The sequence below is a fragment of the Cajanus cajan genome, chromosome 7 (assembly GCF_000230855.2).
Source record: "Cajanus cajan strain Asha chromosome 7, NIPB_CcT2T_4, whole genome shotgun sequence".
NCBI lineage: Eukaryota > Viridiplantae > Streptophyta > Magnoliopsida > Fabales > Fabaceae > Cajanus > Cajanus cajan.
The window spans coordinates 217,640-288,304 of NC_138523.1; the positions used below are offsets into that span (position 1 = coordinate 217,640).

Sequence of the window (70,665 nt, forward strand, 5' to 3'; positions counted from 1 at the left end):
TGTGCCCTATCGAGGCTCGGGGGTCGGGCTGTCCCCGAGGAGTAATCTCTAATAGTCATCAGGTCTATATATCCCTATCGGAAGGAGAAGAACACTTGATGACGACGACCGGCCTTGACGCTTGTGAACCGGCCTTCCTAAAGATCTGGCTTAAAGAACGTCGAGAAGGATCTTGGTTCCTCTTCGTCCTTTGATCTTTATTAGGGTTGTATCCTAACCCTTGTTTTCCCGGATTATCTTTGATAATGGGTAGCTCAGGAATTCCTTGGGAATCCTTGCCAAGTCCCTGTCCCGGCAAGTATCCATTCTTGGTGAGCATATGGGCTACCTTCTTCATTTCTCGGGGAAACGTTTCGACATTGGCAATTTCCAATGCTTGGAAGGCGGTTTCTAAAGCTTCCTCCGTTGCATCCACATAAGGTATGGCGGATGGCTTGCTGATGAGTATGTCATCTTCAGCTTGTACGGTCACCAGTTTGTCACCCACTATGAATTTGACTTTCTGGTGGAGCGTAGAGGGAACAGCTTTCGCATCATGAATCCAAGGTCGGCCGAGGAGACAACTGTATGCGGGAGTAATGTCCATCACTTGAAATTCGACGTTGAAGATGGTGGGTCCAATTTGGATTGGGAGATTGACTTCTCCCACCACTTCTCTTTTAGAACCGTCGAAAGCTCGGACGATCATGTTGCTCGGGCGCATTTGGATTCCCTTGATTGCCACTTGATCGAGCGTTCTTTTTGGCATTACGTTCAAGGAAGATCCATTATCCACCAAGACTTTAGCGATGTGATACTCCTTGCACTTTACAGAGATGTGCAAGGGCTTGTTATGATTTGGTCCCCCAGCGGGGATTTCTTCATCGGTGAAAGTGAGGTGATCATTAGCCGTGATGTGACTAACAATCCCCTCAAACTTGTCTTGGGAGATAGTATGCGATACATATGCCTCGTTCAAGACTTTCAACAGAGCTTGCCGATGCGGTTCGGAGCTTAGGATCAAAGACAACAGCGTAATCTTTGCTGGCGTCTTATGAAGTTGATCCACGATGGAGTACTCGCTTTGTCGAATAAACTTTAACAGCTCATCAGTCTCCTCCTCGGATTCTTTATTTTCCTCGGTTTTCTCCTTTTCTTTTCCTTTATTCTTGGGAGCTTTATCGTGAAGATCTTCGGGAGTGTAGATCCTGCCACTCCTAGTCATGCCCCCAAGTCCAGCGATGTTAGAGATATCGCTGTCGGCAGAAGAATGGATGTCGTATATCCACGGCACAGCCTTATTTGATTCGTAGGGGAAAGGTCTTGGAGCAGTGATCCTTAACGGTGTTGGACCTTCCCCTTTGTTTGTCTTGATTACCAACAACGGAGTTGACGTGTGTTCGCTTGGCGCGGTTGTTGGCTTGCATTTAATAACAAATGGCGTGCGATCCATTCTGAACATACGCATCGCTTAATCCTTTCTTTTTATTTAAAATGAATTACTAGGAGGGATGTATGAAATGTAAACCTAGATCCCTCCATGAACTTTGATAAGAATGCATGATATGTGATGATGGCGTTGAATATGCATGCATTGTGTTTATTCAACTAAGCATTATCATGTTTTCGGGATGCTCCTAAGATGATGCATGATATTGCTTGGTTTGGATAAATATCTTCTTTTTTTTTTTGGATATTTTTCTTTGAGTATTTTTTTTGGGTGAAAAGGGAAACTACCTATATGAATGTGATGAAGGTAGATGTTAACACCATGTAATGGAAGATTCTTATTCCTATTTATTCTTATTTTTAAAAAGGAATGTTGTATGTTTAAAGAATGCAATGTATGCTCAAACAATGTCACATAAACGATGCACAAACAATTCACTCATCCACGAACAGTCACGAGCGAATCACGAGGTAGGGGTATCCTGCAGAAAAGTGCATATTCAAGGAGGTTCTAACTGTTCTCACTGGTCTGAGGCCCCCAAGGTGCCCCCATTATAGGGACCCAATTCCTCTCGTCTTAAGTCGATGGAAAGTTCCAACGCACTGTCGGACTTGAGTTCATGGTTATCACCTTGAGTGATGTTTTCCGACAACGGTCTACGGGCACCTATAGACCCATTCGACAACCGGCCGTACTAACATCCACTCCCTATGGCTTTCCACTCATGCCCCCGGGTATAGAGGGAACTGTTGTGTGCAAAGGTTTGTGTGCAGTTTTTATTTCAAACAATTGCGAGAATTTAAACATACAACAGTTATTAAAGCCAAATAGATAAACATGTTATCATACAAGTGAGGGGTAATGAAGTAATTTTAAATTATTATTTTAGACATAATCCATCACTAAATGGGACTGACTCTCGAGGCTTCCCCAGTGGAGTCGCCATCTGTCGCCACCCGCCGAAACGGACCTTGGCATTCGCGACGATGGTTGGACTCGTTTTTAAGTTTTGAAAAATGATGGATTGCTAGAACGACTTATTCTCAAACTGAGACCTTGTCGAGCTAACAATTTTATTAAATGATTCACTAATCCATGTTAATCCCAAACGGGACCCTCCATAGATTAGTGGTTTTCGCAAAGTAGGGTTCTTGGAGTCGCCACCAATGTTTTACTCAAAACATTGGAAAAAGGGATAAGGCAATTGATTTCATAAATCAACCTCGGTCATTACAACCAGAGTCGGGTAAGGGAGTCGGTTACGTGCGGGGAAGGTGTTAGCACCCCACAACGCCCCTTTTGGGTTCCCTATGACGGATTATTTCATAAATAACAGTGTAAAATTACTAAATTACCCCTATTTATTATAAACGGCTATGAATAAGATATCTACATGATGAATAAATTAAACATGCGATGCAACAATCAGAAAGCAGTAAAAGGAAGGATTTTGAAGAAGAAACCTTTGAAGCGTGCTTTTATATATTCAAATGTTAGGAGGCTTTTTTGCGCTCCCTCCCACTACACGCTCGCTCGCTCCTTCCCTAAAAATTAATCTTTACTATGGAAATCAAAAAGATTTCCCTTCGACTAGTTCGAATTCTCAAGCTAAATGCTCAGAACTCAAGAACTTCATCGGATCGGCTCTCGGAGAGAATTCTAGGGCAGAACACTGCTCAAAAACCCCAGAATACTCAAGAAGAGAGTCCAAGAAGTGTGAAAAAGTGTCAAATGACGTCCAAATGACGTCTTATTTATAGGGGTGAGGCGCAGTACGGCCCCTGGTGTCAATACGGCCCGTATTGAAGTTTTGAACTTCAATACGGCCGTATTGAATTCAATACGGCCGTTTTGAGGTTCAAAAACATCAATACGGCCGTATTGGTTTCAGTACGGCCGTATTGCAGTTCAAAAATGGAATACGGGCCGTACTGAGCTCCAAAGAGGCCGTATTGAGCTCCACTCCTCTCACTTTCTTATTTTTAGCTACTCTAAGACCTCTAAACCTACAGATAGTCATCCTATGGTCTTCTGGGAGTCCTTCTGGCTGACTTTCCATTGATCTTTGAGAGTCTTCGAGTCTTATTTCCGACCCGGACAATTTTAGGGGTCTACACCGACTCTGAAGACTTGAGTTTTGAGAAAGTTGTCCAAGATGAGAAGTGGAGAACAGCTATGGATGAGGAGTTTGAAGCGATTAAGCGTAATAAAACTTGGGAATTGACCAACCTTCCTGAAGGAGCTCGGCCCATTGGAGTAAAATGGGTGTACAAAAAGAAGATGAATGCTGAGGGAGAAGTTGAGCGATATAAAGCTCGGCTTGTTGTGAAGGGCTATAAACAAAAGGAAGGAGTAGACTATGATGAAGTATTTGCTCCTGTCACGAGAATGGAGTCAATCCGACTTCTGATCTCGTTAGCTGCTCAGAGACAATGGAAAATTCTACAGATGGATGTGAAGTCAGCCTTTCTAAATGGAGTGCTAAAGGAGGAGGTGTATGTTGAGCAACCACTTGGGTACATGAAGAGAGGAGAAGAAAAGAAGGTGCTGAGATTGAGAAAAGCCCTCTACGAGTTGAAGCAAGCTCCTCGTGCTTGGAATGAAAGGATTGATGGGTATTTCAAGAAGAACGGGTATGAGCAATGTCCGTACGAGCATGCCTTATACATAAAGAACTCAGGAAAAGATATGATGGTAGTTGCTCTCTATGTCGACGACCTCATATTCACTGGAAGTAATGCTAAACTGATTAAGGAGTTCAAGGAGATAATGAAGAAGGAGTTCGAGATGACTGACTTAGGCTTGATGAAATATTTTCTTGGCTTAGAAGTGAAGCAATCGGATGAAGGGATTTTTATATCCCAAGAAAGGTATGCACTTGAAATCCTAAAGAAGTTTAAAATGGAGGATTGCAATCCGGTTTCTACTCCAATGGAACCAGGCACAAAACTTTCAAAGTTTGATGGAGGAGATCGAGCTGATTCTGGGAGATATCGGAGCTTAGTCGGAAGTCTGAGGTACCTTACAAGCACAAGACCCTACTTAATGTTGAGTGTTGGGATAACGAGCAGATTCATGGAGGATCCGAGTTACACACACTGGAAGGCCTTGAAGAGAATTTTGAGATATGTACGAGGAAGCCTATCACTTGGTCTTTTCTATTCAAAATCGGACGACTACCGATTAGTGGGTTACTCGGACAGTGATTGGTGTGGAGATGTTGATGATCGGAAGAGTACCTCGGGTTATGTATTTCTACTCGGGAATACGGCTTTTACTTGGCTGTCAAAGAAGCAGCCTATTGTAACTCTGTCAACTTGCGAGGCCGAGTACGTGGCGGCATCTTGGAGTGTATGTCATGCAGTTTGGCTTTCAAATTTACTGAGGCATATGAGAGTGATCCGAGATGAAGCGATTGTGATCCGAGTTGATAACAAGTCGGCAATCGAGTTGGCAAAGAATCCGGTCAATCATGGAAGGAGCAAGCACATTGACGTCCGATTTCATTTCATCCGGGAGCAGATCGGACAAGGAAAAGTCGAGTTGGAGCATGTCGGAAGCCGAGTTCAAGCAGCAGATATATTTACCAAGCCACTGCCGACCACACTGCTGGAAAATTGCAAAAAGCTGATTGGAATGAGAGATGGGAAAAGCATTTAAGTTTAAGGGGGAGATTTGTTATGAAACTTAAATTAGGAGTTTTATTTTGTTTTAATAATATTAATGGTGTGAATTATGAGAGACATTTAAAATATGTAAAACGTTGTTTTTTTTGTCAGCTACAAATAAGTGTAATTTCATTTGCAACATAAGAATGAGAATATAGAGAGTTTGTTTTGCTCCCAAATTTATGCCCTTTTTCATTAACATAGGCAACCATATTGAAGGATGTGGGTTTCCTTTATCATGGTGCTATGGTTAATGCATAGGATTTGAGATATCTGAGTAGCTTTTCAAGGTGCTGCAAATGAAAGGTGTTTGATTTATGCATGAATTAGGCGAGATTATTGATGGAAAAGGAGAGGTCAAGTCAGGTAGGGTTTAGATATTGGATGGCTCCAATAAATTGGTGGTATTTGGTGGCATGTGTGATTGTATTCCATCATGTAACATAAGGGTCGTGGATGTTAGAGAGAGAGGTGTGGGAGATGGTTTCGAATCTACCATGTCAATCGCTTAAGAATGTCCCTTGTGAATTTGTGTTGTGAGAGGCGTGTGTCAGAACTGGTGGGTATAATTTTGATGCCCAAAAGTAATGTGGTGTGCGCATGTTCTTCAGAAAAAACTGAGCAATTAGGGAGGCAATATTTGTCCAAGAATCATGTGTCATTACCATTGATAAGAAGATCATTAATATACATAGAGAAGTATGCAATGAAATTGATAGAGGCATACATGAACAGGGATGGATCACTTTAACTCATAATAAACCCAAATGTTGGGATGAAGGATTTGAGGGCATCATGTCAGGCTCTCGATGCTTATTAGAGGCCATAAACTTTGTGAAGGTTGCAAACATATTTAGGATAATGTTAAGGATCTTTGAGACCCAGAGCTTAAGCGATGAATATCGCCTCATGTAGGGTGTTCTATAGGAATGCATTGTTGACATCGAGTTGGTACATGTGCTAATTGTATTCAAGAGTGTTAAACTTTTGACAGGCATACCAATTGTCATAAATAGTAAATGGACAGAAGTCTAAGTATCAAATTCACAAAGACTTGTGTAACAACTAATTAATCTAATTTGATTCTAATTAGGGAAAAGAAAAAGATAGATTTATTTGAAGAACACAATAAAAGACAAAGAACATAATTTTAGAGATTTAGAATAATAAAAAGATGGAAATGATAATTGAAAATCAATAATAAAATATGTTAGGGATTGATTTCACTAACCTTTGTCACATATATCATTCCCAATTGTTATTCCATTTTTCAGTAATTATCAAATTAAATCAACAACTAATGGAAATATTTTAACCCTAATTTCTTAGGTGAGAAATTTTAGGTTCTTTTAGAAAAATTTTAATTCCTTGGTGAAGTTTATTAAATAACTTCTATTAAAATCGAAGGTCTAAAATGTTGACTAATAAGACTTATCTTATTCTTAGTAATAAGTTTTATTCTCTAGATTATAGTTTCAAAAGAGTTTTCCGATCTTAATTAAATCTATAAGAGTGTGTGATGGATGATTTTGTGGGAAATTTTGTGTGTGGACTCTTTTTATTTGAACTAGCAAAACTTTTCAATTTAGGTATATGCAATTAAGCTTTTGCAAGAATATAGGTGGAGATGATTATATTACCCCGAATTTGAATTTAACATGTTTCAAACTCAAGATATTCATCAATGGTCACTAAGAAGTAAGTTTCATGCATGCAAACATTCAGATATATAGATTGAGTGAATGACATATATATTGACGATAAAAATCATTGTCTACTTACATAACTGTTGAGTTACAATGTGTAATGATCTTGAGAAGTAAATGAACTACGAAGCTATGTTATACTCAACTAATTGATAGTCCTAAGAAAAGAAAAGAAAAAATGTGGCCAAGAAGTCATACCCAGCAATCTCGTACACGGAAGCCATATGCGCAAATAGTGAGTGCTTGTGAAAGTTTAAGTATGATTTTCTAAACCCCTGCAAGTGAAGTCGCATCTCCTATATTTATAGAGGTTTATTATGGGTAGTTAATTACATTTAGGCTCGACGTGGTGTGTCTTAACTGCCTCTACTACGTGGCTGGTGTAACCTCCCTCAACCGTTCTCAACTTCCAATAACCGCCTTGCATGTTCTAATCTCGTATTGTTCTTTCAAGTGGATATCGAAACAATTATTTGATATTAACTTCCTAGAACCGCTCTAACCCACTCATGATAACTGCTTTTCAATTTTGTAAGCCACTTTCAAGATCCCTTCGTTTGTCTTGAACTCGCATTCTCTCCCTTTCGTCTATCCTTTAGGATTGTCCAGACCTATTTGCTTATCCACAAATTCTTTTACATTGATACAATCTCGAATTGTTGTTCGAGCATCATCGTAATCCCATTTTTCGAGTAATAATGATCAATTCAAAATAAACATTAATTAAAAAAAAGGAAAAATAATTAACTAAATAAAAATATTTATTGTATAAGAATAGGAAGAATTACATGGAGTAAATAGTCAGTTACATACATCAATCCCCAATAACAACTCATTTTATTCTCTCAAGCATATCTAAGATATATACAATATATATAGTGTCTCTCTATTCTCTCCAAATCCTATTTTAAGATTTTAAATGGATTTTATCCAATTGGGTTTGTAGTGTCCACTCACTTAGAGTGAGTACTTCATGATGCTCCTAGTGTCCACTCGCTTAAGCAAAAATTGTTAGGTTCAATTTCCATGTTCTAAGTCTTTAACTACCCTCCTCTTCTTCCTTTCTTTTCCCATATCTAAGATACTGACAAAAATATTAAAAGAAAACATAAAACTTAAAGAATAAGAAAACTTAATTTTTAATATTTATTTTTGGCAAAACATGACTTTAAAGCTTAATACATGCACAATAATCGCCTAAATTGAGTAAAAGATATTGATATATTTAAAAATTATCATAGAACAATGATAAAAACTATTTTAAAGGTTTGTGAGTGAACAATTGGTCCAAATGTTTCCTTGAAATCAATTCCAAGTCATTGAGTAAAGCTCTTGGCCACTAGGAGTACCTTGTATAGTGAGCTATCGAACCATCAAGGTTTCTTTAAATACGAAAAATCCATTTGCACTCGACAATATGACCTTTTTGTGAACACATGAGGGACCATGTGTTGTTTCAAATTAGGGCATCAAACTTGACAAATATAGCTTGAATCTAGCGAGGGTGTTGCATGGCTTGGTGTACATTGGATGGCTCCATGTTTTTATCTATTTTTAATATTATTATGATAAATTGTGTCAACTTAGTTGACACTAACTTGTAATATACTTTAAAATGTATTTTTTTTCTAAATGATTTGTGTCAACTAAACTGATGCGCGCTTGTTGTTTTCATAATTTAATATCTAATTTTGTAATTATATGTGTTTGCTTGGCCAACAGTAAGTTGTGTTGGCTTGCCCAACACTTATGAATGATGTTATTTAACATATTTAGTTAATGTAAGTTTACTACGAAAAATTCGCCCATTTCTTTCTTCGACCCATCTAAGTCTAACACTTTTGTTCCTTTATATCCTTGATCTCCTTCTTCCTCTCACTCTCACCATTTTTCATCGCTTTGCCACTCACCCTTGTACTCTCTGTCGCTTTTCCTTTCACCTCCTTGTCATCGTTCTACACCACTCACCATTTCTCTCTCTTTCTTGATCTCATTATCTCTCTCGAATCACCATTGCTCACTCTCTCACTATCCCTTTTATATTCACAAATCCCTCTCATTCAAACCTAAATCCCAAATCTCTTCACACAAGTCTCACTAGAAAACTCAAATCCTTTTATGTCTTAGTCCCTTTCAATATGACAAAACCTGAATCCCAAAATTAGTTCTCACATCTAAAACCAAATTCCTTCTCATGCTCACGTCACTAAGTTGCATGGTCAATTTTTATAAGTTCAAAAGACAATCTTAAATGTTTCAGACTTTAAGTTTCAATGATAACAAATATATATTTTTAAGTCTCATAAACAAAACAATTCATCTATAAGACATATGCTTTACATTTATATCATTTAAAATATTTGATAACCAAATCATTTTTGTCTATATGATTTCTTAATGAATCGAAAGAAATAAAGATCTTTTTCGATACTCACGCTTCACTAAGGAACAAAAAACATGTTTTGCGTCAGAAAAAACATGTTTTGCATTAAAAAAAAAAAAGAAGGACTAGCATATCCCAGTTAATAATAATATTTAACTACAAATGATTTAAGAATAATGTTTTCTTGTTTAAAAAATCTCACAATCATTCACATTTGATATATCTTAGAACAAACAAATTATTCTAATGACATTATTATGCTTAATCAAATATAAACATCAATTAACATAATAACTAAATGCTTCATTTAAATATATGATCGAATAAAGGATTGGCCATAAGGGATAACTCTAACAAAAATATATGCAAGTGATTAACCTATGATTCTAGGATACTATTATAATAGCATGTGAGTAACTAAAGATTAAAGATATAGGTAAACCAGTTTTATATCTAATGATAATTACAAAGGAAAAATTTAAATTCAGTTTTCAAAATGTTATTGTGATTCACGGATAACTATCACCACTACCATTATCACTACTATCACTACTACCATTATCATCATTTTTGTCACTACTATCATCGACAACGACAATGATAATGATGATGATGATGGTGGTGGTGGTGGTGATGGTAGTGGTGGTGGTGGTGGTGGTGATGGTAGTGGTGGTGGTGGTGGTGGTGACAATACGATGGTGACACCAAAAATGATAATGGAAGTGGACAACAATGGTGGAAGCAGTGAATATAATGATCTCATAAAAGAAGTTTAAATTGACTTTGAAAAGTCTTAACTATATTTTTTTAATAGTAATCTAAGTACTATATTTAAAAGTTCTCATTTTTTATTTTAAAAAATCATTTGAAAGGTTCCTTAAGTTAAAATACTTACTTAAAATCAAAAATAGAAACTATCATCATAATCTTTATCTATCACTACCACCATCGTCACTACACCATCATCGATGTTACCACCACTACCATTGTTATCAACCAAATGGTAACACAAGTTGTGACGAGAGCAGTTGTGTTTTTCATATTAAGCAAGTCTTTTAATATAAGCTATCTATTATAATATGATGGTTGAAATTTATCACTCTTATTATCCAAAAGAGGTCATGAATCAAAGTATTGTAATTTACTCAATAAATATTATCAAATAAATTAGGATTTACAACTAAGAACTTGAAATTCTAAACAAATTAAATTTATTTATTTATTACTATCACTACAACAAAATTTATTATTAACGATAATTATTTAATGATAATAAATTAATTATCATTATTTAATTATATAATAAAAATATTAATAGTTAATATATAATAGTCATTAAAAATGTATTTACATTACACCAAAGTTTTTTTATTAGCGACAATTATTTATTATGAAAATTTTAAGTCTCACATCGATTATAGATATAAGATAATTAAAGAGTATATAAGTGAGTGATAATTATCACCTTACAAGTTGGTTTTGTAAGATTGAATTAGACTCGTAATTCACTATTCTAAGTTGGTAGAAAATCACTCACTATTACCAAGTTCAATAGTGTTATAAAATAATTAGAAAGCAACTTTCACCTTGTAAGTTTCACATCTCTTAAGAGACAAGACAATTAAAAAATATATCAATAGAAGAGAGCAACTTTTACCTTGTAAGTCTCACATCTTTTAAGAGAAAAGATAATTAAAAAAATAAATTAAAAAATATATAAATAGAAGACAACCATCATCTTACAAGTTCCACATCAACTAGAGTTAAACAAAAAGTATATAAGTTATGAATTTAGAAAAGGAAATGATAGGAATAAATTATTTAAGGTTTTACTAGCAATAGATAAAAGTCACTAAATAGATGAAAAGGAGACAATTGAAAAAAATAACTTTTAATGACCTTTAAAATGACTACTAAAATTTTCACTACAAAAAAAATAAGTTTTCCTACCAATTTAATGGATATTTACCAGCATTTTATATAAATGTCGGTAATAGTATTAATGATCCTGAATACACCGACCATTATTTAATTGTTGGTAAAAAATAATAATAACCATTTATATGGTCACTAAAGAACAAAATAATGATTCCAAAAGATTAATTTTAGTGTATATCTTAGGTCCTTACTATGAAAAAACAAGTTATAGTGTATTTTACTTTATAACTTGTTTCTTATAAAAAGGACTAAAAAGGGGTATTTTTTTACTTTATATCGAGATTGTTTGACATAAAGAAAATGTTAATGATGTTTCTAATAAACAGTAAATGCATGACAATGCTAGATAATCTCAAACTTCAATCTTATATTGTCCCCAACGTTAACAATTTAAAAGAAGGGAGTAAGAAAAAAATTACTAACAACTTGAGGTATCTCCTAACTTCAAGGACCATTCCCTAAGTTTTCTTTCAGTTTAAGTTTCAACTAAAACATTATAAACAATAAAGTTAGATAAGAAAGCCATACCTAAGCAGTGAGCGAAGTGGTGTAGGTCCTACTTGTGGAGTATGATTTCTCCTTTGATCTCCAACTTTAAACAGGGTCCCTATCTTTTCCATTAGAGGTTGTGTCGTTGGCTTTTCTATTTCCTCATCCTTCTTTTCTATAGCTTCAGGAACCTCATGGAGTCTCATAGTGAAGCATGCATATTGAGAAATCTGAGTCTCTAGCATCTTTCGGTGGACTTCCATGATTCCCATCTTGGTTGTCAATTCTTCAATGGATTTATGCATAAACTCGTTTTGCTTGATTTGCTCCGAGATGAAATTCTTCATAATGTGCTCAAGCCTTGTAGCATTTTGAGCCAATATGAGAACTTTATTTCGTTTTGTTTTAGTTGAGTTTATACTTTTGAGGTTATACTTTTGTTTTAGTTAAGGAGATACTTGATCCACTACTAGATTTTAATTCTTTAGTAATATTTTCTTGTTTACATTTGTTAAAATGTTACTATATATTAAATAAAAAGGTTATTTTGCAACAATTTTTTAAAATTGTCATTATAGATAGAGTAATATTTTTTATTTCAATATTATTTTTTCTAATTGTTTTTAAAATCAAAGTCCCATATCGAGTAAAAAATATTTACATAGGTTATTTTGCAACATTTTTTTTAAATGTTATTATAATTGCTTCTAAAATCAAAGTCTCACATCGAGTAAAAAAATTATATTTTTCTTATTTCTAATTATTACCCATAATTAAAGTCTCACATCGAATAAATTAATGACTCATAAAGAGTATATATAACCATATATAATCATATAGTTATACTTAAGATAAATAAAATTTAATATTTTATATATAATTAGTAGTAACTAATTAAGAATGTCTTTAATCTTCTCTCAAAGAACTCCTATGAGTTTAAGAGACATAAAAATATAATAATTGATAGCAATATATCTAAATTAAAATTAATTATCATTTTATAAAATTAACAAAATATTGGCAACATCATTGAAATGTTACAAAAATACTACTTTGCTAACATTTGAAAAATGTTGTCTAATTATATAAAAATGTTATTAAAAATCTTTAGCAACATGGACTATATACAACATTTGATAATATGTTGTTAAAGCAAATTAGTAATATTTATACATAATTAAGTAATATTTTTTAAATGTTGCTAAAAATTATTTATGTTGTAGTATAATTTTTTTAAATATTGCTAAAAATCATTTGTGTTGTAGTGCGAGTTTATACTTTTGAGGTTGTTGAAATCTTGATGGAAAAAAAAAATTTCCAACTTGACAGTCCAAATCTAAATGTCCCTGCAGTCAACATATCTCACCGAAAACATTAGTAGCACATGCTGTATAGACTTCATTATTTTTTTTCTTTCATATCTACCATGTTGTCGATCCCAAGCATCAAGTTTAGCCAACATGAAATCAATATCACTTACCTCTAACTCACCTAAAAAAAATTTCTTTGGATAGTAACCACTCTTAATACCCCTAGTAATTTACAATTATCGTAGCCATGATTATAGCTACTTGCAAAAGGTTAAAACAAACAAAAACATAGATGGTGGGAAAAGAAAATAAAAATGAGAGAAGATGTGAGAAGAATCATCTAATTTCAATTTAAAAAGCAAAAAATCACAAAAGTAAGATATTGCAACTAGGGATGGCAACGGGGCGGGGCGGGTACGGGTTTCATGATACCCGTCCCCGTCCTTGCAAGTTAAACTCATTCCCGTCCCCGTCCTCATACCCGTCGGGTATAGATTTTCATCCTCATCCCCGTCCCGTCGGGTATCAGGTATACCCGTACCCGTACCCGTACCCGTCAATTTTTTTATTTTTTATTTTTTATAAAAAAAATGATATTTTTAAATTATTTTTTTATTATATTATAATTATAATTAAGTTATTTCTTTATCTTATATTATAATAAATAATCATACATAAAAAATATTAAATTTTTTTAATATAATTAAATTGAAAGTGAGTATTAAATTAAAAATGAGAACGGGGACGGGTATGGGTACGGGTACGGGGCGGGTAAGTACATACTCGTGCCCGTACCCGTACCCGATTTAATATATCGGGTTTTACCCATACTCGTACCCGTACCCGGTCAAACCGGATATTCCCCGTCAAAGTCGGGACGGTTTCGGTTATTACCCGCGGGTACGGATATGTTTGTCATCCCTAATTGCAACCCCCAACAACCATGCCGAAAACTTGTGAAAATTTCTCAAATGCTAAAGGACCGCGTTTTCTCCTTGTGTAATTATTACCAATTAATTAAATATTAAATAATTGGAACTAAACATAATTCAAGAACAATGCTTAGATTTGAATTTGGATTTTAAAAAAATAAGTCATTAAAGAATTAAACATAACTCAAGAACAAGATAAATATTGATTTAGATAATATTTTTAAGATATTTTAGAATCATAATTTTCATACCAAAACTTCTAATTATTCTAATTAAATTAAATTACAGTTCATAGAATTTATCTATATATAGGCAAATTAACCTAAGTTAACCTTCATTTTATTTTAAGATACAAAGATATGTATGTGTATCTTAGTAAATTGAATTCTACTGTCATGTAGCTATGGCGAATTAGACCCATTAAGTTTTATGCTAACTTATTTTACCTTCTTATAGGATTAATTATAATTTTATGAATTAAATTAAAACCTAAGTTCTTCAATTATATATCCAACGCATTACGTTTTTCTTTCAATTTTTTTTCCAATGTGTTTCTAATTATATATGTTAGATGGTAGCTAATCATTACCATAAATAAAAATAATGAAGAATTATAAAATAAATTAAGAAACATCAAAGAAAATTAAATTAGAATAACCATTGTCAAGGGCTAAGTCTCAATAATAAAATGTGACACCCTTCTATCCCAAAATATTTTATAATATAATATATCTATAAAATAAGACAATTTTATAATAAAATAAATTTCAAAAGAAAATATGTTTAGGCATTAAAACTGCCTTTACAATTTCCAAAGCAAAAATTGGAATATAAAATAAAACCTCAAAAAGATCGATTATCAACATGTAATAACTAAACTAAGTATAATGACTACTCCCCTAAACCTTGATGTCATACTAAACTCGAAAATCCCATAAAAATAAACTAAAGTCCAAGATCCGTCTTTTACAAGCTCAAACTCTTATACCTTATTTGCACCTAAAAGTGACATTTAGCCTAATACAACACAAACAAAGAGAAGTGAGAATAGATCTCTATATGTATAGACCACATATAAAGAAGACAGATAGCATCTAAACAACATAACACATATTACATATTAAATCTGAACTCATTCACAAATCATTATACAAGGCTCATCGATAGGGATGGCAAATAAACCCGTACCCGTGGGTAATATCCGAACCCGTCCCGACTTTGACGGGGAATACTCTCTTTGACCGGGTACGGGTACGGGTACGGGTAAAATCCGATAAATGAAATCGGGTACGGGTACGGGTATATACTTACCCGCCCCGTCCCCGTCCCTGTCTCCGTTCCCATCCCCGTCCCCGGTTAAATACCCGTCCCCGGTTAATTTTATTTTTAAAAAATTAACATTTTGTTCTAAAATGTAAAGGGTCACGCACGCTGAAAACGCAAACACTTCTAGGGTTTCAATTTTCAAACCCCATTCGACGACCAAGCACTCCAGCCACGGAGCCACTGGACCAGCCCGCAGTCCACTCGCCGTCGCTTGCAGTCCACTCGCCGTCGCAGTCCACCCGACCAAACACTGTTGTTCGCTGCTCCTCTTCTGTCGCAGGTTTGTTTCGTTCCCAACCAACTGTGGGACAAAAAGGGTACATCTTTAAAAGAGTTTTGAACTCTTTTCACCTTTCTGAGAAATGGGTAGTTTTCAATTTTTTATTTTTTTTAAGGTTTTGAGTTTAAAATTGGAACTTTTATTGCTGGTACTATGGTTGTCAAATTTGGTGTTGCAACTTGATTTTTGAGAGAATTTATTTTATGGGGTTAATGTCGCATGTGGCTGCTGAATTTTGAACCTTTTTTTTTACGGTTTCTTTTGTAGTCAATGAATTTAATTGCTTGTGGTCTTATTTACAATGTGGGCAACATGTTATTTGACTGGAAAATTTTCTGGATTGATGCCACCTTGATGTGTTCCTGCTGAATTTTTGTGTGAATGTGGATTGCATGCAAGTGGAATTACTGAACATGTGCAAAATTAATATATGTTGTAAGTGGATTTCAATTTCATTAGTCCAATCTAATTTTTCAATTCTAATTTTTAAAATTTTCATTCATAACTCAATTCTAATTTTTTATAAATTGTCTTATGATAGGTGGATTGAAGCTTAATGACATTACTCAACATTTTCCACTTGCAAGATGAATTTTAATTTTTATTTGAGAAATTTTAATTTATTTTGTTATTTGAACTCAACATTGTGGTTGTTTATTTGTGACATTACTCAACATTAGTGGTTCTTTAATTTGTAAGATTTTAATTATGTGTAGTTATTTATTATGATGTGAAATATTTGTAGTTGTTTAATTATTAAGAAGTCTCTTGATTAAAATATAAGATAGGCAAACAACCCAATTATCATTGTAATATAATATAAAGATAAGTTGAAAAAAAAATTGTAAAAAAAAGAAAATTAACGGGTACGGGTACGGGTACGGGTATACTCGATACTCGAGGGGGACGGGGATGGGATAAAAATTCCATACCCGTCGGGTATGGGGACAGGGACGGGTATGGGTTTCGGTTGCGGGGACGGGGACAGGTATCATGAAACCCGTACCCGCCCCGCCCCGTTGCCATGCCTACTCATCGATTTGTATGTTCTTATCTCTATATGCATGTGATTTTATCTCATTTTGCATAAAGCATACACATATGAGGTAGCCTATGAGTATATGGACAAAGATTTTTGGACAAAAGGTCACCAACACATGGTCCACTCTCATCGGAACGAAGATTTACCAGGAGCAAGGTACTACAACTGACCAAGGTTGCCCCTTATCCCACATATAGACAAGAAGTTTCTCCAACATAACACCCTCAAAGCCAAGACTGAAGACCATAGAGACCCTCCACATAGACTTGCATCTACCTCTAAACAAATTGTGTATAAATGCATGAACTCAAACACATCACACAACACATCGATTCATATCACACATATCTTGCTTATTACACTACTAGGCCAAACCTAGACTTTCACCTCGCTATACCATTGTCTAGACTTCACAACTGACCAAGGATAACTTGGATTTTACACTACTAAGCCAACGTTTAAACTTACTCACATCACCCAGAAGATTAACATATCACAAGGTCTTAAGCTCACATAATGTCAACCACATAATTTTCACACACACACATATATCATCTTAACCCCATTAATCATTCACAATAGTTCTATCGATACATTCTCTTTCTTAACAACTAATACAAGCATACCAAACCATTCCTAAGATTAAGTCCTTAGAGGATAAAACAAATAACAATTTGCTCCAAGTAGATTCGTTGAGCGACATAGTCTCACTTATCGAATTCCTAAGTTAAGGTCACTTTCGCTAAGTGAACTAAAATAGCTAACCTTCCAACGACTCTCACTAATTGAGTGAAATGTCTTTGTTTAGCGATTCAACTCACATGAACAAAAGCTCATCACATAATATCTCAAACACGTAGCTTTAACCCTTAACACCTCTTATTTATGTATCTCAATTACTCTTTGAACACTCACAAAACAACTCATAACATTAAGTTCATTTCACTCAACTCTAGGTTTTTAACACTCACTATTACAACTCATAAACTATCTTTTCTTATTTTAAGCTTTTATGACCTCATGCATATCTTAAACCTTCAAAATGTTGCATTTTAACATGATATTCACTACTATTTTATCATGTTATATGGTTAGTTTCTTTGATAAGACTACATTTTTTTTGTTAAGTGTGTAGCAAATAGCGAAAATATATAAAATGAGGAATCAATCCAATTAGAGGTCAAAAAGGAGCAAAATGTGCCACATGGTTGTGCTTACCAGCTATAGCACGCCCAGCTAGTTGAAAGTTGCACGCCCATGCTACCAAGTATTGTCATGCTTGGTAATATGCACCACCGTACTTCGTTGGAAGCATCCCCTAGTTTGAAGGATGCATGCTCGTGCTATAGTGCATGACCATACTTGTTGATATTTGACAAATCCTTAATTTGTTGCATTTTTTCATGTTCTTAACTACCATTTTTTTTTTCTTCTTTTTATGATTATGCTTGATTAACTATGCAACAAATGGGTAAAAGCATGCAAAAAAGGGAATCCATGCAAATAAAGACCTTAAAAAGATGAAAAAAAAATGGTTGAAGTATATTATGCCCAATCATGCTTACTTGAAATACAATTATGCTTGAGAAAAGCACATGTTTTTTGCTAATGAAGTACGTTCATGTTAATAAGTAATGACTATGCTTGATAATATGATGGTCATGTTTCTCCTTGGAACACCTTTTACCAGAAGAAACATTTTCTTGCTAATGAAGAAACAAGTCATTATTACTAAGCACAAACGTGCTTTCTAGTAATATTCATTAAAATTATCTTAAAACTTATACATTACCTTAATTTAATACATATAATTAATACTATATAATAAAAATATTATTTTATTTAAATATTTATATAAATATTCATTAATTACATTAATTAAATACTATATTAATGTTTGATTTTATTATACTTATATATATATATATATATATATATATATATATTATTTTATTTTTGATAAATAAAAAAGAATTTTAATTGTAACGACCCGACTGGTCACTACACACTGCACAACACACTAGAAACACCACACAGAAAGGAACAAGTGTATACATATAGGGTCTAGAATATATACATATACATGATCCAAATCTGGATAGAGTTAAAGTGTACAAATACATCAAAAGCTACTACACTAAGTAGCTAAACATCAAAAGATCCTAGAAGATCCACTCCATCTGCCAGCTGCAGACTCACCATCAGCCACCTACCTATCCTTGCTCTGCTCTCATACGTAGTATGATCATCGCAGTCCAAACACCATGGAGACAACAAAGGGTAGGCTAGTGTAAAGAAATCAACATACATATATAAATATGTGAATAGAAAATAACTACAGCTATCGGCACATCCGCACAGCTTATACTACACTACAGCAATTCATCAATATCAGCACCGCTCAGCGGCTATAACAGCACCACGATAGTGGCTAACACAGCACCGACATAACGGCTAAAATAGCACCACAATAGTGGCTATAACAGCACTGACATAGCTGCTAAAACAGCACCACCAGAGTGGCCATACACAGCATACAGCTCAGCATTTCACAGCACAGCCAAACAGCTCACAGCACAACACAATAAATCAGCATACAGTACAGCTAAGTAGTATTCAACACAGCTTACTACTCGCAACTCAGCTCATCATTCTAGAGCACAGCAATAATATAATTTTAGCATTGAAAATCATCAATAACAGCCCAGCTCAGCACAGCAATATTAGCATACAACAATTAGCAGCTTACGGCTCAGCTAAACAACTTACAACACAGCCTAAACATATCCTTAATCAGCAAAAACATCTAACAGAACGACATATTCGTCAATTTCAGCTCATCAGCATAATTCAGTGTTATCAACTAGTTAGCACAGCAATATTTAACAACTACAGCTCAGCTCAGCATAAAACAACCTCTCTCAGCAATTTCAGCAAAGTTTAACAACTAATAGCACATCAAGTCAACATCCTCCTACGCGCCCGGCGTACCCATGGTCGCGCCCAGCGCGGCTCAACCATAGAGCACCAGGTGCCAACGCGCCCAGCGCAAGAGTTCTCGCGCCCGGCGTGCCTCAGCCAGAGAGCCCAAGGCTTTCACGCGCCTGGCGCAATTCAGATTGCGCCCAGCGCATACCAGGCAGAGACTCCAAGGAGTCTCACGCGCCCGACGTGGCCTAACCCGCGCCCAACGTGGGGAAGGCATAGACCTACCAAGGCCTCGCGCCCGGCGCAATTCGCATAGCGCCCAGTGCCCTCTTGGCAGAGACTCCAAAGGAGCCTCCGCGCCCAGCGAGTCCAAACGCGCGCCCAGCGCGGCACCAAAACACCCAAAACAGATCACCATTGATATCGCGCCCGGCGCAGCTCAAGTCACGCCCGGCGGGGGCCAACCAGAGACTCCCATTCTCAAGCTCACCCGGCGCACACACCTTTGCGCCCGGCGGGCTTGCCTAAATAGAGTCTCCTGATGGTCACGCGCCCGGCACGAAGAACAGCGCCCAGCGCGAATCTCAGCAGCAATTTTCCCAAGTTCGAAAATTGCCCACAACCTGCAAAAATCAACAGAAAACCAGCATGCAATCCAGCCAAAAGTCTCCATTTTCATCAAACATCAATAAAAATGTCTCATTTTCAACATGCAAACACAAATCATCAAAAATCCCAAAATATCTTCAAAACTCCGAAAACCCCAAAAATTCGTTTTCATCAAAACAACTCAATATTATACAAGACGACTTAAATATCATGATTCAGCATGAACATCCCACAACACAACTCATCATTAATCAGCTCAACAACGAAATTCAGCATTAGCGTCATACAATACGACTCAGCGTTACATCATTAACAGCATAAACAACATACTTCACAACTCGACTTTTCATCATACAGCATTAACAATATTAATCAGCATAATCAACCACTTTACAACATAAACATGTTCACACCTATAGCAACTTATCAACTTAACTTCAACTAGCTTCCCTTACTTGAAGATTGGATCAGGATAGCCCAGAAGCAGAATCCCCTTTCCGAAGCTCAACTCGGAACTTCAATCCATCAAAAGCTAGCTTTCCAGTCCAGAGCCCTTCTCTCTAGAATTCCTCTCTCTAGAAAAAAAAAACCTCTCCTCCTCAACTGCTCACAACCTCTATTTATAGGCATTCCGGAGTGACCAGAATGGCCTGTACCGAAACTGGAACGGCCCGTTTTGCACCCCTTCAACACGTACAAATATTACATGCAGAACGGCCCGTTCTGGAACTCATTCAGAACGGCCCGTTCTCCATCCAGAACGGCCCGTACTCCCCTCCAGAATGGCCCGTTCTCCCTCCGAAACGGCCCGTTCTCCACCCAGAATGGCCCGTACTCCCCTTCAGAACGGTCTGTGCTCCTTCCGGAACGGCCCGTTCTCCACCCAGAACGGCCCGTTCTCCCTCCAGAACGGCCCGTTTTCAGCTACGATTTACTGGTCATTTTAATAGCTTAGAACGGCCCGTTCTGGGCTACTAAAACACCAATATTGCTACGTCACATTAATAATTAAAATATTTGTTTTAAATATATAAGTAAATTTAGAAAAATCATAAAAATTTTGAAAATAATAATTAAATATGTAAATAAGGAGATAAAAAAGAATTGTACCGGGAGATAAGACATTTATATTTGTTAAAGGATGAAAGTATTTATTTTAACACAAGAAGAAAAGATGGTATAATATTCATATATCTAAGAGATATTAATGTAAAGGATATTTTATTAATTTTGTTAACAAAAGTTAATGAAACTTTAATAAAAAGCTTAAAAAATAATTAAAATGTCATATATCAGAATCTATTAAAGAAAGGTAGTGTAACATTTATATTTCTAAAAAAAAATGCAAGTGTAATTTACTCTAAATTATATATATATACATTAAAAAGGAATTTAGCACAACTAAATTGTAGCTGCTATAAAATTCTCGGAAAAAATTACTTTTTGGTGTGATTGAAACAAGTAGTTATATGTGTTTATATACTTGCCAATGAAATAAGAATGAATTATGGGCTCGCATTCATTCCTCCTGAGCTTGTCGCAGTGCAAATAGGTCTATTCGTCTCTGATGAAAACATTTTTATTATTTTCGATCTCTTTATAACTCAGTTTTTAATTATTTAAAAGTTTTTCTGAATATGACCGCTTTTAAGTCACCTGCCATTAAACAGTTTTATTCTCGATTTACTGTCATTACAATCTCTTCAGTTTTTTACTCTGATCAGTAATACAATCTTTTCGGTTTTTGTAGTTTCCTTATACTATTTTTTTTTCTGACAGAATTGAACTATATAAGTACATGTTTCTTTAAAGTAATATCTAATTATTGTAGTGCCTTATTTTTAAGAATTAATGACTTATTAAATATGTAGCATGCTAGAAATTATAATTAATTTCAAGCACTTTTTACAAAATTAGGCACTAAGAGCAGAATAATTCAACGAGATATAAAATCAGGTCTAGTTCAAAACACTGCAGCACAAGAGATTCCGAGAGGTCATTCAATTCTCTGAGTTCATTCAGCTGAATGATTCACATGCTCAAGATCCAAGCAATCCTCTTTTGCGAGCGTAGGTAACTACCACGAGAAATATTAGAACAGAAAAAGCTGCTGCAAAAATAACTACCTGCCAACGAAAAAAGGTATATTTTTACTTTTTCTCTAAGTTTATATATCTCGTTCAAAATTAATTTGCATCATACAATAATGTTTAGGTGCGTACCCATTTGAACATGTAATCATGGTCTTGATTCCAAGTGTATGGAATACTCATGCCAAACAGTCCACACACCAAAGCTAAAAATGAAAGAGAAAGGTCTGCTGAGGAAAGAAATAGCTCTAACTGCATAAAGAAGATGGACAAAAATATTCAGAAGCTTAGCAACATCGTAAGTAATAATTTACATTAAAAAAAATGAACAATCATTTGTGATATGTGCCATATAAAATCATATATAATTAATAGCACCTGAATCAGCCGATTTCGATGGTTGTCAATCTGCAAAATATCAACAATTTACTTACATGGCATGTCATTCACAAATATAAATAGGTATTAGTTACAAATAAAATATACTTACATGAATATTAATATAATCTTCAGTGTCGTCGATATACCCTCGTAGCTGTAAATGATAAGTAATTACAAATGTAGGATACATTCCATAATGATTTTTTTCTATGTTCTTTACGCGTATTGTTAAAATCTAAACTTCATTTTGTAATTTAACATAGAGCAGATAAAGTAACGCAACTTGCATACAAACTAAGAACATATAGATTTGTCTAAAAGCTATTTTGTTCTATCAAAAATTAAATATTTTTTTAACGACGAAGAAATTTCATTAATAAAAGAGAATAAAGAATATAAGAGGTACCCATTCATATAAATTTATGGTTGAGATATGATGATATAGTTCTATCTATCCCTTCCCAAAGTTGACTTTCCTAAAATTCAAAAAAAAAAAACAAAACAAAACACGTCTAAATTAAGAATATAAAAACTTGTCTGAAAATTACTTTGTTGTATCAAGAAATAAGTTTGTTTTTTTTTACAATGAAAAAGTTTCATTAATGAAAGAAAATAAAAAAAATAAAAATACAAGAATACGTACCCACCCTTATATATGATGATATATAGTTCTATCCTCTCGTCCAAAAATTGACTTCACATACAAATTACTATATATATATATATATAATCGTGACTACGCTTCCATACAGAAAACCAAATGCTAATGAGCAGAAAATCAAGAACTAAGTGAGAGAAGTATCTTGCTTTACGGAAATTGGATAAACGATTTTTCCGGAGTTCCGATGTAGGAACCAATTATGCTACAGACACATTAAATCTTGTTTCCCAAATTATAAAATATATAAAATATTTTCCGTACTTAATTATTATTAGCATTTCGTACATATAAAAAGTAATAGCAATCAAGCTTCACCACTTCTCTTAATGCTTACACACAGATGACTCATACCGTGTTCAATCTGTTCAATGTGCCCTCAACTTGCATGAAATAAGCCTGCAAAATGAAAAGCCACCACTTATTAACTGTTTTTGTGAGTAAATAACGAAAATGGAATCATTTTATCTATTTTTAAAACTAAATAATATTATAACCTCCAGTAACATTTCAAGCTCTTCCACATCATTTTCATCTCCGAGATAAAGTGCCACACTTGCTCTATTACTAGCACTGGATAATTTTGATTCTATGGTGGGGGCCGTGGCAGACCAACATAATGTGCCTGATGATTTTCTTGATAAGTATAGATCAGCCATGCCATCGTCATCGTCCATTAACTGTTCAAGCTCATCTTTTACCTTCACCAAATAACAATAATTTATGGAAATTAAGATAAGAGAAAAGTGATCTTAATTGTTCATTATATACTCGTACAATTAAAAAGATCCCAAATAGCAGTCTCAACATTAAGGGTTTATAACAACAATAATTCATTATATACATATGAGAATCATATTTTTAAGAATAATTAAAATCAATTTTGGTTGTTTATAAATAATTTTAGAAATATTTATATATTTTACTAAGAAATTAAATATATTTTTAAGTAAAAAAAAAGATATTATATATTTTTATTACATTATATAAGCAAATACAACTATTATCATATTTAATAATAAAAAAATATTTTAACTCAGAAAAATGATACATTGTCAACTTCCATATGTATGAGTTAGAATTTATTTTGATAGATGGAGCTAGAATTTAGAATAATTTCACATTCATTCTTGTAAAAAGGATTCTTCACAATACAAACACTACCCTACACAGCAAAGTAAAATCACGTAGACCCACCTTTTGAACCCTGGCAACCAGCCCCGTCATTGTATTCTTCAATTTTCGAACTCTTTCCAAATTACGGCTACTTATCTAAAAATTACAACAATTTGAAAAAGATCATAACAACGGCACAAAAACACTAATTTCATAAAATAACAGAAAAAGGGAACAGATTCCCAGAGAAGGTTCGAATATGAAACTAAATTGAGCACCCGCATTACACACCAACCAACGGAAACCTTAAACAAAGAAACCTTTGTCCATAGTAAGAATAGAATGAACGCCTCAACAAGTATCTAATCACTTTCTAATTGGTCGGATTAAAAGATATTTACCTAAGAAAATATGTACCTGGGTGGTAAGTTCATCCAATGCGGGATAAGCATCCATTTCAAGTTCAGTTGTGCGTGCATCAAGGAAACTACAAATTGCTTCCAAAACTACCTCGAGGGCCCTGAATTCAAAGGGTTCTGCATTGCATATATGGAAATAAAATTATGCTAAGCAGATTTTTTTATTATTGTCAATATTACTTTTTATTATAAAAGATAAAATTAATAAGAAATAAAATAATAGTATAAATCAAAGTTTAGGTTAGACAAAACATGATACCTTCAGCCATAATTCTAATTTATATTCATTTTGTTAACAGGAAAATATATTAAAAGATGAATAAATAATATATTAATTGATCACTAAACTTTTTTTTAAAAAAATAATTAGGTTCCTAAACTTAGTTTTTTTTTTTGTAATTGAATCTCTGTAGTTAATTTATGGTCATAAAAGTAATAACTTGTGACGATTTTACTAATGTTAAGGACCCAATAATTACAAAATTATGAAAGATCAAGAATTTAATCATAATTTTTTAAATAAATTCTCAAAAATTAAGGGACATGGTGATATATATATATATTAAATCCTAAAAGAGTGCATTATAACAAAATTTGTTATTAACGACAATTATTTAATAGCAATAATTTAATTGCCGTCATATATAAAAATATTAATGGCTAATATATAATAGCCACTAAAAATGTATTTATATTATACTAAAGTTTACTATTAGCGACAATTATTTATTAGAAAAAACTTAAGTCTCACATCGATTAGAGATAAGATAATTAAATAGTATATAAGTGAGTAATAACGACTATCACTTTATAGGTTCATTTTATAAGGTTGACTCCTAATTCACTATTCTAAATAGGTATCAAATCACCCATTATTACCAAATTCAATAGTGTTATAAAATAATTAGAGAGCAACTTTCACCTTATAAATCTCACATTTCTTAAGAGACAAGATAATTAAAAAATAAATTAAAAAAAAGACAACTCTCATCTTACAAATCCCACATCGAGTAGAGATAAAAAAAATATATAAGTTATGAATTTTAGAAAAGGAAATTATAAGAATAAATTATTTAAAGTAAAGGAGACAATTGAAAAAAAATAACTTTTAATAGCCTTTAAAATAACTACTAGAATTGTCACTAAAAAAATAAGTTTTTTCGACAATTTAGTAGATCTTTACCAGCATTTTATATAAATGTCGATAATAATATTAGTGATACTGGATACACCAGTCATTATTTAAATGCTGGTAAAAAAAATAATGATCATTTATATGGTTATTAAATAATAAATTAATAGTCTTAGAATAGTGGATTAAGCCTACCTCAACCCTACAAAACCGGCTTGTATGGTGAGGGTTGCTTTCCACTTATATACTATTTAATTGCCTAATCTCTAGTCGATGTGGGACTTGGGTTTTTCTCAATACACCCTCCTCACGTCCAGCACTATTGGGCTTGGTACGTGGATAAATGGTAGGTGGCCCTTTTTCAATGATCTAGGATTGGCGGGACTTGAAATACACCCCCTCATGCCCATGGTGCATGTATCAATGAATAGTAGGTGACCCTTTTTTAATGACGGGACTTGAATACACCCTTCATGCCCATGGTGCATGTATCAATGAATGTGGGTGGCCCATTTTTAAGAATCTAGGATAGCTTTGATACCATCTTAGAATAGTGGATTAAGCCTAACTCAACCCTACAAAACCGGCTTGTATGGTGAGGGTTGCTTTCCACTTATATACTATTTAATTGCCTAATCTCTAGTCGATGTGGGACTTGGGTTTTTCCCAATAAATAGCCACAAAAAATTAATTTTGGCGTAGTGGTGATATTATATAAGGTATTTATAATTAAGTCATGGTTTAATTAATAATTATACATTATTATAAATACAAATAGTTGGATAGTTATATTTTTAAAGAAGGAGCGATGTTTATTATTCGGGTATGAATCCGAATGAAGATTACCGGTATTGTCTTGACCGACCCCTTGATTTGTTTCCGTGATAGTTAACCTCCTTTTTAGTTCCTCAACTACAGAGACCACATTTTGATCCGTTGAGTCTAGCAAAAGCACCTAAGCCAATATAATTTATAATGTTTTGAAACATATTATATATAAAATCACAATCTAGAAACTGCGATCCATATTAATTTCTACGATTTAGTTGTAGAAAAGGAAAGAAAATTTAACTAACCTCATTAGCAGTGATGATTGCCTTGATATACTGAAGCCGCAAAATCACACAGAAGCAAAACAATAGAATAAAATGAAACAAAATGGAAAACCAAAAAAATGTGAAGAAGTGTATCACCTCACCTCTAAGTTAAGAACAATAGCCTTTTCTCGACCTAGAATGGTAGAGGGGTAAGAGAGAAGAGGATCAAGAATTCTGAAATCACGGGCATCTATGTGAACCCGACGCATGAGATCATACTTGTCCATATCAAGTGAGGAATGAAGACCATTTCCATCGAACTTAATCCAAGTGCTCTTTAGGGATATGCTTGTCTTCCTCACAATCCTCATCATCCCTGCCATGGGAAAATAAAGGAATTGAACACTTTCACATACACTTATGTAGTTTCGAGTGAAGAGAAGATACAATACAATATACATCAACTTATGATTGTAAGTTTAGATATATGGGGCTTTTTTATTTATACCGGTGGAATTGATGTGAGACACATAGGAGGGCATTTGGTAGAAAGAAAACATTTTCATATTTGGAAAATCATGATTCTTCATAATCATAAATTCTAAAAATCATAAATCTATTTAGTTGGTTATAAATGAAATGTTTATAAATATTATTTGATAATTATATAGATTTGTACAACTTTAATAAATAAAGATAAAGTAATATTTTTACTGTCATAAAATAATATTTTTAAAATGTTGTAAATTCTCACTTATCCTGTGAGAATAATTTGGTGGAAATTTTGTATTAAAAAGATTCAAATCATGTTTATTTAGGAATATTATGTTTTAGATGATAATTTAAACATGAAAAACTAATGTTTCCAACTTCAGATTTTTTAAAATGCAAAAATATTTTGTATATCAAAAGTTTCATTAGGGTACCTATTTATTTTTCATAAAAAAATAATAATTTTGGGGACAATTTCGTATCAACTATAATGAAAAAAGATGAAGATTAAAAACAAGAAATAAAAAAATAAAAAAATAAAAAACAAAACAAAACAAAAAGGACAAGATATACAATTATGTGAGTAATGTGAAGTTTTTATTTGCAATAAAAATGTAATATATGTGTAGTTATTTCAGAAAATTAAAAAATTAAAATATAAAAATAAAATTTTAAATAGAAATAAAATGTTTTTTTATGAAAGCAATTAAGGAAGAAAGTATCTCATTCATCTTTTGTTATAGATAGGAAACTTTTTATTTGTAATTCATAAATATTAAATATTGTCGTTCATAAACATATTTGGTTTGGCTTCAGTAATTTTAGAAAGAAGAATTAAAGTTTATTTGATTAAAAATTATTAAAAAAAATAGTAAAAGAATAAATATGGGAAAATAAAGTGGAAATATCTAGTTACTAAAGAAAATAGCTTTTATTTTTGTAGAAATTAACTCATATGTATTAAAACACAAATTTTTATCTTATGCGAAAGTGATTTTATTAAAAAATTTTCAACTAGAGAGTTTATAGAAATTTTTTTATATTTTTTATTTAATTTAATTTTTATTTATCATAATTATTATAAATTAAATTTTAATATTTTAAATTAAATTATCAATAAATGAAAGGATATTGTGCTGTAATATGATTATTTATTATAAATTTAAACGTTTAAAAATATAAATTTATAAAAATTTTAAATATAATTTATATATTGAAACATGATATTTATTTGTATATATAATTTATTATAAATTTTATTTATATATAATAAATATTTGTATGTAAATTACACGTATTAAAATATTGGTATAAAATTAGTTCTAGTTAATTTTGAGATTTTGCATAGACTATGTAAAAAAAAAAAAAAAAAAAAAGATATCCCACTTTTCAAGATGTGAGAATAAAAAATAAAATAAAAAAATCTGAAAATTTTAAAATGGAGAATCAATACATTTTAGAAATATTTATTCAAAATTTGTGATAAATATGAGAAAACGCGATATTCTCAAATTCACCTTTTTAAAAAGTATATATACCTTGAAATAAACACGATTCATAGTATAATTTATCGCTTTACGCAAGTGGTATTATTTATAATTATTTATTTTACATATTATCTACAACTCAAAATATTACTCTAAAATTAAATTGGACACCAAACATTATCTCACTTTAATTATAGAAAGTCATTTTCCTGATCCTAATTCTTCCCCAGTTATTCTTTTCATCCCATTCAACTGCAACATTGCATATGTATAATTTACCTTTCTGGTGAGTGTTTGTAAGCACAACATATATATATATATATCTTAGAGTGTGTTAGATACAAATTTAGAGAAGTTTTTTGAAAAAAAAATTTTTGTTAAAAATTAAAAAAAAAATCAATAGAAAGCCTCTTAAAAACACTTTTACTTTGTATTCAAACCGACTTTTTTACTAGTTTGTGTGTGTAATTTAAATTATATAAATCAAATTCTTTTTTTTGGTAATGAAAAATTTATATTAAGATAAGGCACGATCCTATGTAAGGTTAGAGTCGACCATTAATTTTTTTGAAGACTTTCAATAAGGTTATGGACTGCATATTCCATCTCTAATGCAAGTTTACATCAAAGGATATAAAAATACGAGAGAAATCAAATTTGATCCCAAGTCCTAGTTAGTAGGAGTCGAGGGACTTAATCAGATGTGTTAATATTGCTGGACTAAATCAATTTAAATTATACTTTTTTGATCTTTTATCTTATTCCTAATTTATTTTAAATCAGATGTGTCAAATTGATTTAGTCTAATAAGGTTGAAGATAATTTAAATTATACTTTTTTGATCTTTTATCTTATTCATAAAATTTATTTTAATTCTTTATCTTTTAAAATGTTCATTTTAATCATTTATTTCCTAATTTTAAGTTGATTTGATCCCTTTTAAATAATAATTATTTTCACTCTTGAGACATAATTTTAAATTATTTTTTAATTGATTCAAGACTTAAAACTTATATCGTTAGATTTAATTATATAAAAACTATTGAAAACAAATACAATTCAAACCAAAACCTATCGTAAACATGGTAAAAATAACATAAAAATAAGTCTAAAAAGCAATTGAAATTTTCAAAAAATCTAATTTTACATTATTTTCTAATTGTTTGTGGGATAAATTTTTCATATAATTTTCATTATGTTTATAACCCTTTTGGATTCAAATGTCAATTCAATTTTATAATTTTTATTTAGTTAAATCTAATATTACAAGTTTCATATTTTGAATCAATCAAAAATTGATTCAAAATTATGTCTCAAAATTGATTGTTTTGAAAGGACCAAATTGATCCAAATATAAAAGATAAAGGATCATAATAAACATTTTAACAAATAAAGGATCAAAATGAATCTAAAAAATAAGATAAAGGATAAAAATATATTCAAACCTTTAATTTGATATAGAAAAAGGAAAATAATGGAATATTACTTCAAAAAAGAAAGAATATCAAGTTAAATCAAAAGACGATATTGAATACCTCAAGTTTTAACGATAACAAATAAAATATTTTCTTTTAAAACAAAATGAATTATCTATAAAATATTTTATATCAAACAAAGTGTAAAATGTATATCGTTTGTAAGATGAAGAGAATCAGACGAAACATACAGTTTATCTCATTATGTATTAAACGAATATTTTTAAGTGAGACTAACAATAAATTCCATTAAATATTTTATTCCTTAACAGATCGAATAAGGAAGATGTCTTAAAACTCTCAAAATCTGTTAAAGAAGGAAAAGTCAAATTATCCGTCAAAACCAAAGACAAAATCTTGGATATCACGAAAAAGCAGAAAAAGGCTCTATAAAAATTGTTTTGTGCTAACATTGTTTCTGCTATCCCCATTTTAGAATAAATGATGATAAATAGCCTCCTAGATCAGATAAGAAATACACATTTTACTGAAAAGCATTTAATGGTCGCATTAAATGAAACAACGGTAATCTCTTTCCTCTAGGATCAACAGTGAAGATGGATAAAGCAACTTGTGAGTTCAACTAAAAGTGCCGCAATAATCATCTTCTCTAAAGCTACTATATAAAGATCAAGTCTTCAAGAAAGAAGTAGAACAAAGACTCGCATACAAAGAAACACTCACTATGAATTCTATATATACTTCTTTATAGATTATTTGTACTTTTATTACTGGTTGCAACATATCAAAAAGCGACGAAACAACCTCATAATCTTTTGTACCCTTTGTTGTAAGGGTTGAGACTGGAGAGGCTTGTAGTTCAAAGAATACTTGATATTGAGCTTGAAGAAAGTTATTTAGAAAGAATACTTGGTGTTGAGCATGGAGAGGCTTGTTGTTTAAAGAATACTTGGGTAATTGCTTGAAGAGGCAAGTTAAAGGCAACTTAGGATTCAGCTAGAAGTGGTTTGTTGAAAGAATACTTGTATCTTGTTTAAAAAATAGTGAAACTCAATCTGGTTAGATTGAGAATTGGACATAGTTTTTGTGCTTGAGATGAACTAGTATAAAAATTATTATGTTTCATCTAACTCTTCTTCAACATTTTGTTTGTTAAGTTCTTTTTTCTTCACTGCTCAAATGTGTGAATTTTTGATACACACTTATTCAACCCCCTTCTAGTGCATCTTTTCTCCACGTATCAAAATATGTATATACACCTCATATTATTGTTTATTTAGTTCTCTAGCCTAGTTTTCATATTGTTAGATAGTTATTTTTCTGTTTTTCATCTATATATATTTAAGTTGTAGAACCATTTTGTAACACCACTCTATTTTTCTATCAATGTAAAAGTATTATTCAGTATATGCAGTCTTTGATCATCGATATGGTATCAGGAGAATAATTTTTCTCTTTTATTCTTTCGTTGTTCATCCATCTTCTTCATGTTAGTTTGTCGTAATGGCTAATGTGAGAGATTCATCATCCCTTCCAAACGATGATTATGCAAATCTGTTCTTCCTTCATCCGTCGAATAACCCTGGTGCATTCATCATCTCACAACCATTAAACGGCGACAACTATAGTTCTTGGAGCAAAGCAATCTTAATGGTCCTTGGAGGAAAGAACAAAATTGGATTCGTCAATGGAACGATTCCTAAGCCAAAGGAAACTGAAAAATCTTTCCATTCTTGGCAACGAAACAACAATATCGTTGTTTCTTGGTTGTTAAACTCAATCTCAAAGGATCTTCGGATCAAATTTTTGCAACAAAATGGTCCACATGTTTTTCAATTGAGACGGATTTGATGATTCACTTTCTATCACTCACTATTTTACCAAGGATAAAGCCTTATGGGAAACCTCCACACACCTGTGATTGTGGTGGTATCAAATCTTGGATTGATTATCATCAATCTAAATATGTCATGGTGTTCTTGATTAGGGTTAAATGAGGGTTATTCTCATATCAAAGGTAGATTTTATTAATGGACCTAATTCCATCTATAGAAAAGGTTTTCTCTCTAGTGATGCAAGAGGAGAAACAACAACAAATTGGAATTGCAAGAAATTCCAATGAAACACCAACAACTTTTGCATACAAATCAGGATCCAACGGCAATTCTAGCAAAAACATGCCCAAGTGTGAACACGCTCCAGAAACCTAGTCGCTCCAGAAACTTGGTCATACCAAGGATAAATGCTTTAAGATTCATGGGTATCCTGCACATCTGAAAAAGGGACAATTCGAATTTTGGATTGAAATAATGTACGTTCCAATAACTACTTTGAGCACAAAAGACATATATCAAGGTAGCCCATCAAATTTGGCCTGTTCAGACATCTGTGGATACTTGCATAAAGCATCGATTTTAATTTCACCTAAGAGAGAGGGATTTAACAATATTTATCTACTATTTTGTTACCCTATCGGGATAGATAATGATTGTAACCTCTAATTGAAAAACAAAAAAACAAAAAATTGCTTTTACGAATTACAACCATCGAACGTTACCCGGAAAATCAAACGGACGTTATAAAATCATAAAACCAGTATTTAAGCGTTAATATATGCGCTTAAAGACAAAAGTGTATCTAACTTATAAATAGCAGTACAAGCCAAAACATTTAAACTTCAAATGTGAAATCTACAATTCAACTACCTAATAATAGTTGCATGGAAAGTAGAAACAATCCTGGCATAATACCGAATATGCCAATTTCCTCAATCAAGCAAATCGGAAATTGCATTATTCCTAAATGCATCAACTAGAGGCAACTGGTTAGCCAACGTTTTATTGGGAAATAGATTATCAGCTTTCATCCTCTCTCTTATCCCGTATGCTGGAACCTTGGCGTTTATATATGCCTGTATTAGAACTTGGAACTGACTTATTCGAGACGTATAACCAGCTTTTCTCATTCTATGGAAAATCTTCTCCGAGTTATGGATGTCACCCTTCTTTGCATACTCCTCTAAAATAGCCATAAAGGTCGTAAACATTGGCTGCAACTGATTCCGTTGGATTGCCTTCTGCAAAACTGAGTCTGCCTTCTCGACTTCCCCTGCTTCGATATACAATTTCACAAGTGCATCCCAGGTCAATGGGCCTATTTGCAACCCACTATCTGCCATTCGCTTAATAAGATCCTTACCCTTCTTTAGCATCTTATTATTTGCATAAATCTTCAGAAGACCTGAATAGTTCTTAGCATTAAGTTTCCATTTCGTTGACAACATCTCAAAAACTGCCTCTGCTTCTTCAATTTTCTTTAACATTCCCCAAGCTTCGATTGCAGCCAGGCAGTCATCAATCCGAGGCTTTGATTCACAGACCTTCCAAATTCTCTCCACTTCATCAGCCTTTCCCAGGTTTGCATAAAGACGCAGCAAAGTTGGGCATACCCACTGATTCTCTTTCAAGTGTTCACCTTCAATCTCCTTCAATATAGCTTCAGCTTTTTCCTTAAGCCCAGCTGAGGTGTAATGCCTAGCCAAGAGTGCCTGTATTTGGATGTCTGGTTCAATGCCTTGTGCCTTCATTGTCTCAAACACTTGCTCCATTCCAGCAATATCATTGGACCGTCCCTTCGAGTCTATTAGGATTCTGTACGTAAAAATAGAAGGTTTGACATTCTCTTTTTCCATCAGCAGCAACACATCAGCAATTTTCTTCTTGTCAATCTTCTTATACAAAAGCAGCAACTGGTTAAAAGTAAATGCTGAAAGTGGTAAATCCAAGTCCTTCATTTTGTTGAATACTTTCTCCGTTGCCGACAAATTGTTCTGACTAGCACAGTTAGCCAGTAATGTTCGGTATAATAGCTCGCCTCTAAAAGATTCTGGAACACTCTCGATGTACTTCTCTGCCTTTGGGAGGCCATGCAACTTGGCAATTAAATCTAGTTGAGAACCATAATCATTCTCCATAAATTCAAGCTTCTTTTTTGACTCTAACCACTGAAAGAGCTGCAGTTCCAACCAAAAACAATAACATTACAATATTAAAGCCAAATATTGGAAAACTGGAAACTCAAAAGGCAAAATATACACCAACAATGTCAATCAGTCAATTAAACAAATATAATAGTTATTATTTATTACATACTACACAGAATACATTTATGGAACACAACACTCCACATAAGACAATATGCCTGCATTATTAATTGAAGACAAATCACATGCTACTAAAAGCATTTTGCTTCTTATCATGGTTTTGTTTAAAAGGAGATTATCCATAATTAGTAGTTATTGAGGTCTGCGTGCAAATTATTTAATGTGTTTCAGAGAAGTTTGATGCCAAAAGTTGCAAAGGAGACCACTTTTCCCACTCCCAATTTTAATCAAACCGATTTGCCAACTGGTGTTGAACTGGAAGCATCATATGATGCATTGAGATAAGTCGAGGAGGATTTAATAACAAGGTAAACCCCCTCCCTCCCCCAAGATCCAAGTTGGTGAAACAAAGGAAGACTATCATGCTATTTCAAAATGGTGCTCGTGCATAGTTGATATGGCCATCTTGTGCTGTAATTATGAATGCTTATTGAGACCCCATGTTAGGATCCAATTGCAAAGTACGGAACTTGAATCCCACATTGGAGAATGGGATTCTAGTGTGCACAAGATCTTGCACTCTCCAACTACAACAGCTAGTTCTTGCAGTAAGGTTCTCCCCAAGTTCTTATCACTCGACAAAAAGGGCAGTCCAATGTTTGAGCACTTAATTTTATTTTAATCCTAAATCTTAAGATCAAGCTCATGAACTATTTAGACCCCTATGATATTTTAAAAATCTGTTTTAGAATTACTGTTCTTGTAGTTTACTCAGATTCAGCATCTTTCTTCATACCTTTATATCCTATGAAAGTTTGAAAAGTTTACTGTTTTAAGCCTGTCACCTCTAAATTTCCAGTTTCGTTCTTGATGATGGACATGGTACCTTCAAAAATCTGTAATGTTTTCCTGACTTGAATGTTGGTATAGTGTTGATCTTCTGTTAGAAATTTCAGTTTTAACTTATGATTTTTGGATAACACTGCCCACAACCACGCCCTTATTTTTGGGTTGGAATCCAATTTCAGTATATGTATTAAGATCACCTGAAGTTTTGAATCTCCAGTCTTGATACCCTCTACATTGATTCAGATCCTATTCTACCACTCTCAATGAGATGATTTTAAATTCTGACTCTTCCACTTTGGGTATTCTGCAAACTTCCAGAAGGGTGTTAACAGAGATTGAGCAGCAGACTGGGTGGAGAATGTGTGGTTAAGGTTTACAGGCGAGAGATGCTAGTGACTAGTGTGGATGCGGGAAAATGTGGGGAACAGCTGGAAATATCACTGGCAATCAGTGGGCTCAAGCTTGAGTGTGGATGAACTAACAGAAGCACATGAATGTTAATGCAGCTATGATTTTTAATCATGAGGTAGCAACAGAACACCTTACATGTTTACTTGTTCTGTTTTCAGTATGTTTATTTATCTGTAATTGGAACTTATGCAGTTGAATGAAAAATAGTTTAACATTTTCTGAACTCTTTTGCCACCAACAATGAATAAAGGTAGAAAGAAAAATGAAGGTTTCCAATTTCGTGATGTCTAATATGTCGGGGAAATGACAAAAATATTGAAGAATTAGAATTGGAAAAGTCAGAAAATGAAGAGCAAAATGGGGCTTTACCTTCTATGAAGAAATAGCAGGGCGAACAGATGTGATTTCAAATGATAATTGTGCACAACAGACAAAGCAGAAATGCTCCACAAACTAAATTTGTAGCAGCCTACAGCCACAAGTACACAGCACAACAGTGCTATTTTACTGTTATAGCACGTACTGGATAAATATGATTATAATAGCTATTTAAATATGACGAGAAGAAACCTCTTGGGTTTTCTGGAAAAGAAAAGAAGAGCTTGCCTGTGAAATTAACCCTTTTTGAAAGTATAGGCTAATTTCTCTTCGGAAATGTTACTTAGGAATTTTTATTTTAATCTCTGAAATATAAATATACAACAGCCCTATTAATATATATTTTATGGACAAGTGTAAGTATGTGAATACAATGATACTACCCACTAAATTAGATATGTTAAGGGACCGTTGGAACTTGAAACAGAACTTCACTAGTGCATACACGAAGAGTTAGAAATAGAATAAAATGTCTCAAGGAAATTAACTGTTATACACGTTCATTTTTAGGATGCAAACAAATATCAGACATAAAAATAAATAAATATATTTGAGGATATAACAGAGTAAGGATGCAAACAGTAGGAAAAAAACCTAAAACCACAAGACCCTGGTTACGAATTTTGATTAAGGAATAGTGTAAAAGTAGATATTACTATGTTAGTATGTTACAAAGAATAACAATAGTACAAGAGCACTAAGGACAAAAAAAAAAAAAGAATTATGCATAGTAATGAAATAAGAAAAAGGCAAAATTAATACTTTAATCCTCAAAGTTTAACATAGATTTCAATTCAGTCAACTAATTTTTTTATAATTCATTTTCGTCTACTAACACCTTGGCGTTGGAACTTAATGGAGGTATCCAACATAGCTCTACTAAGTCATATTATCTGATTACATGGAAATTACAAAATAAAAAAGTGATCCTTATCGGGGTCAGGATTCACAATTTGAAAGTTATGATTCTTCTTAAATTTCTGGGTTTTGGTTCTGTAAATTAGGCAATAAACAACAGAAAAATCATAGCATGGTACCAGACACTACTATTCTTTTTGCTTAGAGTTTCAGATAAAGAGCATTACAAGTATAATGTCAATTGTCAAATAAACTTGAAACATCCAGAAATATGAAGCAGTGGCAACCTAAATTTGTAAGCAAAATAATTTAAATGTTTAACTGAATAAATTGGTAGCAGATATAAGTTTCATTAATTTACCTGCAAAGCCCTTCCGTACATTTTACGGTTCCGAAGATTCCGCACAGCCAATGAGATCTCCTTCCGGCTTATTTCTTTCCCTTCTTCAACCCACTTATCGAGAGCAGAATCAACAGACAAACCAGGAGCATATAAAATTGCCTTGAATAGTTCTGAATCAGTCCGTCTACCCTGTGATCTTTTCTTGGTTGGATCAATCTCAGTTCCACCATCCTCCTTACTATCAGACAGGTCTGCATCAGATTCATCATTACTTCCGTGCACCTCCAGCTCAGACAACTCACCTTCCAAATCATCATCATCATCATCCTTCGTGCTGCTAGCACCAGCTTGCGAGGAAAGCTCACGCCTGGTCACAGCAAAACTCAGGGAAGCGCATCCGCCGCGGGAAAATGCATCAGCCGACAGAAATCTACCACAAGTGATTTGATGAGACTGATGGATACCATCTTCATTTTCCACACAAGTGGATGGCACTAATTTAACACAAGAAGCACGAGTAGCTCCCGCATTCAGTCCTTGGCTCCTATACAATAAACAACAAACACGAACTAATCAGAAACAGGAGCAAAAGAAGCAGAAACAAGAACAACACCAACAGTTTCAGAGGATCATTAACCTAATCGCAGTCACAACCCTAATTCGTAAAATCAGGCACACCGCACTAAAATTCTTGAGTAACATAAAATTGCATTTAGAAAATGATTATTCTATCTAATGTCTAGGATGTTAAAGGAAGGTTAAGTTACGAGTTAGGGATGATGGAGAAGAGATAGAAATTTCGCATTCATCGCAATACTAAGTTAAGTTACCTGAGACGAAGAGAAGCTCGACGAAGTGCCCACATGGTAGAAGCAGAGAGCGAGAAGTAGTTTGCAGAATGGAAATGGAATTGGTAACGAACAGGGGCTGCACGCTTAAACCCTAAATACAAACCCTCTCCGTCTTATATAACTTGCAAGTTGCAACCCTAGCTAAGACTTTTTTTTTTAATATACCAAATTTTTTTTTATTTAAATAACTTAAACTGATTTATATTTACCTAAATATATTATTTAGTTTTTGAGGTGAAAAATTGGTTACTGGGTAACCGATTTCTCAAAGGAATTTTTACAAAGTTTTAAAAAATTCTTTTAAGAAATCGGTTATCCAGTAACCGATTTCTCAATGGGCCATTTTCTTCTTTTTTTTTCGTTTTGTGTTTTTCTTTTTTTTTAATTTTTTCTTTCCAGATTTGTAATTTTATTTTTTTTGTATTTTAATTTTCAATTTTCAATTTTTTTAAAATTTTTTAGTAATTCTAAATAAAATAATTTAATTCAGTTTTTAGAATAAGAATAAATAATGAAATAATTATTAACTAAATAAATAATGAAATAAATATTAATTAAATTTTTTAAAAAAAGAAAATATTTATTTAAAATAATAGTAAACAAAATATAATATTTGGAAGGTTTGATGACATTTTAAGTTTGATGACTTGAACTTCCTTGACGATAAGGACATTTCTTCTTTGAGTGACCTACATTTCTACAGAGAGAACATCTTCTTAGTTGTCCTGGTTCAACCATGTCCATTTCAGTGCGTATTCTGGATGACTTTGGACGACCTTTTTTATTTCTAATCTTTTCCGGATTTGGTATAATTTGCGGTTCTTCACAATCCGGCCAATAAGATTCATTGGGCAGTTCACCAAATAATTCGTTATACACATTTGAAACATATTGTAACGTTTATACCAGATCTATGTAAGATTTCTAATCGTGGTGAACATGCTTACATGCAGCAACAACATGGGAGCATGACATGTGTAGCTTTTGAAATTTTCCACAGTCACACCAGTTATCATGTAGTCTAACTGTGAAAGTTCCAGTAAGTCGTGTTTCCCTTGGGTTAATGGTCTCTTGCACCAGAAAACGTGTACTGTGACGATCAAATTCGAGGACATGATGACTATTAGCCTTTGATTCTACATTTCTCATGGCCCTATTCATTATTTCCGTAGAAACTTGGTCAGCCCTAAGTTTAGCGTCGACTTCCTTCCCCCTTTGGATGAATAAGGCATTACATCTCTTATAAGTCGACATGATGATTGCAGAAATTGGCAAATTTCTTGTTTTTTTTAAGAATGGAGTTAATTGCCTCAGCCAAGTTGGTAGTCATGTGTCTCCATCGTTGGCCACCGTCCCATGCAAGAGTCCATTGTTCTTTTGGTATGGTATTGAGTCATTCAATTACACCTTCGGTTTCTGGTTCGCTCCTTAGCGTGTTATAGTAGTAATTGAATCTTGGCTCAGTCATCCCATAAGCTGTGAAATCAGATTAGGAAAAAATGAACAATTTAGTAATGTTGAAATATGGTGAAACAAATTAAAGTAATTAATGATGCTAAGTACATACCCATATTGATGATTATTTTTTTTCGTTCTGTATTCTTGAAATGCCTCATGAAGTTTTGAGTTATATGGCGAATACAGAATACATGCACGTACTGAATTCTCGGGTGTCCAACCACTGCCTTGTCTAGCGTAGGCATTTTTGATAGACTCGTGTCTGTCCGAAATTAAGCAAAGGTCATCTTGAGGGCAAACATGTCTTTTGAGATAACATTCCCAATGGCTGGAGATAATCACCCACCTTATAGTGTGGAACAACACCCCAGTCTTATCCATCATTTCATACGCATCATGAACAATTCATGTACACACCACCATCAACAACAACTTCAACAAGGAACTTCATGAGCAATCTTTTCGGTGTCGACGTACACACGCCACAAAGTGCATATAATTACATGCAAAGCATAAATTTTCCTTCACTTTCGTCTTATCACTTTGAGATCGATGGAAGTGGTTCGTCAAATCCAGTCACCAATACTGTTAATATAGAATATGATGAGGACCAGGTTGAACCACAACAACCACGCATTGGTCGTCGAAACCCAACAAGGAACTGACAACCTCCGAGGTGTGGAACGGGTGGACATAGACATCATTAAACTTGAATTGTAATTTATTGGATTGTAATTCTGTTGTTGTTCTTTTTTATTCGATCTCCTATTTTATTGTTGTATTTTGTTTTTATTTCAAATTGTTCATCTCAATTAATGTTGTTTTTATCTAAAGTTGTCATTTATCATAATATTTTCATTTTTAAAATTTCTATTTAAAATTAATTTTATTCAATTTTTATTCAATTTTATTCTTTAAAATTTATTTTAAATACATTTTTATAATCTAAAATAAAAAGAATAACTAAATAAATTTTTTAAAATTTCATTATAATTTTTTTTAAAATCTAAATATTTTAAACTGAAAAACAAAAAAAAAATAACAAATTTGAAAAAAAAAATTCAAAAAAAAAATACAAAAAAAAGGGCCCATTGAGAAATCGGTTACTGGATAACCGATTTCTCACCTAAAAAACTAAATGGTATATTTAAGTAAATATAACTCAATTTAGGTTATTTAAATAAATAAATAAAATTGGTATATTAACAAAAAAAAAAGTCCCCTCGCTAAACCCTCTGCATTTCAATAATTTATCTATTTACTCGTACATGCAATTCAATAAATTATAGCAACAAATTGATTTACATTTTATAAGATTTTTTTAAGTATATAAAGGCTTTGTAAGTTTTAAAAAAAATGTGGAAATTTAATAATTTTAAAGATTTTTTTAAAAGATTTTGTAAGAATGACATTTAAGTTTTTTAAAAAAATTAATCAAAACTTTGTAATATAAATTTTTAATAAATTTATATTTTAAGAATTTATAAAATTTGAAATGATTTTATTAAATTTTAAAGGATAATATGGATTTTTTAAAAATAATGCAATTTTTTTACATACAGAAATGATATGGTTTAAATTTAAATAAATAAATTAATTAATAAAAATTTTAATCTTTTAATAAATAATTAATTTTCGTTTTATTTCTTATTGAATAACATTTTTCTACATACAGTTCTTTATATATTTATATTTTCTCATTCATACTATTGAATTTGAATAATATACAAAATATATTTTAATATATATTTAAAATTTTAAAATTTTAATATTAAATTTTATTAAAAATAAGTATTTGTTAAATTTTAACAATATTTAATATTTAATATTTTAAAATATTTAATAATTAAAAAATAAACATTGATAAATTATACATTAATATTAATAAATAAAAATGTAACCAATAATTATTGATAGATAAAGAAACATAAGAGAAAAATAGAAAGAAAAAAGAAAAAGAAGTAGAAGAAGAAATAAATGAGAGAAATGGAAAAAAAAAAAAAAGAGTATGATATAAACAAGACATGAGAAAAGACAAAAAAAAAATGAGATAGAGATGAGACAAAGAGAAAAGAGAAGATGAGAGCAAAAATTGAGAAAAGAAAAAAGACGACACAGGAAAAAAAATGTCATGCAAAATTTTAATAGTTTAATTTGATGAAATTGTTGTATGAGTAAATTATAGTAAATTCAACTAAAAAATCTCACAAAATTCATTTATTAAAATAATCCATTAGAATCTTTATATTTTTTAATATCATCAGCCTTTTAAATATCACTAGATTTTGACATACTCCTAAAATATGATTATATTAATTGAATACGATTAAATTTTAATATACTCTTAAAAACACAATTGTCTTAAATGAATATCACATTTTTTTTGTTAAATATCACAAAACAATTTTATAATGAAAAAATATTTTAAAATTCTTTAAAATTTTACTATTAGAAAAGTGTTATTTTCCTGCAAATTTTCCTATAAAAAATATTCGCAGATTTTTTTTCTGAATTTTCTTGCAATAATAATTTTACAAAAAAAATTTGCAAATTTATTTGCGAAAAATAATTTACATAAATTTCTTACTAATTTTTTTATGAAAAATAATCCACAAATTTTTTTTGCAAATTTTGCTACAATTTTAATGATCATAGAAATTTTTTCTATAGTAAAAATTTGCAGAAAATGTTATAAGAATTTTATCTTGTTTCTTGCGAATTTTTTTGTAAAAATAAATTCACAAGTAATGTTTACTAAATTGTTGAAAAATTTTGGAGGTAACTTTTTTACAGATTTTCCTGTCAATTTTAATTCACGGGATAAATAAAAATATATATATAAATTTATAAGTTTAAGAATTAAAAGATTTACCTCAAGTCCCACGTCAGTATATAAGTTTGGACAACACTCACCTTACAAGTTGATTTTGTATTGTTGAGTGTTAGACCTATAATTTACATGTTTCAGATGAATTCATTGTAAGTATTTGAAAGTTGGAGAATTATTAATATAAATTGTACAAAATTTACCTTCAAATACTAATTTCTTTGATTTTTTTTTCTTGTAAAAAATTTCACAGGAAAGTTTTCTGCGAATATTTTTCGCAGGAAAATTTCTTGCAAATTTTAAAATTCACAGAAACATATTATCCACGAAAGTATTACTTAAAGATAAAATTTCACAGAAAAATTTGTAAAAACTACATTTCCTGCGATTTTTATTGAAAAATTTGTAGAAAAAGTCACATATAATAAGAGAAATTATAGTAGTGTCTCAATACAAGACATTCCATTAATTTTTATTCATGTATAAAAAAGAAAATCAACCCCATATATTAAATTTACTGTTAGAACATAAAAGGATTCTAAGTTGAAATATAATTCTAATACTCATGTGTGAGAGAGATGCAATAAATTAATATATAAAAAAAAGTGTGTTTATGATTATAAATCCTTCAAAAAATGTTTGAATAGGTCGTTAGTCAGTTTCTTGCATATTAAATGGACGTTTTCAAATTTAAAAAGAAAAGAAAATAAAATATATATCAAACATTAATATATATATATATATATATATAAGTATTGTTGTTAGATAAACAGTAAACTCATATCATTAAAGGGAAAATATAATAAAAGTTTATTTCTATTGTTAACAATGAAATTGTATTTTCTAGATAGATATAAATCACACTTAAATCTACTTTTGATTTCTTTAGTATAAATCACATGGCTTGAGATCAAAATAATCTTAAGATGACACGCTTATTAGGATATCAAGAATAAGAGTTAAGATATTTTCTATGTTAAGGAATATTGGAAAGCTATTAAAGTCTCTAGATGGAGGGAGAGACGCTGGTCAATTAGGTGAAATATTTAAGAAAAGGGTTATGGGAGGTCATCAGTATCCTCTTTGATATTGATCTCCTAAAGGAAAGTGTTATAACCTTGGAGTATGAGGGTGCTAATTATCTCCTTCCCAACTTCAGTATTGTTGAATCAACCTTTGTGAAGTTGTGTGAACCATAAAAATAATGTCTAGTGGTGGAGTTGTAGGGAAAAAGCATTGGTTTAATTGCTATGTAGAGTAGGCTGCAAACGCCTTGGAAATTACAAGGGAGTTTTGAGGTAATGGATATATCACATGGCTATTTCATGGTGAAATTTGATCTTGATGTCGATAGGGAGTGTGTAATGGAAGGAGGCCTGTGGATGCTCTTTGATCATTTCAAACAATGGTCACCAGAGTTTGTGGTGTTTGAGGTGGAGGAGGATAAAACATTTGTCTCGATTCACTTTTCGAGGCTAGGATGGTGTTTTATGATGAGATTGTTCCTCTTACTATAGTCTCAACAATAGGAAGGCCTATTAAGGTGGACCTCAACACCCTTAATATGACTAGAGGCAGGTTCGCTAGAATCTATGTTGAAATTGACTTCCATAAATTGGCGTTAGGTAGGTTTAATCTCAACAATGTATGGTACAACATAGAATACAAAGGCGTGCATTTACTTTGTACCATATGTGGTTGTCATGGCTATGTTTCTCGTGTGTGTGCGAGTCCTCCTATAATGATGGAGAAGTGTGCCTAGGGTAGGCAGTCAATGGCAAAGGGTGGAGGTCTATCAACATTAAGTGGAGATAGCAATGTTGATGAGAAGATAGAAGAGAAGAGTGATCATGAGATCTCGGATGTCTCGGTGAATTCGTTGCAACCACATGGGGAATGGTTAATTGTGAAACGAAAATCATAGAAACAAATTATCTACAACACAATTCATGCATGGATTATGGGGGGATAAACACTTTGGCAACATAGGTGCAGGAGGAAATATTTTAGTTGTTATGGGTGGGTCCCTATCATTATCCAAAAATATGAATAATCATGTGGGGCCCAATGTTCAAATTATATTGGCAAATAGGGTTGGGCCTAATAAGGGGGTGCACAAGGCCATAAGGAAAAATGAAGAAATAGAATCGTGCTGACGTAGGTGATTCATGTATGCATTTGAACATGATTAATATCGAGGAGGCTAACCCGAAGTTAAGACCTACTCGGGGTATTGCTCCTCGAATTGTAGAGTTTAAGTCTGTTCTCCCCATCAAGCATGTTGAGGGTACCCAATATATGTATTACGATGAAGATCCCATGGAGGAGGTCTAGAGTGTGGTGTAGGATGGCAATTGGGATGATTGTAAAAGGCATCTCAAGGATAAAGATATAACTTGAGATGACATGCTCTCTTGAGGAGAGCTTCTAGTTAGCACTCTAGCATGTTTCTTATGTCAGATAACTAGAATATTATTTGTTGGAGCATTAGAGGAGTAGTAAATGCAAAAGAAAAAAGGAGGATTTGTGAGCTAGTTAAGTTGCACAAACCTTCTATTTTCATAATGTTGGAAACCCATTGCTCATTCTTATCAATTGCCTCATTTTGGAGTAATCTAAACTATAAGTTGCATCATAGTGTGGAGGCTAAATGCCACGCTGAAGGCATATGGATCCTAGTTGAGAAAGATAGTCATATATCAACACTTGAGTTGTTTTCTTTCCCTCAAGTAGCTACAGCTTTAATCAAGTAAGGTTGCAAAGAGTGGATGTGCACAAATGTGTATGCAAGTCCTAGCTTCAGTTAGAGAACGAAGGTGTGGGATCATATCAGGAGTGTTGAAGCCAATTGGTGGTGCCTTGGCTCATATTAGGAGATTTCAACAAGGTCATCTCTAGCTTAGAGATCTAAAGGTGTTGCTTTTCTCCCTCTCGTGCCTTCTAGTTGGTTCAACTCATGAATGATTATTCCTTGATGGACCTTGGCTCTAAACCTACTATTAGAAGTAGTTGGACATATTTGAGGAAAATCTTATATAATTGAGTTTTTATGAAAATTTTAAATGTTGAATCATACCTCTTTTGATGTTATATTTGGTATGGAATGTGGCATGGTTATGGAAAGGATTATATGTAATTGTGGAACATGCTTATGTGTGTTTGGTTTGGAAAGCTAATAGGACTTAGAGGAGTAAGGTTATGGTATGGATATGTAGATCTCTTGGTGAGGTCAGGATATAGTCTTTAGGGAAAATATGGAATTTAGGGGTCCCATGATGAGGATCCCAATATGGAACTTTCCAAAGATTATATAATAAACCACTTCAAATGTTAGGTGGGTTATGAAGTACCCCTCTAAGCATTTTATTTGCTACTGGTATAGGGGTAAGGCCGAGTCATATCCATGGATGAAGTGGCCATGATCACCAGGGTTACGTGACGACGTAATCCAACTTTATATTTTACATGTGAGATTAGGTGTGTGACATAGGAAGGCAACATGTTCACAAAACTCATCACTTGGTTTGGATGTGTTGAAGCCAACATTTGGTTTGGATGTGTTGACTACTTCATGAGATTATATAGTGGTGTGACTTTGGTTTGGATATGGAATATGTATGCATTGGTAGGGATGTGTATGCATTGGATATTGGATTTATTTATTTGGCATGGGGATTGACATGTAAATGATGTTGTAATTCTTTTGGTATGGATTAATATCTATGATAAATATCTGGTTTGATGATATTTCATTCATATGTATGATGGTTGGTTTTATACGTGTTAACCCTTATATTTCCATGATGTGAACTATGAAGGGACGGAGCCAGGATTTCAATACTGGGGGGCCGAGAATAAATAATATATAATTTATAATAAATGAAAATTAAAGTATCAAAAGCATATAAAAAAAAATATAAAAAAAAATTAAAATTGTTGGGGGGGCCGTGGCACCCGTAGGTCCCCCCTTGGCTCCGTCCTTGACTATGATGATCTCACTATGTGGAGAAGCAGATCAAGTGTGAGGCATTGGGGTGACAATGAATCTTTTGATAACTGCTCTAAGAAGTGGCTAGATTTAGAGCTTGATCGGCACTTAAGGTGCCTTATTTTGATGTTTTCATGATGATGTAACTATATTATCTTTTTGGATGACTGTATAACCTTACTGATGATAATTCTCTTTTAAAATTAAAATATTATATGATGAAAATAATTTATACATTTTCAACTATTTTTACTCTAAGATAGTTGGTGTTTGCTTTTTTTTTTTCTCTTTATATTATTTAATTTTAATTGTTTTGTTGGTTGTTTCTATTCATCAATATACAAAAAAAAGCACATGTACTTTTGGTTTCTTAAGTGCATTTTGAGTTATTACAATTATTTATTTTTAAAATTATATAAATTTAATTTGAATATAATTTTTCTTCTTCTAAAAATGTTAGACTCTCATTCCTTATTCAAAACTGTTACAATACTCATATTTCTACATAAATGATTCATTATTTTTGCATACTTTATAAGCAAGTAAACAAAATAATACTTACTTAATTTTTCTAAATAATTATTATGATATGAATCCATGTTTGTGGTTAACTTATGAAATAAGTCATTTATAAAGTCGAGTAAATTTATAACGAGAACACAATTATAAGATGAAAATTTATTGGTAGGAACAAACACACCATGAATTTATATATTAGAAAATAGTATTATACCATGCAAAATAAGAGTATTCATAGATGGAGCTCAAATTAAGTATATTACAAATAACAATAAAATGGTAGATCAAATAAAATTTATAGTTCATGATGTGATTTAGTCATTGTCATAAAATTTGATATTAACTAATGGTAGGTGTATAGATCAGTCTAACCTGTTTAATGTCCAACTTGCAAAATTCGTAATTTTAACAGATCAGATAAAATTGACTTGCAAAATTAATAATTTAAAAACATTGTTAAGTCTTAGTATTAAATAGGCTAGCCTACATGCTCTACATATTAAGGATGTGAAGTTTGCACTACAAAAAAATCATTTTGAGGCCATATCTTTTTTTTTTATTATTATTATTATTTAGGTCTCTACAGTTTTTAGTGACCCAAAAAAAAAAAGTCACCTTATATAACTATAGTCGGTAACAACTTAAATTGGGTCACTACCAATTGTAACAACCTTTACTTCATGGCTCTCATGACGTATAATAAAAAAAAAAGTCACGTGTTATATAAGTCGTAATGATCCATAGTAATTTAATAGTAAACAACCTTAAAGGTGTAAATAGTTTTAAAATAATTATATTTAAATAATTAATTTTTTAAATAAGTCCACAATGATCGATTAATCTTAATATTTGATTTTATCATCTTTTAGATAAACATTAAAACTAAATTATACTTTTATCTTTTTTATAATATTTAATTTGTAATTTAATTTTCTAATTTTTTTATTAAATATTATAATCGACAGAGATAATGTATCAAGTTTCGAATAATATACATTCCTCATATATATATATATATATATATATATATATATGATGTGCAAAAACAATCATCTTATATTTTAATTCTAATATTGATCGAGACAAATATATACTAAAATTTATAATCTATACTAATATATAAAGGATACCCTATTAGTAACCACTTTGGTCTCCACTTTTTTGGACCATTATACTCTTTTATTTTAAAAAATTAGAAAAAATATTTTTTAATCAAATTTAAAAACTTGAAACTAATGAATCTATACTAATATATAAAGGGGATACCCTTTTTGGTAACCACCTTGGTCTCCACTTTTTTGACCATTATACCATTTTATTTTAAAAAATTAGAAGAAAAAAAATATTTTTTAATCTATACTAATATATAAAAGGGATACCCTTTTTGGTAACCACCTTGATCTCTACTTTTTTTACCATTATACTCTTTTATTTTAAAAATTAGAAAAAAATATTTTTTAATCAAATTTAAGAACTTGAAACTAATGAATCTATATTAATTGATATATAAAGGGGATACCACTTTTAATAATTACTTTTACTTTTTATTTTTACATGGACCATGTTATTCTGTGTTTATTTTTTAATAACTACTTTTTTTATGAGTAACTTTTTATTTTTTTCTTTTTTATTTATTTTTTCTTTTAATACAATGGAGGCACAAAATGTCTCTTTTCTGCTAGTTTATACTAATATATAAAGGGGATACCACTTTTAATAATTATTTTTTATTCCCATTTTTATATGGACCATTTTATCTTTAGTTTATTTTTCAATAACTACCTTTTTTATGATTAACTTCTCATTCTTTTTTTTATTTATTTTTTTAATACAATGCAGGCACGAAGTACCTTTTTTCTACTAGTATATAATAAAAGGGATTATCTCATATATATATTTTTAGACTATTCTATCTTTAAATTTTTAAATAATAAAAATAATATTAAAAATTAATTATTCTTTAAAAGATAAGAATTGAATTCAAAACTTTTGTTTGAAAATTAAATATAATACCAATTGATTTATCAAATATTAATAATTTTTAAATATTTTTATTAAATAAAATATAAAGATACAAAAATGTGTTAATCCTAAATATATATTATAGATAGGAGTCTCACTTCCTTCCTAGATTATTTAAAGTCTCACTATTTATGGCTTTCAACAATTAAGGTAATTAAAATAAAAATATGTTCGGATTTCATTATGGCATGAGCAACGAGGAGGGGGGGCAAATCGACAGATTTGAACTACAATGGATTCATAAGACCCATTCTCACGTGTGCAAGCCCACCACCCATTACTTACCTCTTTGAAAGTGTAAGGAGCACTTTAATATATAAAATCTCTACATTTGAATGAACCAAGCAACGTGAGACTATTTTCTTTTGAAATATATATATATATATATATATATATATATATATATATATATATATAACAGGTGCCTGTTTAATTATTTTACACATGACATGCCATGCATTTATGATCCCCTACAAGGGATTTATTTCCAAAAGTAGTCCTGCAAGACCACGGTCCACGACGACTATACCCATAACCAACCCTCATAAGGGACCTCCCATTCACATGGTTCTGCTTCCTTAAAATCAATGCTATTAATTTTTGCCTCTAAAATTCAATTCACTCTAAAACACACATAATATGATCGTCAAGAAATCTTCCTTTCGTTAGGATTCTAATTCTCATATTGGTCAAAGTAAAACCAAAAATAATACTTCACCTAACCAATGGTTTTATTTTGTTTATATAGCACACCAAGAGACATAATATCAAGTGCAATATAAATTATATATATAGAGGAAGAATCAGAATAAGTTTATCTAAACTTCGTTCAATAATTTATGTTTTATATCAAATTTTGATGATTTAATTATTAATTTTTTTTAAAAAAGTTAAAAATTATTTAATATTTTGTTTCATTAATTTAAATTAATGGATAACATTTTTAAATTATGTGATTTATTTTTATTTATATTCAATTTAAAATTATAATAATTAATGAAATTAACCTTTTATTATGTTGTTACAATTTTCTATATTAACGTGTTAATATTATATAATAATAATAATAATAATTTTAATCTTAATTTTATACAATATATTGAATATTTTAATGAGACGTTTTAGGAAAAAATACTATAGAAGATTTATGCTTAATATACATGAAAATATTTTTATTTTTTAACATAAATTTTGTAGAAAATATGTTTCAAATTAATATTTGTTATTTTTTGTAATTTTTTAAATTATTTTTATTTTAAATTAATATTTAGTATTTTATTCATGAATTAAATTACTTGTATTGTAAATATAATTTAGGAGAATAACATGATTTAACAAATATATTTTACGAAATTAATTTGATTGATGAATTTTTCAGTCAAATATTTCTATAATTATTTTTATTTAATTTTATTAATTTATTTTGTCCAATTATCATTTACATTATAATTTTTTTATTAATTATAGAGATAAAACCTATGAAGTTTTTATTAATTATTGTGGTATTGATAATTTGATATATTTATTTACTTTTAATTATTTTTAATATTAGTTTATTTTATAATAAAATTTACATATAATTATATAGATGAAAAATGTAGAAGAAGATTTGAAGGAAAGAATGAAGGTTTTAATTTTTTTTTCCTTTTATATTATTAATAGATATAGTTAGATAAAGATCTAATTAGGAAGAAATTCATTTTTATTATATGAGTAAGTTGCACTGATAATCTGACACTCCCTTATTCTTCATCAAATGTCTTTTTATCTTTCTCATTTTTTCAATTCTTATACTAACTCTTCATAATTATTTTAAAAAAACGTTTCCATAGAACTCTATACATTATACTACCACCCTTCTATTATTTAAATAGTTTTACGCCCTATAACTTTATAAAAAAATTTGTTGTAAATATTAAAAAATACAAAGTCATGCAATCTCAACAAATCATAATCATCCATATAATTTACTCCAAAGGGATAATTTTTTAGGTATCATATACCATGTTTTTATTTTAAACACTTCTTATATTATTAAAAAATATTAAATTATCAAGTAAATTTATTTAGACTTATTTTATTTAATAATTCATATTTTATATTAAATTTTAATAATTTAACTTTTTCAATTTAAAGTTTCTAATGCATAAATTAAATTTATAAATATTTTAAAAGTTTAAAAATTATTTAATATTTTTTTATTAATTTAAATTGACAAATAATCATAAAAATATTTTATACATTGATTTGAATTATTGAAATGAAATATCAAACAATTTTTAAATTTTTTAAAAAATTTGTAAACTTAATTTATGTATTAAAATTTTTAAATTAACGGTTAGATGGTTAAAATTTGATGTAGAATACGAGTTATGAAATGAAGTAAATCTACCTCCTAAAACAAATAAATCTTATCCTTTTATATATATATATATATATATATATGTATATATGTGTGTAAAAGGAGAATCAAATTATTAGAATATTTCTTGATAAAGTTACTTTACTCAATAATTCGTGATATATATTATATTTCAATGATTCAATCGTTAAATTGAAAATTTTTAATATATGAATAAAGTATATAAATTATTAAAAAAATAAAAAATATATTTTATTATATTTATTCAAATTAATGAAATAAAATATTAAATAAAATTTAAAAATTTTAAAAAATATATTTAATCTATACATTAAAAATGTTTAATTTAAGAAATAAATTATTAAAATTTAAGATGTAGAGTAAAATAATTTAATATTATTTTAGACATGCGGCACACGGGATTTTGAGTTGGAGCAGTCCCACACGACCAATTCTTAGCCTGACCAACCATCAGAAGGGACCCTCCATTCACAATCACATGGCACTGCCTCCTTAACATCAAGGCTCCATCTGGGCCGTCCAAAGCGAGACCAAAGGGTGGGTCCCACCCTTGTCCCCCAGCTCGGGGAACATTTTGCTTTAAAGCCGCTGTTGCTGCTAGTGGCTACCGACACGTCTTTGTCCCTTCAATTTTAAAACACATGTCTGCCACTGCCACCTCCTTTATTTCTACTTTCCTATAAAACAACCTTGCAATTCCAACTCTCCCACATTAACAATAACATAACATCTCACCACACAAACTGTTGCGGTTTTAAGATGGAAAGCAGAGTGACATATGAGAGTCATTTGAACCTTAAGGCAACAGAACTTAGATTGGGCTTGCCAGGCACCGAGGAAAAGGAGGACGCCAAAACTCTTCATTCTGTTAGAAACAACAAAAGGCAACTTCGTGAAACTTCAGAAGACTCTGTTTCCATTTCCAAACCCTCAGATGTGGAGACTCATCATGCAGCCCCTCCTGCCAAGTAAGTTTTCTATAGTTTTCAACAATCATAATCATTCTAAATCCTTTTCCAGCTTTTCATCTTTCTATTTTCTTTCTAGTATTGGTATTAAATTGAAGAAAACAATTGGACACTCAATAAATTTATACCAAGAGAAACAGAAGCAGAGAATTCACAAGTGAATGTGAATGACATGTGGAGATAAATGAACACAAATTAAGGGTGTTCTATTTATTTAGGTGTCTGAAAAACATTATCTTATGAAATATGTACTATATTCATGTTTTGTTTGATATTTTCCAAATAGAAAAGAAAAATCTATAAGAAATTTGTAGTATTTTTGTTTTAGGACATGAATTATGTTGTTAGTTAATTTGGATGTGAGTTTTGAGCTAAATGGATTGAATGGGATGGCAGGGCAAAGATAGTGGGTTGGCCACCAATCAGATCTTACAGGAAGAACAGCCTGCAGGAGGGTGAGGGGGATGGGATCTATGTGAAAGTGAGCATGGATGGAGCACCTTACCTCAGAAAGATTGACTTGAAACTCTATAGGGGCTATCCTCAACTACTCAAAGCTTTAGAGACCATGTTCAAGTTGACCATAGGTGAGACTTGACTTGAGAGACCAAATTTCATTTCATTTTCTTTTCTCTACCTCTATTGTCTTTTCTGATGTGGTGAATGAAACAAGTTTGTAATTTAGCTAAACCTGAACTGGGTTTTATTGTTTCAGGGGAATACTCTGAAAGAGAGGGTTATAAGGGATCTGAATATGCACCTACATATGAAGACAAGGATGGTGATTGGATGCTAGTTGGAGATGTTCCATGGGAGTAAGTTCTCTCTCTCTCTCTTTCTTTCTCTGTGTTTTGTTCACGTGTCTACTTTATCTCCTAGCTACACAGAACTTACTTTTTATTTTTATTTTTTCCTCCAGCATGTTTATGACTTCCTGCAAAAGGCTAAGGATCATGAAAGGGTCAGAAGCTAGAGGACTGGGTTGTGGTGTATGAGAAACAACTAAATTACTATGGCTATGATGAGGAAAATCATTCTTTCAGCTTGGGTTCTTGGAACTAATTAAGGGCTATCACCATGCCAATCTGCAGTAGGGAGATGGAAGACTCTTTCTACAAATTTTGTCAATATTTATGGTTATTTTAGCATGTGATGGGGTGCTATGTGCTGTTGTTTCCATTGAAACCTTTCAATGAGCAACCTCATAGGAATTTGCCTTAAAGAAAATTTGTGGACAAGAGAGATAAAAGGGATTGATATGTTCATCCAAGTTTTTGTTTTTGTTTTCAATCACACACAAAAATACACTGTAATACACTAATTATTCACGTTATACTTTGCGATTCAATGGACAAACAAAATTTACCTTGTGCCATGTTTAAATTTGGTGGATGATCTGAAATATCTGTTAACGTTACAAATGTTTAATTGATCAGGAATTGATTTTGGATCTAAAGTTTGTTGTGTGTTTGAATTTACATGGGATCATCTAAAATTATGCTAAAATATAATTAATATGATTTTAAGCAAATATTACATGTCTGGCCTTACGTTGAGAAATTGATTATGAGTACAAAGTTCTTTTTAAGTTGAAATAATTTTAAGTGGATTTTACGTTGGATAAAAAAGTATTTTGAGTTTTATTATTAATTATCTTATTAATTTTAGAATAAAAATATGTATCCAAATACCTAACATAAATCAATTTCCGTCAAAATTAACTTTATTCAAAATCAGTTTTGCTAACACCACTCCCGTTTTAGGTAACTTTGAGTTTGATAATTTCGGGTAATTAGATAATTTTTTTTTCTAATAATAATACATGAACACCTTAATAATATAAATACTCATTCAATATATATATATATATATATATATATATGTACCGGAAGGTCCCTATCGGTCACGTTGACCAACACGTGCCATTTCGTCAGACACCCATGCATAGCCACGTACAAGCATCATCATCAACATCGGCTCGGCATGAGGCCGAGAACCGACATCAGTCTGGTTAATGCAAATATGGACCATCATCATTCATCGAGTCGGCTCGGTCAGGTGCCGTGCCGACATAGAACATACCGGAAGTATACAGGCTGCCGTGTACGGACTGGACGGTTCGGTCATTTGCCGCTCCGACTAGTATTGATTAGACGGCTCGGCCTCTTGCCGAAGGGTTAGGCGAGTCATAACAAGTAATCACAGTCAAGAAAGGTAAGTACATGATTAAAGCCTAAACGACCAATTAGTACCGTATTACCTAATTTGGTAAACATCTGATAGGGCCCATCACGCTCAGGCCCATGTCAGATGCTATAAATAGGTCACACGTAACAAGGTATGTCACTGTTCATTTTTAACCTAGATACTCGTGCATATACTAACTTGAGCGTCGGAGTACCTTTTGCAGGTATCTCCCCCCCCTTTGAAGACATCGTTGGAGCTCTTATTCGGTCCCCTTTCACCAGGAAGAACAGGAGTGTGCCCTCAGACAGGTACATTTTGGCGCCCACCGTGGGGCCGAACCGAGAGCAAATTCGAGATTTATTGTTAGAAGAAAGCATGGTGAAAACGAGGAAGAATAACGTGGAAGAACACCAGTCCGAAGACGAGCATCAGTCAGGGGCCGAGACGACAGAAGAAACAAACTTGAATAGTATGGTGCGACAGATGAAGGAGGAGATGGCCGCCATGAAGCAACAACGGGAGAGAGACGCGGCCGAAATGGCTGCACTACGGGCGGAAAACATCGCCCTCAAGAACCAGTACCGTGATCCTACGTGGAAGCCCTCCGAGACAACCCATACTCAAGGATCGTTCCATTCGCATGGCCAGCACACCTCGGTCCCTTACACCTCTGTTGCCCCTGCCGCCCATGCCTCGGCTAGCCGACCGTTACAGCCCATGCCGACAGCATCCCACCGGCACCCCTTTACACCCAATATCATGCAATCCGCCCTCCTTGACAACTGGAAGTCCTTGTCTCTCGACAAGTACGATGGAACCACCGATCCAGATGAACACGTTGACGTGTTCCTGACTCAGGTCACCTTAAGCACCACCGACGACGCCGCCCTGTGCCGAATCTTCCCGATGTCGCTGAAAGGACGAGCGTTGAGCTGGTTCACCCGGCTCCCGGCCAACTCGATCGACTCGTTTGGCACCCTAGCTTCCCAGTTTACCATCCAGTTCGCTACAAGTCGACCACACCAGTTGACTTCTCTATCACTGGTTAGTATCCGTCAGGAGAGGAAGGAATCACTTCGGGCGTTCATGACCCGTTTCAACAAAGCAGCACTGGAAATTCGCGATCTCAACCCTGCGGTTGCTCTTCATCATCTAACTACTGCCCTAAAACCAGGCCCCTTTGCCAATAGCATCTGTAAAAAACCGCCGACAGACATGGATGACTTGCGCCGACGCGCTGACAAATATATGCAAATGGAAGAATTGGCGGAATTCCGAAGCCAAGCCCGAGCGGAAACGTCAGCAAAACCTGAGAAAACGACCGAGACGAACTTTCGAAGCCGTCCTAAAGAACCTCTTCCTCGTGAGAAACATCCCCGAGGGCCGAGGTACTCCCAGTATACACCGCTCAATACGAGCAGGACAGCTGTGTTGGAACAAGCACTCGCTTCGGAAGTACTCACAGTTCCGAAACGGGCGTCCACCCCCCCGAGGGCCGATACGACCAAATCCTGCAGATACCATCGCAACAGAGGACATTCGACAGAGGAGTGTGCAGCCTTGAGAGATAAGATCGAAGATTTAATCAAACAGGGGCAACTCCAAGGGTTCGTAGGCCAACCCAACTCGACCAGGCATGTTGATCGTCCTAGGCAGTATGAACAATCCAGCTAAAGGAGGGCCGAAACACGTTCGTACCGCGAACGTAGCCGGTCTAGGGAACGGAGAGAGCGAAGAGAGGAAGAACCCTCGACACAGCCTAGACGGGTAATCAATACCATAGCTGGTGGTTTCGCAGGCGGAGGCTCCACCTCATCGGCGCGACGCATACATCTACGAGCCGTTCGGCATGTACACTCGGTTGAGACATCCCGACCCCACCTACCAACTATCACTTTCACAAAAGATGATTTTAAAGGTATTGATCCAGACCAGGATGATCCAATGGTCATTAGCGTTGAAATTCACAACTGTATTGTACGTAAAACGCTAGTGGACCAGGGCAGTTCAGCCGACATTCTTTATTGGAATACATTCAAGCAGTTGGGGATTCCGGAATCCGAGCTGTTCCCCTATGACGAACCTCTGGTTGGGTTCTCTGGCGAACGAGTACACACGAAGGGATACATCAAGCTGACAACACGATTCGGGTTTGATGGGGATGAGTACAGTGATATCCCGGTTAAATATGTGGTGGTGCATGCCAATACATCATATAACATCCTGCTTGGTAGGCCGTCACTGAACCGACTCGGCGCAATTGTATCCACACCACATCTGGCAATGAAATTCCCAGGCCGGTCCGGACAAATAGTCACCATCCATGCCGATCAAAAAACCGCCCGAGAATGTTACTTTACCAGCTTACGTTTGCCAAAAATACAGGAAGAAGAGTCAAAGGAGCCGAGAAAAGTGCATTCGGTCTCGCAGCAATCGGTTATGGACCTCGACCCCCGAATCAACCAGGATGAAAGGGTAGAGCCCACGGAAGAAAAGCAACCATTTCGAGTCGGCACATCTGATCTTCAAGTCACTTACCTAGGCGCCAACCTGTCTCACAAGGTGCAGCTTGCCATTAAACAAGTGGTCTTGGAAAACAATGACTTATTCGCATGGCAACCATCCGACATGCCTGGCATCGACCCCAATTTCCTGTGCCACAAACTATCCGTCAGTAAGGAAGCTAGACCGATTGCTCAGCGGCGTCGAAAAACTGGTGAAGAGCGTAAAGCAGCTATCGAAGAGGAGGTGTCAAAATTACTTGATGCTCGGTTCATCCGAGAAGTGCACTATACAACATGGTTAGCCAATGTTGTTATGGTCCGCAAGCCGAACGGGAAGTGACACATGTGTACCGACTACACTAACCTGAATAAAGCCTGCCCAAAAGATGCCTACCCACTGCCAAACATTGACCGACTTGTTGATGGAGCGTCGGGACACCAGTTCTTGTCTTTCTTAGACGCATACTCCGGATATAATCAAATCCGGATGCACCCCCAAGATGAAGACAAGACGGCCTTCATCACTGAATCGGCCAATTATTGCTACCGGGTCATGCCGTTCGGGTTGAAAAATGCCGGAGCCACTTATCAACGTTTGATGAATAAAGTTTTTCATGACCAGATTGGTCGAAGCATGGAGGTGTATGTCGATGACATGGTGGTAAAATCAAGTACCGTGTCAGCACATACCCAAGATCTGACCGACGTTTTTAGAGCCCTTCGGCATCGTCAAATGCGATTGAACCCCGAAAAATGTGTATTTGGGGTCTCAGGCGGCAAATTTTTAGGGTTCATGCTGTCCAGTCGAGGCATTGAAGCAAACCCCGACAAGTGCCAAGCCATTTTGAATATGAAGAGCCCAAGCACTTTAAAGGATGTACAAAAATTAGCCGGCCGCCTCACCTCCCTGTCCCGGTTCCTTCCATGTATGGCCGAAATAGCCAAGCCTATTCTCGTTTTGCTCAAAAAGACTGAAAAATTTAAATGGACTCAGGAGTGTGAGGAGTCATTCCAGCAGTTCAAGACACGCCTTGGGGCTCCTCCAATCTTGTCTAAACCAATCGGTCACCTAGATATGATTGTGTATTTGGCTATCTCGAGCAGTTCCATCAGTGCCGTTCTGGTACAAGAAAATCAGGAGCAGCAACAGCTGGTATATTTTATCAGTCGGACTCTTCAGGATGCCGAACGACGCTACCAGCTGATAGAAAAGGTAGCCCTAGGCCTCATCTACACAGCTCGTCGACTTCGGCAATATTTTCAGAGCCACAAGATCATTATCCGAACCGACTGCCCAGTAGCCAGAATCTTACGCAAACCAGAGATCGCCGGCCGAATGGTAGCATGGTCGGTCGAACTCTCAGAGTTTGATTTGTCCTTCGAACCGAGAGGTCCCGTCAAATCACAGCATCTGGCAGATTTTGTTAACGAGCTTACCCCCCCAGGACATTTTGAAGATGAGTCGTGGACTATGCACGTCGACGGCTCCTCTAATGCTCAAGGTAGTGGCGCAGGGATAATTCTGGCTAGTCTGTCGGGCATCACAGTCGAACAGTCTCTTCGGTTCGGTTTTCGGGCCTCTAATAACCAAGCAGAGTACGAAGCGTTGCTGGCCGGAATGCGGTTGGCAACCGAAATGGGCATAAAAAGAATTATATGCTGCACTGACTCAAAGATTGTGGCCGAGCAAGTTAATGACAATTTTCAAGTCAAGGACTCAAACCTACTGCAATATTACTATCTATTTCAAAAGCTAAAAGACAACTTCAGCGAAGTACAGGTTCGGCATATCTTGCGCAATAATAATGAACGAGCCGATCAGTTGGCTCGACTCGCCAGTAGCCGAAAACCGGGACAATTGCGAACCACCATTCACCTTGAGGTTCCTTCCCCAAGTGTAACCACCGAATGCATGACAGTAGATGAAGCACCCTCATGGATCACACCCATTCGGAAATACATCACTCACGGCGAATTACCAACCGACCCGGTGGAAGCAAAGAAGTTGCGCATTCGCGCGGCTAGATACTCCATGATTGCCGAGGATCTCTACAGGCGAGGTTTCTCATCTCCGATGCTCAAATGTATAGATAGCCACCAAGCTGACTATGTAATGCGAGAAATCCACGAGGGCATTTGTGGATCTCATTCCGGAGGACGAACGCTAGCAGTCAAGGTTCTGCGTGCAGGTTACTTCTGGCCGACCCTGAAGGGGGATTGTGCAGATTTTGTAAAAAAATGCATTCAATGTCAGAAGTATGGGAACCTCATTCATGCATCGGCCATCGAGCTGCACACCATCAGCTCTCCTTGGCCGTTTGCCATATGGGGAATTGACGTATTGGGACCATTTCCGGTTGCAAAGGGGCAAGTTAAGTTCCTCCTCGTAGCAGTAGATTATTTCACAAAGTGGATAGAGGCTGAGCCGCTTGCTTGCATCTCTGCTGCCAACGTCCAGAAGTTCGTCTGGAAAAACATGGTTACTCGGTTCGGCATTCCATATGCCATAATCTCTGACAACGGTTTACAGTTCACGGATAAAAAATTCAACTCTTTCCTGCAAAACCTTGGCATTCGGCACAGATTCACATCAGTTGAACATCCTCAGTCGAATGGACAGGCCGAAGCTGCTAACAAAGTCATACTCACAGAATTGAAGAAACGACTCGGATCAGCAAAGGGAGCGTGGGCTGAAGAGTTGCCGGAAGTTTTGTGGGCATATCGGTGCACACCTCAGTCTACTACTAAAGAAACCCCTTTTCGCCTAACATACGGTGCCGACGCAATGATACCGGTTGAAATAGGGGAACCATCATTCAGACGGCAACATTTTCAGGAGGACTCCAATGACACATCTCTTCGGGCTGAACTAGATGTTCTTGATGAGGTGCGGGACAAGTCGCAGGTAGTAGCCGAAGCATGCAAGCAACGCATGAGTCGGCGCTTCAATTCTAACCTCAAACCAAGAATATTTCATGAAGGAGACCTTGTATGGAGAGCAACCGGATCGGCAAGGCGCAACCCGTCTGAAGGCAAACTGGCAGCTAATTGGGACGGCCCGTTTCGAGTACGACACGCTCTAGACAACGGAGCATATAAGTTGGAAGAGCTATCCGGCAAAGTTCTCCCGCGAACATGGAACTCTAAACACTTGAAGACTTACTATAGCTAGTTGTCTATTTCACAAATTTGTAAACGTTTTAAGGGTGCACTCTTTTCCTTGAACTGGTCTTTTTCCCTCTTAAAAAATAGTGAAAAGAGGTTTTGGCCGGCAAGGTTTTTAACGAGGCATCCATTTATCAATGACAACACGATTCAATCATTCATACTTTATTTTTACAATCATGCATTAAATTATTCAAGTCTTCCCTCCCGAGATGTCTCTCGGCCAAGGATGTGGCTTTAATTAAATTATTCAAGTCTTCCCTCCCGAGATGTCTCTCGGCCAAGGATGTGGCTGTAATTAAATTATTCAAGTCTTCCCTCCCGAGATGTCTCTCGGCTAAGGATGTGACTTCCAATTATTTAACAAGTCTTCCCTCCCGAGATATCTCTCGGCTAAGGATGTGACTTCCAATTATTTAACAAGTCTTCCCTCCCGAGATGTCTCTCGGCTAAGGATGTGACTTCCAATTATTTAACAAGTCTTCCCTCCCGAGATGTCTCTCGGCTAAGGATGTGACTCCCAATTATTTAACAAGTCTTCCCTCCCGAGATGTCTCTCGGCTAAGGATGTGACTCCCAATTATTTAACAAGTCTTCCCTCCCGAGATGTCTCTCGGCTAAGGATGTGACTCCCAATTATATAACAAGTCTTCCCTCCCGAGATGTCTCTCGGCTAAGGATGTGACTTCCAATTATTTAACAAGTCTCCCTTCCCGAGACACCTCTCGGTCTGGGACAACAAATTTTATCAATTCAATAGTACACAAGATAAATTGGAAAATTAAAAGATGATTTCATTCAGGCGCTATCGGCCTCAGAAAGTACATTCATTGGAGGGCACTACTGGCCCATTCATACACAACAAAAACATTCAAAGAAAATCCTACTAGCCCATCATTCAAGATTGCACCTCAACCTCCCCCTGCACTGGACCATCTTCCGGGGCACCTTCCTCGCACACCGTCTCCTCGTTCGGTCCGGCAACCCGTGCTGGGGCCTCCTCATCCGGTTGCTGGTCCGGGGGGATGGCAGTCATGTCCACTAACTTCCCTTCAAAGAAATCCTTGGACATATCTAGGTGGAAGTCAGGAGGAAAATCGCCGAAGTAGCAGGCTTGACGAGCACATTGGGCGAAACCGGCTTGATGCTGACTGAGAACCTTGGCGCGTGCCTTTTCCTGATAAGCTCCAAAGGCAATCTTCTCAGCTTCCAGCTCCTTGCGCAGAACTGTCACCTTCTCAGTCTCGCCCTTTAGAGCAAGTTCGAGACGCTGTACCTTTAAAGCCAAGTCATCGGCGGTCCTTCCGCGGCGGTCCATCTCGGCCTGGTACTTACTGTTAGCCGTTTGGACGTCAGTCAAAGCAGCCAATGTCTCTTGAAGAGACTTTTCCTGATCAGCTAGCTGTTTGCGCAGCTCATCAGCCTCACCGTTTGGCTGCATGACAATGCTTTGTGCCATGGCCACAGCACGCACTTGGAACTCACAAAAGAAGCTCCATTTTTGCGCCGAACTCATCCGGCTCAGCAGCCCCTGGCCTGCCTCAGAGGTCAGGTCTTGACTCAGGAAATCCTGAGCGTTCACATTGCCAGCCAAGAAACTTGGTGCCGACAAGCTTTCGGGAACAGGGGGGCTGGCCACTCGGCGCTGTTTCGCCTGGCGACTCTCCTCCTCGGCCCTAGAATCAGGCCTTCTTTTTTCTGGTTGGGGCCGAGTGGTCTTCTTTGGCCGAGGCGCAGGCCCGACCCCGCTACCTTGACCAGCTGGATTCACGGGCGCGGCGGGCGTAGGCCTATTCGCGGTATTCGACGCCAAGTGGTTTCGAAGCAAATTGCGAATATCCAAATCATCATGACCCGCCATTATACCTGCACATCATTAGTCAAAATCAATGATAACACTTGAATTCAAACAAGTAGGAAAAATACCATACCGATTAATTCTTCGACTACGTCAGCCGAATCAAACAATCGGACAAGAGGACGGCATGGGAGAGGCCGAGGCAACTTGTCTAAAAATTCAAGACTTCGTCTCTCCTCCGGAGACAGGCGTGATTTGGAAACCGTGTCATATTTGCGCGGCTTCCGGGTCCAGTAGAAGGGAAACAGTGGATTCCCCTCAGTGTCAAAAAAATATTTCTTTCCTGGTTCCGGCCGAATCATCACCTTCATAAATCCCACTTTAAATTTTTTGTAGGAAGTGGTAAAAGGTTGTAGCAGACAGTCACTGTGGCGAATCAAAGACAGCCACTTGGCCTTCCTTGTCGGCCGAGAAGTGTAGAAACGCAAAAATAGATGTGGAGTGGGAGAAAGGCCGAGACCCAGACACAAATGCCTGAACCCTTGCATAGCGGCCCAGGTGTTCGGATGAAGTTGACTTGGCGCCACATTCAGAAGCCGAAGTATACCCATGAAGTAATCGTCAAACGGGAGAGATATCTTCAAATCCCGGAACATATAATCATAAACATAGAAAAAGGGGTACTTAGAAGTCCCCTGACCCAAATAAACAAAGTCTGGATTTGACACCCCGTCGCCTCGGCACGGTTGAAAGAAGATGGCAGAAGGTTCCTCATCTTCAGGAAAATCTAAAAACTTCACAGCTGATACAAAATCCACAAGAGATTTCTTACTCGTATACCGAGAGTATACACTGCCAACCTCACCATGCACCCATGAGTACCCCGGAGTTGATATGGACGGGAACGTTCTTGACGATTCTCCACCCCGGCTCGGCTGCTCATCAGAACCTACAGCCGATGCAGAACCACTCCCACTTTGAGAATGACCGGACCCAGAAGCCGACCCCACGGAGTTGTCCCCATTAGATGCCGAAGCCGAAGGCATATCCTGGTTCGGCGTCGCCCTTAACCTAGATTCCCCTTCGTCCCCAGAAGAGTCAATGTTAACAACGTCTAAATTAGCCATTACGTACCTGATGGTTGAGCTTGACCTATCGTTGAGAACACTCGCAAACAGCTTCGGCTCAGAGCAACTAATAAACTTGCACGAAAAAACCCTCCTCTTTGCACCTATTTATAGGCGCCTTTAATAAGCACCTGAAACGACACCCCCTTGTGCATACCGTTGGATCATTTAAATCCAACGGTCCAAAGATATGAAACTCTTCGCATGCGTCAATAAAGCCCAACGGATACAACTTTTCGTGTTCCACACCTCCTAGCATGCGCCATTAAACGCATAATGATGGCAACCCTTCACATCCCATCAGCAGTTGTAATCCCTCACGCGTAATTAATGTGTCAGTTATGCACCAGAGCAATCAATGCTTACCAGCTACGCCTCAGAGAGGCACTTTAATCATAACCCTACACATTCCTGAGTCTTTCGTTGTACCCCAATCAGAACAATTAACCCTTTGCGTCGCTTCCCTCCTCAAGGCTGGGGGGCTTGTGTACCGGAAGGTCCCTATCGGTCACGTTGACCAACACGTGCCATTTCGTCAGACACCCATGCATAGCCACGTACAAGCATCATCATCAACATCGGCTCGGCATGAGGCCGAGAACCGACATCAGTCTGGTTAATGCAAATATGGACCATCATCATTCATCGAGTCGACTCGGTCAGGTGCCGTGCCGACATAGAACATACCGGAAGTATACAGGCTGCCGTGTACGGACTGGACGGTTCGGTCATTTGCTGCTCCGACTAGTATTGATTAGACGGCTCGGCCTCTTGCCGAAGGGTTAGGCGAGTCATAACAAGTAATCACAGTCAAGAAAGGTAAGTACATGATTAAAGCCTAAACGACCAATTAGTACCGTATTACCTAATTTGGTAAACATCTGATAGGGCCCATCACGCTCAGGCCCATGTCAGATGCTATAAATAGGTCACACGTAACAAGGTATGTCACTGTTCATTTTTAACCTAGATACTCGTGCATATACTAACTTGAGCGTCGGAGTACCTTTTGCAGGTATCTCCCCCCCCCTTTGAAGACATCGTTGGAGCTCTTATTCGGTCCCCTTTCACCAGGAAGAACAGGAGTGTGCCCTCAGACAGGTACAATATATATATATATATTTATATTTTTGTTAATCTCTTTCTTTATGTGATATAACACCTAGCACATTATCACTTCTCTTTTTTTGATTTCTTTCTCTTTTGGCGGTGAAAATTACATTTTATAATTTTTTTATAAAAATAAATAAATAAATAGGAGATAATAGTTTTTAATTATGTCCACAAAATAACATTCAGAATTTGTATACTAACTTTTATTATTAGCTTTTTTTTTCAAGCTTAATTATAAATATAAACCACTTTATTTTAAAATTAGTTTTTAGCTAAAATTAAATTTTAAAAAATCAATTTTATAAACGCTGAATCCAACAGCATGGCATGTGTTGTGTGCCACATCCAGAATCTCTGCTCTTAATTTCTTATTAATTTACTCTAAAATATGTTCCATAATCCATCATTTACTATTCTTTATTGCTTTTAAAAAATAGAAGACTTGGCTTATGGACAAGGAAAATCAAGGATTGAAGCGGATCTGATCCATCTCAGACAACACGTTATGGCGTCCTTCTTTTGAAATATAAGAATCTTTGATGTTATGAAGCAGTTTTTGACATCTTTGATTATCATCTAAGAATCAGATAAATGTCGATCGGGAAATCTTACATGTCAAAATACTTTTTTTTCCCAATAATTTTACTTATTTTATTTTTAATTTTTATAATTTAAATTAAATTTCTTATACAACTTTTGAGGTCTGTTTTCTTTTAAAATATAAATGTGTTATCTGATTTGTATTAACATGATAGATATTTTTAATTCTATAAAGGTAAATAAATTTATTCAATCACATGTAAGAGTATAATAGACACAAAGCATCGAAAATTAAAGTTGAATTAATATTTATATCACATCAATATTAAAAAAAACTAATAATAAAATTAAAATGATTAAAAATATAAATATAGAAATTAAAAAAAATTTAAATTACAAAAAATAAAAAAATTGAAAAAAAAGTAAAAAAACTAAGAAAATTATTTTAAATTATAAAAGTTTAAACGATAAAGTAAATTAAATTATATATATATATATATATAAGTATTTTATAACATTTATTATAATATTATTTGGTCTTATCATCAACAATTCCACCTTATACACGTAACATCTTCTTAATCTATAATGGAGTTGAGTTGTAAGTCAAATCAAACCAAAATTGTTATGGAAAAGGAGTTGAGTTTGTCCATATTCATATAGATTAGGCATTTGTAGTGAGAGTTACGGAATAAAATTAATGATTGTTATTGACAAAATAATATTCTTCACAGGCTTTATCATGTATTTGAATTTGATCAAGAAAAAGAAAAAAAATTATATTTATAATCCTCAAACTCGTATCAATTTTTATTTTTAATTTTTGAAATTGTTTTTATTAATAGTGGCGTGTGAGTGTTTCTACATCAAATTTCAACGATCCAACAGTTCAATTTAAAGTTCTTAATCAAATCTGTAAATTTTTAAAAAACTTGAGAACTATTTGATACTTTGTTTCAATAATCCGAATTAATGTGCAAAATGATTTTATGATTATCCATCAATTTGAATTAATGAAACAAAATATCAAATGATTTTCAAATTTTCTAAAAATTTCAATCTTGATCTATCCATTAAGAATTTTAAATTGAATGGTTGGATCGTTGAAATTTGATGTAGAACATGAGTTATTGAATGAAATAAGTTTAGATAGACTTACTCCTAGAGTAAAGAATCCCTCCTCTCTATATATTAATTTTAAATATAATATATATATATATATATATATATCAAAACATAATATTTATTTATATATAATTTATTATAAATTTTAATTATACTATATATAATAAACATGTTTGTATATTGTGTATATATTAATAATAATAATAATAATAATAATAATAATAATAATAATAATAATGACATGTAGAGCATCAAAACAAAGGACAAAGATATTGAATTTCACAAAAAAGACACGGGAAAAGTACTGCATCCTTGTTGCACATTGACTTTGCTTCCTGTTGTTCTCACTTTACTGCTTTGTTTTGATAAGTAACTTGATCTATCAAAGCTAAGGAATACATTTTGGTGAAAGGCATTATTGGAGCATTTAATGCACCAACGAATACTTCTTCTCTCTCTAGATTAGATGAAGGAGTAAGACAAACCTAGTTTTGTGAATCAGACTCAAGAAGCTACAACGGTCATCTCTTTTGAAGCTACTATATAAGATGCTCTAAAACTCAAGAGACAAGACAAAGATACATAACATATACAACATAAAGAGAATCACACACATAGAAAATCTTCTTCAAAAGATTTCTTGCTCTTAAACTTTCATTGTAATCACATCTAATAAAGACGGTAACAACAACCTTGTAATACCTTTATAACCATTGTTATAGGGTAAAGCCCGAAGAGGCTTGTCTGAAAAAGAATACTTGATATTGAACTTGGAGAGGCTTATTTGTAAAAAGAATACCTGGGAAGTGGCTTAAAGAGACCAATCAAAGAACACTTGTGTTGAGCCAGAAGTGGTTTGGTGAAAGAATACTTATAACTTTGTTGAAAGTTAGTTGAATTCAATTTAGCTGGATTAAGAACTGGACATAGTCTCAATGGTTATGATGAATCAGTATAAAAACTTCTTGTGTTCATTGATTACCCTTGCTAACACTTTGTCTGTCGTAGATACTACTTCACTGACTTGCAAACGTGCAAGTTTTTTATATACACTATTCAACCCCTCTTCTAGTGTCTATCTTTTTTCTCCCCACTAAGCAAGCACTTACACACTTAGCTATGTCTCTTTTCATCTTAGGACACCAAAATATTTTCCAAGGTCATGATACATCTTATTGGTTCCTAAGTGGAAACTAAGCTTACTCATGTATCCTTCTTTTAATATTAACTTCTTGAGTTTAAGGTCTCTAGGCATACAAACTCTATCCTTAAATCTCAATACCCTATCATTTTTCAAACTAATAAAGTCACTATCTTTTCCTTGTTTTTATATCTTTTCTCTTAGCTACCAAAAATGGGTCTACTTTTTGACTCTCCCTAATTTCAACTAATAGGTCACTAGTAACTCTCATCATGCCTAATCTCACACTATTAGGGGTAATTTCATATGCTAAGCTCAAGTCTCTAAATTCTGCAATCAAATCCATCTCCCTAATCATTAAGGATGACACATGCAAGGATTTCATACTCAAGGCATCAACTATCACATTGGCTTTACTAGGGTGATAACTCAACTCAAAGTCACAATCCTTAAGGAATTTTAATTACCTTCGTCGCTCATATTTATGTGATGTGCATGATATGAAATGTTTATATGTGGCATGAGAATTTTATATTAATGAGATAATTATCTGTGATATGATATGAAATGTTAATGTTTGACTTGAGAATGTTATGTGCAACGTTTGAGATGTTGGTGAATGATAATATTCTAGATGATGATAATGTGTGATACAAATAATGAAACGATGATGATATGGTATGTGAATGACTTGAGTTTGTGATAAAATTATGTGATGTGTACTTGTGATGATGATATGAAGAGAATTGTGTGTAAAGTAGGCATACATATTATATTATAGTGACAGATCTAAAAAATTTGTTAAGTAGGGGTAATAAAATATTTTATAATAATTTTTTTATTAAAATATAATATATTTTTTTAAAAGTATATTTTTTGTGATACAAAATTTAATATACCCATTTTTTTATAAATTAAAATTTTCTCATAAATAGAGTGACAATTTCTCCTTGTTTTATATGATATTATATTTAAGTGTGATGTTGTAATTTTTAATGACTTATTGAAATTTTAGAGGAACAAAATGGTATAAATGATTAAGATAAAGATAATATAATTACTATTTGTTTTCTTTTGTATCTCTTCTAAATTTTTACGTTCATTTAAAATAAAAATATTTTATGAGAACAACACCTATTTTTTTTAATAAGAGTAAATTTATTTTTTATTAAATATGTTTAAGTAAAAATAAATAAAAATCTTGTGTGACAATTACTCTCATTTCTCTTAATTTGGATTCTCTCCTACCAATACATAATGTACATATATAAGATCAAAAGAGTTAAAAACTAAAATAGAAATTAAAAAATAACCTATATTTGTAAACTAAATTATGACATCTTTAATGAATAAAGAAGTAATAAATATTTCAGTAAAAAAAAAGTATATTATAATAATAATAAAAATTAAGACAATTTTGTCATAAAGTGAAAGAAATTACACAATAGAATAAAATATAAATAAAATATTAATATATTTTAACATATTAGATATAAAAAATAATCATTGCAAAAAATGTTACATATAGTCACATATAAAAAGTGTCACTATAGTTTATATTTACACTTTTTAACAATATATCAACATATATTGTATCTATAATATATATAAAAATAATTTTTAATAACAAGTATCATATCTTTATAAGATGTGTGTCATTACTTAACAATTTTTTTATAATAAATTAATATATATATATATATATATATTATAAAAAGTAAATAATATATATATATATATATAAATAAATAAAAAAAGAGTAAAATTTTAGCAAGGACAACTGCCCCCATTATCATAGGCATGGATCTCTATATATATATATGCTTATATTATTATTGTTGTGTGATTATTTGGCTATAATTTCATACTAGTAGTTAGAGTGGATTATTTCTTACTTCCTTTTATTTTCGTATTGTGTTTATATGTATTTGTAGGTAAAAATCATCATGATTATTATATAGATGACGAGACTTAGACATTACGATATTTGTGAGTTAAATTTTGATAAAACGTGGCGTTGAAAATTTAGAATTATATTTTGCATTCTTTTTACGATTTCTCTATTTATTTTAGAAAACTTATTAATGTTTTAGAGTTTTGTTATGAGTTTTAATAATTACTTGACTTTATTGTGTTTTTATTTATGTATTAATTACTAACTCTATAACTTATTTAACTTTGTGAAACATTGTGAGTCCTCCATCAAATCTTTTGCGTTCTTCCCGTCACCGTAAGACTTTCTTCTGATGCCGCATTTCAGTTTGAAATCCGTATTTGATTGATTTTATTTGGCCCACAATGACAAACGTAAAATACCAGGTCTTGTTTGGTCCAACATACACCAATGACGAACACAAAAGACAGATCTAGTGGTGATTTTGTTTGGTCCAATTTTATCACGTAAAACATGAGAAGAAGAACAAGATAGAAGGGAGAGAATGATAAAGGAAAGGAGAAAAAATGTCGCCGCCGAAAACTGTTTCTAGCGGCACACCAAGGCTTCCAGCAGGGCTAAGAAAGGTTGGCTTCACAAGAGGGATAAGGATAAATTGGGAAAATGAGTGAAAAAGATAAAGATAAAAAGATAAAAAGATAAAAATTTCAGCCTTACACTTAAATATTTAATATATTTAACGATTGAAGCTAGTTGTCTACAGTGATCCATATACTAAGCTTCCTCACTGCAGAATTCGTCTTACATATGTTGAATTTTCACTATATCATAAAATTAGCAAAATCATGGATTGCATTCATGTTAATATACATCATTACATGAGCTTAATACTACATAAAAATAAATCATTTTACAGCATGTGTACAAATTACAAACCAACATAACCGTGTGATATAGCATGGGTAGCAAACTAGTTATTATGTATACAACCCAAGATTATTTGACTCCCTTATTACTTTCGGCCTCAGAAAAGCCCTACTTCATGAAGTACTACTTATTAGGGTCTTTTAAACCCTTTTTTTGTGGTCAGCATATCCATAGCAAAAAGAATACAAAAAGGACCAAGGCCACACTAACCAGAGATTACCAAAATACCAAATGGATTTCTTTAAACAAAAATATCCAAATGGTTCTCTAACAAAAAACAAAGCCAGATGGGTCAGTATTTCAACCCATCTCACCTAGCCACAACCCGTGGGGATCCAATCCCTTCATCTGAGATGTCAAAGCCCATATCTTCACTTTTACTTAGTGCATAGACAATATCCATTATGCTAGGCCTCTTTGAGGGGTCTCTATGCAAACAAGCAATTGCTACATTGAGAACACCCATCAAACTTTCCGTGGAAAATGTCTCCCTTAAAAAATTCTTATCCAACCATTCCTTCAGTCTGCTAGACTTCTCTGGCTCATTATCCACTTCAAAGGTTTTGATGGCACTTGCCCACAAGAGATTTCCCTCCTCATCAATGGCCTCCTTCCCAGAAATTAGTTCAAGCAACACAACCCCAAAAGAGAACACATCCATCTTTGTAGAGACCACACCATCAGCCAGATATTCAGGGGCAATGTAGCCCTGTGTTCCCACAATGTGCATGGTAATGGCATTCATTCCTGACTTTGCAAGCCCAAAATTGGCAATTTTGGCTCTCATGTTCGAGTCCAAGAGAATGTTGCTACTCTTGATGTCTTTGTGCACAACTCGTGGCCTTGTGTGCTCGTGGATGTATTGGAGGCCATTGGCAATGTCAATGGCTACTCTTAGC

General features: G+C 33.7%; 7 protein-coding genes across 7 annotated transcripts in view; 3 read left to right on the forward strand and 4 right to left on the reverse strand.

Moving 5' to 3' along the window:
• Positions 1–22,079: 22,079 nt before the first annotated feature.
• LOC145949579 (magnesium transporter MRS2-I-like) lies at positions 22,080–22,701 on the reverse strand. Its single transcript, XM_083059889.1, has 4 exons — positions 22,621–22,701; positions 22,509–22,538; positions 22,263–22,382; positions 22,080–22,166 (listed from the first exon to the last, which is right to left on the reverse strand). Exons 1-4 carry the CDS (start codon positions 22,699–22,701, stop codon positions 22,080–22,082), a joined length of 318 nt encoding a protein of 105 aa, XP_082916015.1.
• A 691-nt stretch (positions 22,702–23,392) lies between these two features.
• LOC109815617 (magnesium transporter MRS2-I-like) lies at positions 23,393–27,868 on the reverse strand. Its single transcript, XM_083059890.1, has 7 exons — positions 27,035–27,868; positions 26,913–26,942; positions 26,683–26,791; positions 24,703–24,821; positions 24,367–24,441; positions 23,667–23,870; positions 23,393–23,568 (listed from the first exon to the last, which is right to left on the reverse strand). Exons 1-7 carry the CDS (start codon positions 27,332–27,334, stop codon positions 23,518–23,520), a joined length of 888 nt encoding a protein of 295 aa, XP_082916016.1. The 5' UTR covers positions 27,335–27,868; the 3' UTR covers positions 23,393–23,517.
• A 3,923-nt stretch (positions 27,869–31,791) lies between these two features.
• LOC145949581 (uncharacterized) lies at positions 31,792–32,139 on the forward strand. Its single transcript, XM_083059891.1, has one exon. The coding sequence runs from the start codon at positions 31,792–31,794 to the stop codon at positions 32,137–32,139; it is 348 nt and encodes a 115-aa protein (XP_082916017.1).
• A 702-nt stretch (positions 32,140–32,841) lies between these two features.
• Positions 32,842–38,215, reverse strand: LOC109815605 (pentatricopeptide repeat-containing protein At1g80270, mitochondrial). Its single transcript, XM_020380362.2, has 3 exons — positions 38,060–38,215; positions 37,248–37,773; positions 32,842–34,300 (listed from the first exon to the last, which is right to left on the reverse strand). Exons 1-3 carry the CDS (start codon positions 38,092–38,094, stop codon positions 33,056–33,058), a joined length of 1,806 nt encoding a protein of 601 aa, XP_020235951.1. The 5' UTR covers positions 38,095–38,215; the 3' UTR covers positions 32,842–33,055.
• A 13,750-nt stretch (positions 38,216–51,965) lies between these two features.
• LOC109815606 (auxin-induced protein 22B) lies at positions 51,966–53,628 on the forward strand. Its single transcript, XM_020380363.3, has 4 exons — positions 51,966–52,245; positions 52,642–52,832; positions 52,961–53,060; positions 53,165–53,628. The coding sequence occupies exons 1-4, from the start codon at positions 52,037–52,039 to the stop codon at positions 53,238–53,240; spliced, it is 576 nt and encodes a 191-aa protein (XP_020235952.2). The 5' UTR covers positions 51,966–52,036; the 3' UTR covers positions 53,241–53,628.
• A 2,748-nt stretch (positions 53,629–56,376) lies between these two features.
• On the forward strand, positions 56,377–57,276 carry LOC145949582 (uncharacterized). Its single transcript, XM_083059892.1, has one exon. It carries the CDS (start codon positions 56,377–56,379, stop codon positions 57,274–57,276), a length of 900 nt encoding a protein of 299 aa, XP_082916018.1.
• A 12,397-nt stretch (positions 57,277–69,673) lies between these two features.
• LOC109789598 (serine/threonine receptor-like kinase NFP) overlaps positions 69,674–70,665 on the reverse strand; it is a 3,309-nt gene continuing 2,317 nt past the window's right edge. The window contains exon 2 of the mRNA XM_020348583.3: positions 69,674–70,665. This exon is cut by the window's right edge and continues 149 nt beyond it. Within this exon, the coding sequence (XP_020204172.1) occupies positions 70,077–70,665 (589 nt within the window). The 3' untranslated portion in view covers positions 69,674–70,076.

What these genes read in the sequence shown, in the direction of transcription:
- LOC145949579 (XM_083059889.1), bottom strand. Translation starts at nt 22,701, where the DNA reads ATGTATCCTACATTTGTAATTACTTATCATTTACAGCTACGAGGGTAT. An exon ending in AAGATTATATTAATATTCAT is followed by an intron (nt 22,539 to 22,620) that starts GTAAGTATATTT and finishes GATATTTTGCAG; the next exon opens with ATTGACAACCATCGAAATCG. An exon ending in ATGATTACATGTTCAAATGG is followed by an intron (nt 22,167 to 22,262) that starts GTACGCACCTAA and finishes TTTCGTTGGCAG; the next exon opens with GTAGTTATTTTTGCAGCAGC.
- LOC109815617 (XM_083059890.1), bottom strand. Translation starts at nt 27,334, where the DNA reads ATGTATATTGTATTGTATCTTCTCTTCACTCGAAACTACATAAGTGTA. An exon ending in CTATTGTTCTTAACTTAGAG is followed by an intron (nt 26,943 to 27,034) that starts GTGAGGTGATAC and finishes TTGCGGCTTCAG; the next exon opens with TATATCAAGGCAATCATCAC. An exon ending in GGTCGGTCAAGACAATACCG is followed by an intron (nt 24,822 to 26,682) that starts GTAATCTTCATT and finishes TATGCAATGCAG; the next exon opens with AACCCTTTGAATTCAGGGCC.
- LOC145949581 (XM_083059891.1), top strand. Translation starts at nt 31,792, where the DNA reads ATGGCTAATGTGAGAGATTCATCATCCCTTCCAAACGATGATTATGCA.
- LOC109815605 (XM_020380362.2), bottom strand. Translation starts at nt 38,094, where the DNA reads ATGTGGGCACTTCGTCGAGCTTCTCTTCGTCTCAG. An exon ending in CGAGCTTCTCTTCGTCTCAG is followed by an intron (nt 37,774 to 38,059) that starts GTAACTTAACTT and finishes TTTATTGTATAG; the next exon opens with GAGCCAAGGACTGAATGCGG. An exon ending in TGTACGGAAGGGCTTTGCAG is followed by an intron (nt 34,301 to 37,247) that starts GTAAATTAATGA and finishes TTGGAACTGCAG; the next exon opens with CTCTTTCAGTGGTTAGAGTC.
- LOC109815606 (XM_020380363.3), top strand. Translation starts at nt 52,037, where the DNA reads ATGGAAAGCAGAGTGACATATGAGAGTCATTTGAACCTTAAGGCAACA. An exon ending in CATGCAGCCCCTCCTGCCAA is followed by an intron (nt 52,246 to 52,641) that starts GTAAGTTTTCTA and finishes ATGGGATGGCAG; the next exon opens with GGCAAAGATAGTGGGTTGGC. An exon ending in CATGTTCAAGTTGACCATAG is followed by an intron (nt 52,833 to 52,960) that starts GTGAGACTTGAC and finishes TTATTGTTTCAG; the next exon opens with GGGAATACTCTGAAAGAGAG.
- LOC145949582 (XM_083059892.1), top strand. Translation starts at nt 56,377, where the DNA reads ATGGTCATTAGCGTTGAAATTCACAACTGTATTGTACGTAAAACGCTA.